The sequence below is a fragment of the Suricata suricatta genome, chromosome 5, assembly GCF_006229205.1.
Source record: "Suricata suricatta isolate VVHF042 chromosome 5, meerkat_22Aug2017_6uvM2_HiC, whole genome shotgun sequence".
NCBI lineage: Eukaryota > Metazoa > Chordata > Mammalia > Carnivora > Herpestidae > Suricata > Suricata suricatta.
The window spans coordinates 32013905-32085993 of record NC_043704.1 but is presented as its reverse complement, the minus strand read 5'-3'; the positions used below and the strand labels follow the sequence as shown (position 1 = coordinate 32085993).

The following is a 72089-nucleotide window of genomic DNA, read 5'->3' as shown; positions in this document are numbered from 1 at the left end:
GTTGACAAATCCTAACAGGCTTTTATTCTTTGCCTAAACATAAATGTCTAATTACACTTTGTGAATAACTAATAGTGAACCAAAGAGGAATAAAATCAAACCTCTATCTACACACAGGTATGTAGAAAAGCAGGTGACATTAAAAAATACCTTGACACTCGTGACATTTTATTACATCCTTTACAGCCCTTTGTTTGTAAAGATATTTTCCAAGGATCACCATAAACAATGCTCAACTAGTATACTAAAACACTATTGAAAGACCCCCCAAGAGGTTCTAAAAATATGAACTATTTGAGGCGAAGGCTTTTAAGGACCAGTGTTTTCCTTGGCTTCAGATCAAGACAAACTGTTCACTGAAAGGGCAGCTCCTCCTGGGTGTTGAGAACAACTGTTAGTCTCATGTGAACTGAGTCTGCTTTGTTCAATTTATATTAAAAAAAAGAAAGAAAAAAAATGTTTTTCTTGGAAAACAAAGCATACAATTTTTCGAGTTAACTCCCCAACACTTAGGAGGCACAAATTCTGTTTTGTTTTTCAAATAAAATATCAGACAAAGGAAATTTGCATTCTCACCCATATAGGCAATGTTTTTTGAAGACAGTTGATGTAATAAATAAGAACTAAGTTTGTATTATAGAACTCTATTAATAGCATTTTTCAATTGCACCATCTATACGAAAGACAGTATTTAAAACAGCTATACATAAAGTTAACATCACACATTTCTACTTGGAATGCTGGCTTTATTCATGATAGTATAATACACATCAGTTGTTGGGCAGTTAAAATTTTAATGGATAGGGGCACCTGAGTGGCTCAGTCTGTTAAGTGTCTGACTTTGGTTCAGGTCATGTTCTGGGGGTCCATGAGTTTGAGCCGTGTGTCGGGCTCTGTGCTGACAGCTCAGAGCCTGTACCCTGCTTTGGATTTTGTGTTTCCCTCTTTCTTTCTGCCCCTACCCTGCTGGTACTCTCTCTCTCTCCCTGTCTCTCTCAATAAAAAAAGTAAACATTAAAAAATTTAATAAAGGTATAAAATATTAACTGGTAAATTTTTAAAAATCATGCATTGGAAGAAACATACAAATATGAAATCAACCATCTTTTTCTTATTTTTTACTTTATTGTTTCTTCTGTTCAATAACTATTGTCTTTTTTGTGTGCGATAGTATGTTATGCATTGAGAACACAAGAGTGGGTACAATAAATGTGGTCCTTGTTTTAATGTATCTAGATGAGATAAAAACAAAGAAGCAATTACAGTGCTGAGTGGTAATAGGAATTATAGGACTAGTTCAGGATCTGGCACCTAGAAAATCCAATTAATCCACACCTAGCAGCTTGGAAAAGACTTTCTAGATAAATGGTGATTACAACTCAGCTTTAGAGGATAAACAGGCATTGCACTGACAAAATAACAAGGCCATTGTTTCCAAGCAGAAAATATTCTTTGGTTGCAAATAACAGAGGTGCATCTGGAGTGCATTTTGGAAAAGGGAGAATTTATTTCCTAATGGAATCTAAAAAAGGGTAAAGCATGGTCATGGAGAACACGCAGGGTTGCATCAGAGACTAAGAAATAAGGACCCAGAACTATCCTTTCTCTTCTTTCTTCTCTTCCTACATTGGCTTTATTCATTTGTCACTGCAAACTAACTTTCATCTCAAATGGTAGAAAAAAGCCCACTTGATGGTTACTCTATACATTTAAAGTTCTAAAATCTGGGGATAGATTAATTTGTCCCGTTCCCATTCCTAAATGAACAAGCTGTGATCAGAGCAGTGGGGTCACGTAAGAACTTAAAAGCTCCTGTTGTCGTCATGTTTGGTGAGTTGTGAGGTGCTGTTGTTGCTTTGGAAAACAGTCATGGGTGAAAGAACCATAGATATTTATGATTCAGCATTTAAATTATGAACAGCATTAAAATAAGAATATTTTAAATCTCCTGTGATTTTATTTACTATATCCCTCCAAAGACAAATACACATGATCAAACAGAATAGTGTTATCCTCCTCAATATATAAAATGTATTTGATTTGACGTATTCTGAAAACACATCTATCTTACTACCAAACACACATATCGATACAGAATTATATATAAGATACATATTTAAAGACTAATATATTAAGACCTATTTACACAAGATGGATGGATTTAGGATAAAACGCTAAACTATAGCAGGGAGGTTTTTTCCTGTTAATTAGTTAATTAATTTTTAACATAATTCTCTTGCAGGCTACCATTCACCAACTGACAAACTGACACTAGACATAGGTGTTCGTGCATATATACATATATATGGATATATACGTAAGTGTCCATCTTTTCTGTCATCCATCTATCTATCCATCTAATTGAATTCTATATAACTGAATAGCTGGGTTGGGGATTTAACTGGACTTTGTAGGATGTAAATCTCTATTATAGGAAGTCATATAATTTGGGGGATGTACAACACACTGCAGAATATATTGCATTGAGCACTTGGCTTGGAGTACTTCTGGCCACCCACACCACTGGCATTTTGCCCTCACTCTACCTAGAAGCAGCTAGGAGTTTGAGTAGGTATCATTCCTTTTCCTTGCCCTAATTCTTCTCTTAAACTGTTTGTTACCAGAATACAGTGACTCATGATTTACTTTGTAGTTTAATTTTATATTGATGACATATAGCTCAGGGAAAAATAATGAATTTGTATGGAAGCCAAATCAGGTAAAACTTACAGTTTTCTTTTTTAGGTCCCTGGATGGTTATATTTTTCTAATTAGTATCCAGAGTGTTTGATTACATTGAAAAGATAGTTATACATAAAGTTAACATAGTAGAGTTCTACTACATTAAAAAGATGGCTGCCGAGAAAGTTATTAACTTTAAGTAACTTTAGTTCATAACTTCAGAAGATTAGATTCAGGTTCAGGTTAAAGGTTTCTTTTCAGAAGCCTTTTGCCACATGTGTTCTAAAATTTTCATACGAGGGTAATGAATGAGAACTGTAAATTAAACCAGATGCCCGTGTAGCTTCTGTATTCTTTCAAGTGGCTATTTATTTCCTAGGCCCTTTTATCATTGAACAAAATAAAATAAAATATTTGGACTTCACATAGAAGTCAGAGCTGAGTTGCTAAATGTAGAATTTGAAACAACACAAATTAAAAACACATCACATCAAACTTTTCACTTTAACCAAAAAATAAATGTTGAAAATGTAAGGGCACTCTGATTTTTTGATCCTCACATATTGCATTCTTATGTTTTGTTAGTATTGTTTACTTAATTCAAAGAATTCCCTAATTTTGGGGGAAAAAGTTTTAATAGTTAAACTAAGAACATTTGTGTAGTATTTTAACTGCATTATTTTATATAAACTGGTAAGTAAGGAAGACAATTTAAACTTAGTATTAAGAGCTTATTCTTTATTTTAAACCATCTGACTTAAAGATCTGAAGCCAGGAGTATATATAATAAGAAATGGAAAAATTAATTAAAAACTTATTTGAAATTAGATAAAGCAAGTCATAATAATGGAGAACACAGTTTTTTGAACCAAAAATTGGTGTATGATTCTGCAAAAGAAATTTTATTTTTCTGATTTGTGGTTTTATTTATGGAAAAAGGGTGTAAATGAACAAAACCTAAGTTGTATTGAAGTTTTCATTTAAAAAAGCATATGTATTAGAAAGCATTTATCTAAAGGACCTTTCAAAAAATTCTAAAAGACAGAACATGAATCCTTCCCTAAACCCAAAAGAGCTCTAGATACTCAATAATCTTAGAGGAAGTGTGTTTTCTTAGTATATAAATGAAAAGAAAGCTGGGTCTATATAAGATGGGGGGGGTAGGTTAAGATGGAACAGTAAGTAGTTGCTGTAACCAAGGAGAAAAAGAGTAACCAAAGGAGAAAAATGCCCTAGCATAGACTTTTTTTTTTTTTTTTTACAAAACAGGATGAACACTTCTATACTTAATTTCATATTTATGATAACTGGCATATAGTCCTTGGTTTGGGATCATGACTTTCATATGATTAAGAACTTTGTACCTCTTTATGGTGTTCTTCCCTAGCTCTAGTCCTTACTGTACATTCACTTTGAGGATTCAAATTAAACCATCAAATATTCATTGCTATCCCGTACTGATCCAAAATATTACAATCTCCCTCTGTTAATCAGTTTCACAAAACTACCATGTTACTTTTGGCAAACCATGACCAGTGTTAGTGTAGGGACTTAGAAAATTCAAAATATCTTTAACATAGCATGTCTTTTCCTGGGGCACCTAGGTGGCTCAGTTGGCCAAACATCCAACTCTGGATTTCAGCTCAGGTCATGATCTCATAGTTTGTGAGATGGAGCCCAATGTTGGGCTCTGTGCTGACAGTGTGGAGCCTGCTTGGGATTCTCTCTCTCTCCCTCTCTTTCTGCCCCCACCCTCCATTTGCATCCTCTCTTCTCTTGCTCTCTATCAAAATAAATAAACCTAAAAAGAAAAAGAAATAAAATCCTTTCCTGTAAGGAGAAATACATTCCAATGGGCTCAAAGGCAAGGTTTAAAATGAATATAGACTTAGTTATTGAAAAGTCACTAGTTCCTCTAGTGTTCTGTGATTTCTATTTTTTTTTTAACTTTTACATTTATTTTTGAGAGACAGTGAAAGTGGGGCAGGGGTAGAGAGAGACAGAGACAGAATCTGAAGCAGGCTTCAGGCTCTGAGATGTTAGTACAGAGTCTGACACGGGGCTTGAATTCACAGACCTTGAGATTGTGACCTGAGCCTAAGTTAGACCCCTAACCAATTGAGCCACCCAGGTGCCCCATAGTGTTCTGTGATTTCTAATTCCCCAAACTTGTTCTGTAGAGTTTGGTGAGGTCATTGTGGAACTCTCAGTTTCTTTTCAGCTCAAAGTTTTCACTAGGGAATAAGCGATTGTTGTATTTCCCTTAATATGCTCATGTGGCCTCCAATCTCGAGGGGACTCTTCTATGAGTCCCACCTTGGGAATTTCATTTCCTTTTATAGTTCTCTCCCCTTGTGTGTGATTTACTTCTATTCTGTGACTTGCTTATAAACAATAGAATGTGGCAATGTTGATAGGACGCATGCGATTACATGTGTGTGATTACACGCTATGTTACATAAGATTCTAGCACCCAGGTTGCTGGATTCTCTTACTCACTTGCTGGCTTTGAAGATGCAAGCTGCCTTGCTGTGGGCTCCCTCTGTTGGGAGGCCCATGTGGCAAGGAACTGTGGGTAGCCTCTAGGACATGAGGAGAGCCTCTGACTGTTGGGCAGCAAGAAATCGCTCAGTCTTAAAGCTAACAAAAGCATATGCTCTTCCTCTGGAGCTTCAGATGAGATTGTGGACCCAACTGACACATGGAATGCAGCCTTGAGAGACCCGGCCAGAGAATCCAGCTATGACATGCCAAGATTCCCGGCCCACAGAAACTGGGGAATAACAAGTGTGTTTTCTTTTAAGCTCCATGTTTGTGGTAATGAGTTGTGCAGCAATAGGGGACTAATACAATCCTGTTCTTTAGTCATAGAGAAGCAAAAAAAAAATAATAATAATAATAATTACTTTGGACAGGAGCTATGCCAAATCAGCAGGAACACAGTACAGCCATAGTCCAACCTCACCCTCTATCTCTTCTTCATCTTCAGAGCATTGTCCGAACATTCACACTTGCACAGCTTGCTGGCCAGAGCAGGGAGGGAGTTTTCCAATTTGGCTGTAAAAGTGAGTCTTACCCATATTGACATGGCAATGACGGGCCTACGAGGTCACAGTCTGAAAGGGATATATTGAGACTATTAACTGAACTAAATTCATTTTTACATCTGTGAGTCGAATGCGGTGGAATCTCCCTGAGATACCATTAAGGGAAGAGAGAAGGAGCTTTGACAGAATATTTAAATGTAGTGAATGGAGAAAACCACAATAATGTCAGATTTATGCCCCACTGAGTTCAGCCTGCCCAGCGAACTAGTTATTCTTGCTGTCTTGCAAGGATCACAGACTGTGATCCAGAGCAACTGGAGCTCTGGCTCTGCTATCATGAACTTGATAAAGTTATCTAGCGAAATATTGAGTTCATCCCCTATAGGAGGTGTTAAACAAACTACTTAGCACCTGTTATACTATGCATTTCTCATAATAACTCCATGGACTATCACTGTTGGTGTCATTTTACATGTGAGAGAAAAAAATGTCACTCAGTTGTCCAAAGTCATCATTGAGCTAGGATTCAATAGTCAGATTTACAGCATGCTGAAATCTTTGTTATTTCTGCCATTTTACACACATCACCTTAAGCTGCGTTTCTCTGCCTTTTCAAACTTCAGCAGTTGTGATCTTAGGGGAAAATACATAAAGAACTGTTCTGCACATTGTATGCATTCAGAAATTGTATCTTGGTTATCACCGACCTCCTGTGCCTACCCAAATCATGATCTGTATCCAGGAAAAGTCAAGTTACAGTGGCTATCAAGAGCATTCTTCAAAAGAAACAAAAGAATAGCATCCTGTCTTACAGAGGCTTAAAAGTTAAATCTGAGTATCTGTAAATAAGTCTTGGCTGATTTAAAATTTTTTTCAGCCCTTGACAAATTGAGCTTTGCTCTAAGCCTGTCAAATCATCCCTGGAGTGGCAGAAATAAAGTGAGATCCAAAAACACAGACCTGGGGGAAATGGCTCAAATCTCCCAAACAGTACAGATCATTCGGGAGTTTCCCTCTTGCAGGTTGAAATTCACAGCCTCATTTGTGTAGCTGGATGATTCTGGAAGTTTCCTGCCTCCTGCATGCCTTTCAACAACGAGTCCCACTGTATCCTATTTCACAGGTCAGTGAAATTTCAAAAATAAGTTTGAAACCTGGTACGGTCTTGCCAAGCAAAGAACATAAAATAAACTGCATATATACCCTCCCATTTATCCTCACTGTAATTTCACAAGAGAAAGGACATGCTCATTTTTAAAAGCAGAAAAAGAACAGAATAAAGGGCAGTTCTTTAAATGGAAAAAACTCACTTTATGGAAAACACACTCTGCTTTCTGTTTTGTACTCTTTTTTGCATCTTGCCGCAGACTTAAGGAAAATTCGACATTGATGGATACAAGTCCTCTGGGGGGCCTGTGGAGATGGTTGGCCCGAGGACTCGTGAGCCCACCCTGGAGTGAGGAGTGCGGTCGGGATTTCTAGAGGCGGCCCTGACCCTGAAGTTCTGGGTAGGAGTTGTGGCTAGTCAGCTCCTGGCCGAAAGCACTGTGGTGAAAGGCTTCAAGTGGACACCGTGTTGTGGTTTGCTGTTTTACAACCCCGGGAGCCCTGTGTGGTCCAAATAGGCAATCTCTAGGGAACTCCAAAGGCCAGAAAATTTCCAACTCCAGGCTCACATTATTTATTTATGTAGTCCCCCCGCCAACGTGTCACTGGTGCTGTTTGTGTAATACTCTGTCCGTTGAATCAAATGAATACCAACTGTGAAGGGAAACTGCAGTCGGGAAGGGATCACTTGATGGTCTATGGTCACCTGCCCAACGACTTTGCACCTTTCAGGCCCAGTTTCGCTGACTTCTCAGAGATCTGAGACAGATGACTCCTCTCCTGCTCTCCTCGTGGTGCATGGCAGACTTCCAAGATCTCCAGACCAACCTCATCGGTACCTATAAGGAATCTGGGTGCCCTAAAGATACATTTTTCAAAAGTCACACAGCACACTAACAGCAGAAACCACCAGAAGGACCCGTAACACTCCGCTGTTTTTATTGAGGAAGAAACTTCTTTACCCCTTTATTTAGCTAAAGCAAGGTTATAGCTTTCCAAAAGGAACTTTGAAAATAAGAGCAGAAAAAAATGGAAATAAATGCGTTTTCAGAAGTACGTGTTTCATGTGCCTTCCTGGACCCTGACTTGCTTAAAACAAGATGGATTTTGGAAATAGGCCCCAATTCCACCTCTGCCATTTATAAGTGGTGAGGCTCGGGGTAAATTAATGACTATCCATGTGGCCCCATATTATTGAATGAAAAATAAGGATGAGACAACCAACCTCATAGGACTCTAGTAAGAGTAAAATAGGACAGTGTAGGTAAGACTCTTGTCTCAGAGCCTCACCCAGAATTAGTGCTGTTGCAGAAGTGTTGATAATGGATGGTTGAGGTTTCACTGTTTTTGCTGATACAACTGATTTCAAGTCTGTCAACTTAGCACGTGGAAAAGTCCACAGTCTTACATTTACTCATCAAACTGCTATAAAGACCCCATCGAAGTCTCTCTTTTCCGCCTTGGGACATTTTCATCTTTTACCTTTTCTTTATTATCCTTCTCTCCTATAGCCCACAGACAGGCTATTATAGAATGAAATAAAACCTTCATCAGCCAAAGAAAGAAATGTACGTAATGACTAATGTTTCATTCACACAGAAAGAAACCTCCATATTCTTTAAATTAAAATATTGTGAAGGGAGGAAGGTTAAATTCTCCTTTCCATGGAAAATAAGACAATTCTCTGCATTCCATAGATCTTCAAACCTGGGGCTTCTTGAGAATCAGCTATGTGCAAAAACAAAATACAGGTTTGCAGAGGCTAATTCAAGCTACAATGTTCTTGAAGCATAATACACTACTCAAATTCCTATAAATGATAGTCATTATAAGAGGAATGAAAATAAATGGCTAACTTAGTGGTCTAGCAACACATTTTACTCTATTTTGTTGGGTCTGTGTTATTACATCTTCTAATAATTTAGAGTTCCTGCTCCAAACTTCCAAGCAACTTTCTGGCAGAGCTAAGACTGATGCTACATGTTAATAACTGGCATCAGAGGCATTCTAGTTGAGTGTGGTGGACAAGAGGTCTAGGAAGCAGCACTTTCTCTGAAGTGCTTCTAAGCCTAAGACTCATTCCCGGTGACCTACCCTCTTCAACTGAACTCAAGAGTTGGTCTCTCTGTTTTGATTTCCTGTAGCTTGTATGAGGGCTTTCTCTCCCCTCATCCCCATCTAAGGCCTATAAATATAATTAAGTTTTGCCAACACTTGCTTATCTTCAAATGTAGCATAAAAATCTTTTTTACGATTTTTGAAAGTTTGGACTAAAACCAATCATGAAAAAATAAAATCCGTTTGTAAAAGTTAATTTTATTGTCAGCGTTTTGCCTTTCCTTCCCACCACTGACCCACAATTTTGGATCTGTTACCTATCCAGGCCCGATTCATAGGCCCCATATATCAGCCACAGGGCAGATATAATATAGGCAGGAACAGGTTTGTCTGGTTTGTGTGGGGAAAGTAGATCAGGCTCTAGTAAGAAGAGCCTATGGCTACTCTGGGGAGCCTGATAGCAAGTGGGGTTGGAACAGAGCCCAGGTTTAGAAGACTGTGCAGAGCTAAGAGTTGAGAGAAAACCTATGCATAGGACCAGGCCATGGCAAAGGTGTTGGGAAAGGAGGGGAAATTACCAGGCAACAGTAGAGAGAAGGAAGTCCCCATGTCCATTGGGTCACCCAGCAGGGACAACTGTTCCTAGGTGGTTAATTTATGTCAGCGGAGACTGTCTATATTATTACACCATCTGTTGTGTGTGCGTGTGTTTGGTGGGGGTGGTGGTATTGAGGGGGTAGGAACTGAGTGAAGATCATAAGGATTGCACAAACACCAGCCACCAGTTATTGCCACCTTTGTAGTTCAGAGAAAAGAAAGAGCATTTTATATTTGCAAGGAACAAAATTAAAAGACACCTAGATGTAGAATGTTGTCAGTTGCTGAAGAAGCTTTTATAAGCAAAAAGTCACCTTTTGGCTGCAAACCACAATACTTTCATATGCATAAATAAAAATATAAATGAGTAAAAATGCTTCTTAATATTTATTTCATGGTTTGGAGAAAGCTTTGTAAGAACTTCCATCCACAAATCTCTTTGAACGACTATAACCAATAATTTAATAAACTTAATGATGAGTCTCCCTAGAATCCCCTGTGAGAGGGGAACCTTAAATTGTGGCATTTATCAGCTAAAAAAAATCTAAATATCACTGAAATCTAGAGTTAGAGCTGATTATAAAGAGGATAGAATCCATCACCAAAAATCTAATTATTAAAATTATGATGTATATAAAACAAAAACAAACTGAGGATGACGGTGTTGACATTTCGTCTCCCTGACGGCACTCCATGCTGGTTTTCACAGCATGGTTTTGCATTAGTCGTGTTTCTGTAATGATAATGCTAGTTCCAAAAATAATAGACTGTGCATAGTGGAAACCCTACTTTCACCACCTTGTGAAGAATGCCTGGGGATGTCATTCACAGGCAGATCACAAAATAAGTATATACTAGAGAGCAAAATCGTTATCCTTAGTGGCTCTTAGGGCTTTGCTCACAGTGTTTCTCAAATGTGAACTTTGTGTTTACGTTACAATGAACTTGCGAACAGAAAAGGGAAGAGACAGTGTAAGTATGGGGGCAGAGACATCTCAGGCACCTATGTGCCTGAGTCTTATTTTTATGAAGTGCTAAGAAAGGACCTAATCCCAAAGTGATCTTGAGATGATATTTTTATAGGTAAATATGAGGAAATGTTTTTGAACAGAGGCTTTTAATTTCAGAAGCAACGTGCTTTCATTTTGGGTAAAAGTCCTTCAGTTATTTATATGGAAGGAAAGTAAAGGCCATAATGTTAGGCCGTGGGACCTGAGAAGGCTTAGCTCTTAAGAACAAGGGAATTCGGCAAGTCAGTAAGTGAACTCATGCATCTTAATTTTTAAAACATTTAGTCTGTAACTAAAGAATAAAAAACGATGATATTTTCAAGCTAAAGTATAGACAGGTCATATGAAGAGAGGTGAGTAACATTCTTTATGACACTGGTGAGCTGGGCTCCATAGCCACAAAATTCAGCCTAGTAGGAAAAATAGGCAAAGAAACCAATGTGGCTTACAGGCCTTTCTGGAATGCCTGCACATGCACAGTGCTTGAAATGTGCGTCTCCTTTAAGAGAGGAGCACACTTTACATGGTGTTTCAGAGCTAGCTGATCTTTCTTTAAGAAACAGCCAATACTTGTGGCACCGGGGTCGCCCAGTTTGTTAAGTGTCTGACTTTGGCTCTGGTCATGATCTCCCTGCTCATGGTGTTTGAGCCCCAGGTCAGGCTCTATGGTGTCAGTGCCTGCTTTGGGTTCTGTGTTTCTCTGTCTCTCCCTACTCCCCCAAAATAAAAAAAAAGTTAACATTTATTTATTTTTAAATGTTTATTTATTTTTGAGAGAGAGAGAGAGAGGAGAGAGAGAGAGCACGCTCGCAGGGGAGGGGCAGAGAGAGAAGGAGACAGAGGATCTGAAGCAGGCTCCAGGCTTTGTGCTGTCAGCACAGAGTCAAATGTGGGGCTAGAACTCACGAACCCTGAGCTCATGGCCTGAGCCAAAGTCGGATGCTTAACCGAGTGAGCCACCCAGGTGCCCCAACATTTAAAAATGCATAGCTTGCACCTGTATACAAGAGAGCATGTGACCGAAGCCATTTCCAGATGCCAAGAATCAGTGGATAATTGAGGAACAGAGTGAGCGTTGATTTGCTCGACCCACAACCAAAGGGAGAAATAATTCGGAAGCAACTTAGTAAAGAAACTAACATCAAGAAACCAGAGTAAATCCCAAGGAGAAAATGTGGCAGCTATAGGGTGAAATTAAATCCCGACCTAAAGCACAGAAGATGGAGCTTGGGACAAACAAAGGATTGGCCTGAAACTTGCTGCAAAAGTTTGCCTTTTCAGTGGCTTTTCAGCGCTGAAGCCTCATTAATATTACCTGGAGAGCTTTAGAAAACAACATTACTTCCAAGGCCCCACTGGGGACCAATTAAACCCCAAATTACTTAGGGCAGGGCCCAGACAGAAGTCTATTTAAAACTCCCCAGTTGGTTCTAAAATGCATCCGGGATTGAGACATATTGCCTTGACTATACTGACCTTGAAAACTTCCGGGAAAGGCCAAGGAGAGAAACCACTGCTTCCAAAGGTAGGGAAAATGCCTAGCCTTGGGGGCCAAGGAGGTTTAGCAACCAAATTTTGACCAGATATATGACTGCTTTGTAATTTTCCTCTCTTCTTCTCTTAATGTTTATTCCTTTGCTTATTGGATTAGCAAGTAACTTTTTTTTTCAAAGGCTCAAGTATTCTGTTGTTTCTGTAACCAAGAGAGAAAGTAGGTCTAACAGAAATCAGGGATAGGAAAGGGAACTTATTGGAGTGGGTTCATGACATTAGTCTCTGCTCTGTTTTTATACCATGACAGGATTTTATTCCACAGAGTTTTATGGAACTGAGGTAGGGTTAGATGGCTAGAAAATAATACACTAGGCAAACATTTTTTATTTTGCTGCTTCTTCTCTATGGCTGTAACTTTCCACTACTCATAGCTCCTATCACTTACTGAGCAGCTAATTTTGCTAGAAGTTACACTAGTTTTTATACATGTAATATTTAATATTCAGAACCCTGCTAAGTAAATACTACTATCATTTTCATGAGGTCAAAACTAAGCCTTAGTAAAATTAGATCTGTTTTTGTAATGTCAAATGTGGTTAAAGGCTGAGCAAGAAGTTCAATTCAGGTGTGTTTGAATGCAAAGCCATTTTCATTTCATAAAATTCACTTTTAAAGTCTTCTGTGAAAAAAGTTCTCTGTTACCCCATGGCATATATGCAAAGTGACGTAACTAAAAATATCTTCTACTTGTTTTGAGGAAGAGAGTGAGAGACTGACTTTAAAGTAGGTGGGTAACTACTAAAATCAAGGAAGAATGTTTGGGGTCATTTCATTGTCTCTTGAACTTATTTTTCTTTATTGTTTTCTGCTGTTTGAATATGATATGTCTAGGTGGAGTTGGTTTGGCATTTATTTTGCTGGTTTTCTCTTAGTATCTGGGTTTGTGCTGTGGTGCTGGGCATTAATTTGGGAGAAGTCCTCTGTCACTCTCTTGTTTCTTTAAATATCACTTCTTTTCCTTTTTTTTTTTTTCTGCTTCTCATGTTTGCATTATGTTACACTAATTTGTACCTTTCACACAGCCCTCAGTCTCTCCTGTTTCTGTGGTTTTGTTTGCTTAGCCATCTTTTTTTTTTTTTTCTTTTCCCTCTTAGTTTTGGACGTTTTTATTGGCATATTCTCAAATTCAGAGATTATTTCCTTGGCCATTTTGTCAGTCTGCTAATGAGGTTATCAAAGGCATTTGTCACTTCTGGTAGTGTTTTTGTTTTGTTTTTAGCATTTCTTTTTAATTCTCAGAATTTCCATCTATTTCCCATCGGAGCCCTTAATGTGTGAATCCTGGTTGTTGTCCGGTCCTGGGCTGATAATTCTAACATCCCTGCGATATCTGGGTCTGGTTCTGATGCTTGTTCTGTCTCTTCAAAGTGCATCTTTTGTTTTTTGGGTTTTTTGCACTGTTTAGTAGGATTTATAATGTTTCATTAAAAAGTGGATGGGGTGTACAATGCGTAAAAACTAAATACAGTAAATAAGTCTTTAGTAACATGGTGGTAAGACGTGGGGGGGAGGAAAATCATCTATAGTGCAATGATTAGTAGTTGATGAACCTATGCCTCCCGGAGGTGGGACTAGGGTATTCCCTTCTCCCAGATTAGTTAGTTTCATATAAACCCTAGCAAATCAGTTTCTGGTAAAAGAACAAAGTGCTCTGGTATATTTCAAACTGGCTCTTTGTTTCCTCCCACCGCCAGAAACACGAGAGGATTTTTCACCTATGTTCATTGTTTACAACAAACAAAACCAGAAATCTGGTAGAAGACTAGGAGTAAAACTCAACAGAAGTGTGGCGGCCTCCAATGACTAGATCCCCTGGAGTTTTTAACTCTGAGACTTGTCTGTGGCTGTGCCTCCTGCACTGTGACAATTACAGTTCCGGTCTTCCTACCCCAGCACGGGTTTACACAGAGGTTTCTTCTTATGGGTTTCTTCTGCTGGTGGGGGGTGAGGGTTGTGATTCTCTGTATCCTCCTGTCTTTGATTTTGTGGGTGACAGTTTGCTCCGTGACCTCACTTCTGTAATGGATCTAAAAGGAGTTGTTGATTAAAAAAAAATTGTTCAGCTTTTTACTCATTAGGATGGAGTGGTAACTTCTAACATCTTTACATGCCAGACCAGAAACTGAGAGTCACTTTGATATATTTTTTTCATTTATTTCAGTAAAAAAATGCAAACTAAAATAGGAAATAATAGCCCAATAAAAAAAGTTCTTCTAGGGCATGATTCTCTTATTTTATACTGAGCTTTAGAGAAATTATTTTATACCATTGGTGTTGTCTGCATTTGTCTCTGGCTAGCCCTCCTGGCATGATAAGTCACAGGTTTGCAGATCACAGGTGATGTCACTTATCTAATTTCACCCTCATATCCCAGGTTAGCAGCACTTCAGAAGAAGTTTGTACTTTAAAGTATGTATTCTGTTACATCTATTACTTTGTGTGTGCCAGGCACTGGATCAGGAAAGAGGTTCATCTCAATGATAAAGACCTTCCTAGTACTGAAACTTTTCCACTAGGCTCACAAATGCCATGGTCTCTCTATTGATCATTGAGTCTGTTGGCTTTAACTATCTGTCCTGCTCTTTAAAATCTATGCCCTCTAGTTTTAAAATATTTTGTTACTCACTGGCATAGTGCTTGTATCAGACTTGGGTATCTGTAATGCTCTTTAATTTTTTAAACCTGCCTTGATTCTGACATTATGACAGTTCACAAAGATCTATTTTGACCAGCAGTAATCTGGTTGTTGACCACACCTAACTTGAACTCCAAACATCTACACTATTACATTAAGAATTTTAATTTTGTAACTCAGTGGAGCAGATGCTAATAAGCACATGTTCTGTGTAGTGAGATGGGCAATGAGAATAAGCATCCAGTCCAGCCAACTGATAGGCCTAAAACAAAGGCAGTTTGAACTCATGTTGGACTTTGGACCCATAGGAATGTAAGACAATTTTTTATTGTGCCTGTATGTTTGTGATAACTTGTTATGGCAATACTAGGAAACCAAAACAGAGGGACAAAAGTCATTGCAGACATAAGAAACCAGAGTGGAAGGACTGGATGGAAGGCACTCATAGGTCTATTGATGTTCTGGTGAAGATAACAATTTTTCAGAACATCAACATCTGATATGGCCACACTGATTATGATGGCTTCATTTAAAAAAATATTCTATAATCATATCTGAACACAGACAAAAGCATGAAATTTAAGCCATAAAAATGACCATCTCTCCATCTTGGTATCTGAATGGACGACTCCTGCTTTGCCAATTAGTGCTTTAGCTTTGCTTAGTCTTTGCTTCTAGATAAGTCCTATTAAAATATCCAAATATTTGTTTCATGACAGGATCTACTCTAGGATAAATCTCTCATCCTTAAAGTTCCTCCAGATCACGTGGAACACCTGGGTGGTTCAGTCAGTTAAGTGTCCTGTATGGACTCAGATCATGATCTCATGGTTCGGGAGTTTGAGTGCAGTGGGCTCTGTGCTGACAGTGCAGAAACAGCTTGAGATTCTCTCCCCCTCTCTCTCTCTGCCCCTCCCTCTCTATCAATAAATAAATCAACTTAAAAAAAAAAGAAAACTATTTTTAAAAAGTTTCTGCAAATCACCTAAAACAAGCTCAAATCTTCTAAGTCCTTTCTTAAGCCCTCCTGCTGAGATTCCCCAGTCTCCATGATGTTTATTCTCCCTTTCTACAATGAATAGTAAATGAAACTTGTCTAACCAAAGGTGTGATCCTGGAAGTCTTTGCATAACATGGACAAAAAGTATATCCAAATAGGGGTGCCTGGGTGGCTCAGTCAGTTAAGCACCTGACACTTGATTTCGGCTCAGGTGAGTTAGAGCCCCATCTAGTGCTCTGTGCTGACAGTGCAGAGCCTGCTTAGAATTCTCTCTCTCCCTCTCTCTCTGCCCCTCTCCTGCTGGCATCCATGTGTGCGCTGTCTCTGTTTATTTAAATAAATAAATGACTTAAAAAAAAGTATATCCACATATATTTCTTGAAAGCAGGTATCTTGTGCTATTCATTCATTCATTCATTCATTCATCTAATTTTTAGAGAGAAAACAAACAGGGGAGAGGGGCAGAAGGAAAGAGAGAATCTTAAGCAGTCTCCATGCTCAGCATGAAGTTGGACTCTGGGCCTAATCCCATGGTCCTGGGTTTATGACCTGAACTGAAATCAAGAGTCCAATGCTCAACTGAGCCACCCAGTTGCCCCATTGTGCAATTTATTTTTACTCTGTAAATAGAGGTACCCAAAATAATGAGGCCTGATAACCCAAACCTAGAGAGAATAGAGAGACCTTTCATGTGCCTACTGTCTTCCATTCATATCATTGCTAGTTTGTGTCATGCCTGGTGAGTGCAGAGGGAGTACATGAATCTAGTCCGTGGATGTGACTCTGTCATGAAGAAGAGCTGCATTTGGAAGAAGCCAAGGTTGTGACTCAAAAAGGTGAAGGCATGTTCATTTGCAAGGTTGAAATGAAGGTGTTATAGGAGGCCAAGCATCAAAGTCATTGGTCAAGAAAGTAAAGTGACGTTTGATTTGGGTGTTGACTTCACTTTATTCAGACAGGTTGAGAGGTGACTCACAGAGAGGTGACATATTGTATGAACCTTGAAATGGTGCTCTACAAGGGTTGCTTGGGTGAGCCCATTTGCTTGAGGATGTCAGACAGGATGATGGCCTGAAATCCTGCTATGTGATATATGTTTTTCTTCACTTTTAATGATAAAATATCTCTAAATTTCTATAAAAGTGTTAATTCTATAAAATATTGTGGTTCTATAATACAAAAAGTAAGCAATAAATGATTTAAGCTGCAGTTCATAACTCAAATGTTTGATTTTTTGTTATTAGTAACACTCAATGTTGGTACAATATTTGTATGGTTTTAAGAAGGTATGTAACAATCTAAAGATATACATCTGAAATCCAAGTATCTTCAAGCAAAAGATCAAGAATAGGTATTTTTAAAAATGTAGACCATTTTGGGCAAGATAGTCCTTTATTTCAGAGGCACACCAAGGGCAAGGCCTGTAAATGGTCTGTAAGGTATGGAGAAATACTTTATCACTGATATCTTTTTAAAAATTAAACATAGGATGATAAAAAAATGGATTTTAGTCAACTTATAAATTCTCTACAAAAATAGTCGACCCCCCCACCACTCACCATGGAGCCTGGACTGGGGAGCCCAAACCCATTGTTCTACCTCTTTGGTAAGTCCCTGTTTATCTCACTCTAGTGGACTAGAAAAGAAGTTAAGTGGTCAAAGGTAGTAGCAATCAGTGCTCTATTCAAGGACCAGGTTTTCTCCCATATAGTTCCTTCCCCAACCCTTAGGGCATTATCTTCATGATGAAAATCTGGCCCAGTTATATTACTGGTGAGAATGTAAAATAGTACAACCACTTTGAAAATTATTTTTGAAGTTTCTATAATACAAGATAAATATACACTTTCCCTCTAGCCCAGTAGTAATTCCATTTTAGGTTTTAACTTGAAGAAAGTGAAAACATATTCACACAAAAGTTTTGGAAAGAGTATCCATAGCAGCTCTTTTTACAGTAGCTCCAAACTGAAAACAAGTCCCATTGCCATCAATAGGAGAATGAATGAAAATATTCTAGATAAATATATTATGAAATAGTCACATAGGAGATGACTACATAGAAATGACAATATGAGAAGTATTAGAACATGTGACAGTATGAGTGACATGAAAACCAGGAGTAATATTCTATATGTTGATCTGAGTGATAGATATATACATTTCATCAAAATTATCCACTAAAATATATGCATTTTATACTATGTAAAATACACCTCGAAACCAAACCACAGCCAAAATTGGGTCATAAACCCATCACTCCTCTATCTTGTGGCCATGGAAAATAATGCAAAGGAATGGAAAGCAACTTTAAAATTTTTTCACTTTAATTGGGGAAATGAAGTCAAGAGGCCCCACCTAGCCACAAAGAAGTGTGGAGAGTTTTCTCTAGCTGGAAACCATATGCCCAGAGTGAAATTTATTACCTTGGAAAGAAGCAGAGTAAAGGGTAGTTGGACAACTATGAAATTTATAGCTATATATAGATATATAAAATACTCTACAAATATTATTTTGTTTGTTAAAATAATAGTGAATGTTAAAACCACAAGTAGCAGCTGTTCTTTGAGACCCATAGAAATTCATTTTATCCCAAGTAATATTTGATGTACTGACCGTGACATTTTATATTGATCTGATTAAACCAAGAACAAGAAATACCTCCTAAGCTAGCCACATAAACCCAGGAGATCTTGCCATAACAATGTCTATTTCAATTCTACTTTATTTCAACAGTTTTCACTGTTGTTGTTTTGATAGCCATATCTACCTGCCTTTGTGTTGTAGTGTCAGGATTCTGGTATTTGCTACTTTTCTAAAAATGATGGAAATAATAATTGGAATGATTTTAGTTTTTATTTGCCTACTCATCCTGAATAACTCTGCAAATTTACTCTTCAAAACTGACAGGCTTAATATCTATACTTAGTAAGGTGTAGATATTCCTCTGTAAAGTAGGAGTTTCTTTTATAAGACTAGCCTGATTTTATAACATTTATTAAAAATGTGGAAAAAATAAAAGAATCAGAATATTTGATAAGTACAATGACTTTTATTGCATACCTTATCTTTTACTCTTCAGTTCAAATAATCTTATTTTTATTTTAGAGCAATAAATATCCATTCCTTTGTTGGACTTTGGGGTTATCATCCTAAAAGATTAGTTTCCTGTGAGTTGCTGTTACTTCATTCTTCCATTCCCCAGTGCCCTGTAATCTGAATTCTGTTTCCATTACTCAAATAAATAGTCTTTAAGTTGTCCAAAATATACTTTATGATCCAAAGATTGCTTTTTAGTGATTTTTATTCTTAAATGAATTTGGCAGCATTTGACATTAAAAAAAAAATCTCTTTTCAGCCCTTTTTCTACCAGTCTCTTTTTCCATACCTGTCAGAATGCTTCTGCAAATCGTGTTCTGGGTTTCCCGTCCCGCTTTAAGTGCTGTGTTTCTTCAGGTTTCAAATCTCGGCCCAGGATGTGAGGGTGATCTGGCTGCGACATCTGTCACCCCATTGATCGCCAGGGTTGATTCGGCTGATCTGGCTGGCTAGGCGGGTGACCCCTTCCTCCCTCACCGCTCCATGTGCGTCCCTCCCGAAGCTGAAGCTGCGAGCTCGGTGGAAGAGGACGACCATCCCCGATAGAGGAGGACCTTTCTTCGGTCAAGGGTATACGAGTAGCTACGCTCCCCTGCTAGAACCTCCAAACAAGCTCTCAAATCTCGGCCCATCATTTCCCATTATTACTCTATGTGCCTATGACTTTCATTTAGTCTAAACATTGTTGACCCCAACCCACATCACTGTCCCTGACCCTTCTATAGTACTAGCGCGCCCCCCCCCAAATAAATGGTCTAGAGTGATCCCAAACTAATAGAAGCTAAACATATGTTCTTTCCAAACTGATCTTTGTATGTTTGCTATCTCTGCTAAAAAGATAATTTTCCATTAAGTTTCTCAAGGAGAAACCTTAAAATATCTTCCCATATTTAACCTCTTACTGTGTCTGAAAATTCTACTGAATTTTTTTAGCTACTCAGTATCTCAATGCCTCTATACTCTTTCAGGTTCTATTTTTCTTTTTCTTTTGTTTGGATTATTGCATCAGTGTCCTAACTTAACTCATTGTTTCTATTTGAGCCTCCACACCATTATTAGTAATATTCCTCGAGTATAAAACAATCCATCACAATCCTTAAAGACATTACTCAGAAATTGTACATTTTTTCCTTAACATGTAAGCATAGAGTCCTACCTATTTTATCAAGACTATCAAGAGAAATGAGTCAAAAAGCCAATGGAATAAGATTCCTGTGTCTATATTTTACTGGCAACACTTGAGCTAATTTTTTATTTATTTTATTTTGCCACTGACTGCATCTTCAGACATGAAGAAACTGATAGGCAATGTGCTTTTCGACACTACATGCCAGAGTGCTCATGATCTCTGCAGCTTCCCAGATAAGAGGAGAATAAAAAGATCACCATCAAAACTTCTGAACTATGTTTATTGGATTTAGAAAGCATTTAACATCAATAAACCTGGGCTTCAGCAAATGTTATGCAAGTTTTCCTTATGGAAAAAGATAGCAAAACCCCAAGCCTAGGTAGAAGGGTGTTTGAAGCCAGCCAGAGTTGGTAAAGAATCAAGTATTTTCTTTAGTTGTCCTAGCTTAAAATTATATATATAACTCACATATACATATTATATATAACGTAAAATTTATATGCAATATATAAAATATCTTTAAGTGCTTATAAATGTATATAAAACTTATGTGTCCCAGAGTGTAACTCATAGAAGGCTCCAGAAAATACATAGACCTGAAATTGAACAAGAGAATGAAGAATGGTGATCTCATATTTCCATTTCATGTCATTCAGTCATGCATAAAAAGGATCTGCATAACTCATTTCAGAACAGAATACCAGTGCTGGAAAATTCTTCAGTCTTCAGGCCATAATTGTGTTCAGAAGCCAGAAACCACTGCGTGTTGGCGAGTAACTTCTCCCATAAAGTGTACTGAGAAAGATGTAAAGGGAATTATGAACTAATATGCAGGGTCAGATAAAAGCTACAAATCTAATGTGTCTCAAGACCCAGTATTGAATAGCTCTGATGGTCAATGTCACATGCTAGAAAGAGCATTTCACTAAGATAGAAAAAACCTGTGCTTTCCTGACTCAGACACTAACTTGTAACCATAGGCAGGTCTTGTTTCTTTCTTGAATTTCACTTTCCACATCATGAAGTAGGGATAGAAATAGTGTTGCTTTGAAGATCAAGTGACATAAGACTATTAAAATGCTTTGTAAAACTTTGAAGAGGATGGGTTACTTTAAACTGTGTAGTCCCACATTTAATAGAAAAGTTTACATTCCCTCGATTATCTAGTAATGCAAAAGTGAAAGTTGCCACAGAACTCATTGGAGATTTGAAATATATCCATTGTGGATTCTGTTGAGGGCACGTAAGAAACAATCCTCCTATTTTTGCCCACATTTAGTATTCAACATGGTTGGTAACATGGGTCTATCTGTCACAAGGGCTATGTCTTATAAATAGATGTCAAAGATTCAAACCAAAAAAAAATAATTTGATATATAAAACTAGAATGGTCCTGTTTTTGCATTTATGTCTTCCCCCCCCTCCCATGCCCTACTGTGGCTATCAAATATTCATCATCTAACACAAATATCTTCCAACTTTGTTGAAATGAATAGATCATTTTAAATTTTGCTCTACAGAGATTTGGATCAAGATCCTGAGTTCAATAAGATTGGATTGAAAATTTGGGTGCGTTCACAGTTATGTCATGCAAATGAGCTCTTAGGAAAATGCCTGCAAACCTAGACTTAAAATATAGAGCATGAACATATGCCAAGGGATGTGTCCAAAGGTTGTTTGAAGCATTTGGAACCCACACTGGAAACCTTTGCAAATTAAGGGTCAATTGTTCTGTTTTAGTCAAGAACTAATGTGATTCCAAACTTCTGTGCCATGCCATAAAAATTTACCAGTGCAGTACAATTCTTGCCATTCATTGGTGTCTGATTAAATTTATATTTCCTATATCTCTAAGCTACCTATCATAATGTAAGGAATATTTTAAGGCTTTTCCCTCAGCTATTTAGTATGGAGCATCCTGAGGGAGATATAGTACACATAAAATCATTAGACTCCCTATTGTCCATTCATCCTAACTGATTTCAATTATGTTCAAGGTTTCCCCAATGTAAGTCATTCCCTACTTTGTAAATAATCAAACACCCCACCCTGAAATTCCAGGCTCCCTCTAAATTGTATTATACCACTCTAAAATAAACTTTTCTTGCCATGAGCCTTTTTATTAATAGCATTTCACTTAGAAATGCATTTGTTAAAAAAATATATGAAACTTTATAAAGTAAAAAAAATAAAATAAAATAAAAAACTAAGTGCTACAGCAATTTCCTGAATAATAACTAGACTTTACTGTGTCTTTGCTTCCTCTGGTAACCTATCATCAGAAATAGGAGATGGATAGCAACTCTAGCCAATTAAAATCTAGAATGCGCGCGCACGTGTGTGTGTGTGTGTGTGTGTGTGTGTGTGTGTGTCTGTGTGTCTGTGTGTAGCCTTTTTATAATTGGAGTTGAGTTTGTGTGAAGAGGCAGGGTAGCCTGAATTAGTGTCATTGTTTACTTAAGATGCAATAGCAAGTCAAACCTCTTAAAAGTTATAGTGAAAGTTCCAAGTTTCTATGTGGACCGATGCCTTCTACCTGCAGGTGTGGTGCTTCCTACAGCCGTGGGTTTCTATAGCTGGCCTCTCTCCTCTCTCGCCCTCGTCAAATGGCTCTGAGAGTTCTGGAGTTTGTCCTTAGAGAATAAATGAATCCAATGATCAAATATCATCCCCCACATAAATCATTCATTCATTCTCCGTATGGCAATAACTGAAAAAAAAATCTTTGGGGAAGGTAATTACCAAGGAAAAAAGTTGGATATGAGAATTTTGTTTCCCGCTTAAAAATGTATTTTTATTTTATTTCTATTTTTAAAAAGAATTTTAATGTTTATTTTTGAGAGAGACAGTGTGACAGCGAGTGGGAGAAGGGCAGAGAGAGAGAGAGAGAGAGAGAGAGAGAGAGAGAGGAAGACACAATTTCAAAGCAGGCTCCAGGCTCCAAGCTGTTAGCACAGAGCCTGACACAGGGCTTGAACTCGTGAACTGTGAGATCATGACCTAAGCTAAAGTCCGGTGCTCAACCGACTGAGCCACTCAGGTGCCCCTTTCCTTTTTTTAAATATTACTATCTTTTTGGACAAAGTTGAGAGAATTTATAGAACCGGTTTGTCATGATTCATATACATGTTCTAGAAAAGGTATAATATGCAAATCCCCTAACTCAAAATTATCTTCTTCCTACATGTAAAGCATCATAGGATATTGACTTTTTTTTAGAAGCTGTAACAATTTTCTAATTTAAACTTATCTTTTAAAAGATAGAAGTGGGGGTGCCTGGGTGTCTCAGTCGCTGGGCATCCAAATTTGGCTCAGGTCATGATCTCACAGTTCGTGAGTTCGAGACCCGGGACAGGCTCTGTGCTGAGAGTAGAGCCTGGAACCTGCTTCAGATTCTGTGTTTCCCTTTCTCTCTGCCCTTCCTTTGCTTGCACTCTCTCTCTCTCAAAAATAAATAACATTAAAAAAATTTTTTAATAAAAAAATAAGATAAAAAAGTGAATCCTGATGTGAATGAGTGACATGGTCAGTTTCACGCAGACAGAGCTTAGATGGAAACTTCGCCCTATATGCCAGCTGCTTCTCTAATGAGTGTAATTTAGGTTAATAATCTCCTTGTTTTAAAATAAAAATAATTATGGGGGTAGTTGAGCCTATCAGCCAGTCATTCTTTAATGTGAATGAATTTAAATTATTTTCTTCTTAAATGATATCAGTTGCAGAAATGAGGGGACTAATATGCATTTGGGGGGAAGGGAAAGAGGGCTTGGCATCTTTGACAGAGAAGACCGTGCCAAAAGTTGGAGGAAGGAGAACAGAGATTGGAATTAAAAAGGAAACAAATAAAGAAATAAACAAATCTAAAAAGGAGGAGCACGAGAAAGCCACCAAACATAAACTCAGCCTATTTGCTATTTTGCTGAAAACTCTAAGGACAAACTTGTTTTTGTTTGGTTTTTTTTATTGAAACTCCTCTTTTTTTTTTTTTTTAGTTTAATTTATTAATTTGGAGACAGGGAGTGTAGTGCACAAGCAGGGGAGGCACAGAAAGGGAGAGAAAGAATCATAGGCAGTTTCCATGCTGTCAGTGCAGTCTGGTGCATGCGGGGCTCAATCTCAGGAGCTGTGAGGTCATGACCTGAGCTGAAACCGAGAGTGGGACACTTAACCAACTGGGCCACCCAGGCGCCCCCTGAAACTCCTCTTCTGTCCCAAGTTTCTTTAATGTTATGCTTATATTGGGGCAGCTGAGTGGCTCTGTCTGGTAAGCATCTGATTTTGTCTCAGGTCATGATCTTGAGGTTGTGGGTAGGTGCACACATCAGGGCTGTGCTGACAGCTCAGAGCCTGGATCCTGTTTCAGATTCTGTGTGTGTGTGTGTGTGTGTGTGTGTGTGTGTGTCCTTCTCCCATTTGTGTTCTCTTTCTCTCTCTCAAAAATAAAGATTAAAAAAAATTTTACTGTGCTTATTTTAAGAGACTTTACAATAATTCCCAATAGCTTTTTCCCCTTAAAGAAAAGTATTTGGGGCTGGTATTTATGGAAAGAGAGAGACTTGAGGGATCATGATGGCCAGGGTTGGGGAGAACGGCCAGTTACAGCGTAGGAGTGCTAACGATGCACATACAGCACACATGTGTATCTCACAAATATCTTCATTCAAAGAACTGAACAGAGCTCTTTTGAACAAAGTTTTTCTTTGCATGGCTGCATTTATCAATTAATACTAACAAGAAGCCCATTAATAAGTAATACTTAATTTTCTACAAAAGTTATGGCAAATTCATTAAATGGATTTGGCCCAGACCTTCCTGTAATGGAGAAAAACTTTTGAGAATCCCAAATGTTTAAAGCACTGACCTGCCTCTTTATTGATTTTTTAAAAGAATGTTCAAAACTTTAGACTCCATTGCAGATATGACACAGATAAGGACTTTTAATTTAAAGCTTTGTTTATGACTACTCATATTTATTTTGATGTCTAAAGAAATGTCTTCTCACATTTACCTGTCAACATGTGATTGGCTGTAAGTAGCAGAACATCAGATAATAGCAGCTGATGTAATAAAAAGTCCTGTAAATATACAAATATAAGACCAAGAAAGACAGTTCATAGCAGGTTCTTTTATTCTTCTGTCTACTATTCTTGTCATGGAGACTTTTTGTTTTTGTGCTTTTTTTATCCTTCTAGCTGCAAGATGGCTACTGTGACTCATGATGTCAAAATATCATCTACAGGCAAAGGTAGGATGCAAGCTTTTCTTGTGGAAATGGAAGTCCCCTAAATATTTCTTGTTTAGTCTCATTTGCCATATGTGCAACCAAAGTCTCCACCACAGTGGGGGTGAGGATAGGGCTGTAGTAATGGTAGTTTTAGTCCAATTACTAATCATCCTCTGAAATTGGCAAAGGATTCTACCTGGTTCAAAATTGGGGTATGTGTGGAAAAGACAGAGGAAGATATAAATATTAATGACAATATCTGCCATATCACCGCTGGCAGGAAAAAATAATGCATATAGTAGAAAGCTTACTGTCATGTCAAATGTTCTCTGAAACAATACAATTAATATCTATGAACACAGGCAGTCTAAATAATTACAGATTGAACTTATGTAAGCAATACTAAGTTACCAACAGGTTGATAGTCAACATGGGTAAATGATTAGAGTATATAAAAATAGTGTGAGTGTTGGTATGGTCTAAATATTTTGTGTTATTTTTAGGTGTGGGTGGTAGTACCATTGTATACAAATAATCAAAATGAAAAATGCCCAACACTTAATGGTCTAGGACTTACAAATTTATTATCTTCTAGTTTTGTATGTTAGAAGTCCAATATAGGTCTCACTGGGCTAAAATCAAGTTGTTGACAGAGCTATGTTCTATTTTGGAGAGCCACAGAAAGAATATAATCCATGTCACTGCTCATGTCAGCTTCTGGGGGCTAGCCACATTCGCTGATTGATTGGTATCACTTGTCTTCTATCTTCAAAGCCAGAAATGGCAGGTTGAATCATTTCATATCACATCTCTCTGGCTCTTCTTCCATAGTCGTATCTTTACTGAGCATAGTTTGGGAGAGTGTGAATGGGGTAGGGTCAGAGAGAGAGAAAGGGAGACACAGAATCCGAAGCAGGCTCTAGGCTCTGAGCTGTCAGCACAGAGCCGACCCTGGGCTTGAACCCAAAAACAGTGAGATCATGACCCGAGCCAAAGTCAGTTGCCCAACCGACTGAGCCACCCAGGTGCCTCTAGATTTTTGTATAAGGCAGGAGTGATATATCAAATGATAGTTAATGATTATTTGCTATATATACTTTTGTTAGGAGAAATGAATCAAAATTGATTGAACTTAATGATATTTTACCTAATTACTAAGTTTGGATAAATATTATTTACAAATGATTCTCTTAGTTAAAACTCTACTAGGGACACCTGGGTGTCTCAGTCTGTTGAGCATCTGGCTTCGGATTCTGTGTCTCCCTCTCTCTTAGACCCTCCCCTGCTGCTGCCTCTCTCTGTCTCTCAAAAATAAATAAAAAAACATTTAAAAAATAAACTCTACTAGATGGAGAAAGATAATAAATTTTCTTGATTTTGCACCTTAGCAAAGAAAAAAAAATTTCCCAGAGCAGACATTTTTCAAGAAATAAGAAGTTGGAAAAATGCCTAAAATGCCAAACTAACCTGGTGACTTGAAGATTTACTTTAAGCATAAGAGAAAGCAATTTGGAATAACACTTATTAAATAATTATATAGGATTACTAGAAAGAAAAATTTGTCAAGCATTCAATACATTTTTGCCTCCCTGATGTCAATACATATGGTTGTATAGCCTTTATTTCCCCTGTGAACACATCATGTTAGAAGTAGGTATCACGATATGGTAGATGATCTCCAAAGATAGCTGTCAGAAATCCATTCCTGTACACATGTGCCTCTCTTCTCACTAAATGGTGATGACTATTTTCACTCCAATGGAGTCTGTTGACAAGTAGGACATATTAAAAGTGATCCTGTGCCACTTCTGAATCTAGTCTTAAAGAGGCCCTCTAGCTTCTGCTTTCAATTTGTCGGAACCCAGCTGCCACTTTGTGAGGAAGCGAGTGTAGACCCCTGGAGTTCTGGAGAAAGGCCACATGGAAGCCAACCATGTAACCAGATGACAGCCAGTATTAACTGTCAGATTTGGGATGTGGTTTCTTGGACATCTAGCCCAAAATGTGCTACCAAAGGCTCAGATGAAGACAACTACATGAATAGCTCTAGCCAATAACATAGGGAGAGAAGAATAACAAACTAGGTCCAGCACGCCAAAGAATCATGAGGAAAACAAAACGCTTGTGTTAAGCTACTAAATTTGGGGGGGGGCTAGTTACAAAGTATTAGATAACTGAAGTATGTTGTGACACAAATCCTTATTCTCTTATCTGAAACCACTATCAAAAGGAGACACAGATTTTTATTTTAATATTTATTTATTTATTTTTGAGAGAGAGAGAGACACACAAAATGTGAGCAGGGGACACAGAATCAGAAGCAGGCTCCAGGCTCTGAGCTGTCAGCACATAGCCTGACGCGGGACTCAAACCCTGGAACCATTGAGATCACAACCTAAGCTGAAGTCAGCTGCCTAACTGACTAAGGTGCCTGCGGAGATCTTTTTTAAAAGGCAAAACCTTTAATATCCTGAGGTGGTATTGCCAAAATGTATATTGGGCCATTCTTCACCTTTCTTTATTTACATAAAACTCCATTTTTTTCTCTAATGATTGACAATACATATCAAAGCTAGTGGATTAGCAAAATTGATTTCCTGTGAAGGACTTAAATTATTCAAAGACAGAATAAGTCTAAATATTGAACTAAAGTTTTACTAAAACTGCATTTGGATCATTGTAGTTATTAAAAGAAGACTAAGAATTTGGAAATAAATCTCACTCTAAAATTGAAACAAAAAAACAAACAGCTTATGATAAGAGGTGGGAGAAATGTTATCCCATACCTAAGAGATGATTTTAAATGGGTTGGTAGAGTCCTGGGGAAGGCCTATTTCTGTCAAGGTAACCAAGGGATGGCCTCAAATAGACATGCCTGAAGTGTGATTGATGCAAAAGAAAATTCCAGGCCATTCAATCATGTTGTACTTTGCTTGATGTGATAGAACAGTGTTTGTGGGCACTTAAAAAGAAAAAATGGTGCCAAGCATAAATTCTGTGTTTATCTAACACTGTGTAGGAGGAGCACTGCTCTGACTCAAGGAGCTATCGTTCTTCTGGTAGAAAAATTCCTAGAGTGGAGAAGGATAATCCATCAATTCACATAACTTCATGCTACCCTGTGAGAACATCCAACTTTCCCTGTCCAAATTTTTAGTTTCTCCAAGACAGTCTTATGATTTGTACTTTGAGTTTAAATGGATTGATCTACTAGGAAAGATTTGCTTATGTACATAGTTGACCTTGATTCTTGTAAAAGGGAATTTTTTTTTCATTACAGAGAACACCAAGCTGTTGAATTATTAAACACTATTTTAGCATATAATCTCCCAATAAAATACATGCTAATCGTGAATGAAGAACAGTAGTGCCAGTTTTGGAGTGTGATGACCTGAGTCAACTGGGATCAACTGCTAGATAAGTAGCTTATTCCCATACTCAGTTTGTAAATAAAATCTGTGGCTCAGGAAAATGTTGTAGACTCTTGGGTTTTATTCAAGTAGCCCCAAACAAAAATGTTAAATCTGTAAAAACCAGAGCCCAGAACAGACATTGGCATCTGGCTGATATCTGGATATTCCTTTAAGAGTGGCCACTGTTTCTTAATTCTAAGCCTCACCACATCTGGGCTTATGGATAAAAAATCAAATTATTGAGACACATTTCACAGATATTAAAATTGGCAGTTACCCTTCTCATCTGTCCAAATGGTCTCTCCCGTCTCCCTCCCTTTTTTCTTTTATGTTTTTCAAAATTGGTATAAACATGAGAGGGTGAAATTTTCACTTTTTAAAACTTATACTTCCTGTTAACCTATATCTGAGATGGATAGATGAGCTGAGAAAAATTTGTGCAGGCATCTGTTGAGTCACAGAAAATGAACCAGATGCATGTGGTTACGTCTGAGCCAATTAGCTAATGTTATCAGCTTAGAGTGAGTTTAATAAGATTTCATATTGTTTTGGGTATCAGTTATGCATAATTGGCTAAGGTGAAGGTGGGTAGATTGGATTGGTTATAAGTCAAATGATTATATACTGACCGTGGTTTGCTTGGGACAGTCCTGGCATACACCTGCTGTCACGACATAATTTTTACACCTTCCCTTTTGTTTCCAAAAGCAGTCCATGTTTTAGAAGATACATTTTATGATTGCCTTGGTTTTAGAAAAGTTTAAAAATTGGTAAAGAGTGAATTAGGGTAGGTGTTAATAGTAAGTTATTGCTTTTGCTTTCATGTCAGAAAGTTATTCATGCCCATTTGAATTTCCCTGAATAACTTACATGAGCCTGTTCTCTAGGAGTCTGACTACTCACCAACTCCTATCTCTTCCCGGTTAGACTTCTCCATCAGCACCTCCCTGCTAGATACGTCCAACCTCTTGAAAAACCTGAGGCCTCTGGTTTAATGGTATTCTAGTACAGTACAGAATACCAAATAATAAAATAAGAGTTTCTGAACTTTTCACTGTATTATGCATGAGGCAGGGAGGTGGCAAGACACAAGCAGTCAATTAAAAAATTCAAAAGAAGCTCCCCTTCCCCTCCCCACCAACAGACATTTAAAATTACAGTTTATACATTCGATGACAAGGTACTGATTTACTTCTAGTCGTCTATAGTTGTAGGAATTTAAATGAAAGACAGTATATATTTGTAATGCCAAATTACCCTCAATATGCTCTGTTCAAAATTTGCCCAAAGTTCCACTATTTGTTTCTTGGATATTTCCAATAATATTGCATAATTTTGGTTCATTCTTTTTAAGACAATTGTTTGAAAAAAATATATATCAAATAACCATTTCCCCTGGAATTTTAAAAATAATTATGTAACATTTTATCTACTCTTGTTTTAGTGTGTGAGGAAATGATAGCCTGTGGAGGTGATAGCATAGTGGGTTAATGGAAGAACATGAATTCTGGGGCCAGAGGGCCTTCCTTTGTTTGGCCCAGTTCTTAATCCGTGTGCACCTTGCATTCCTCACCTGTAGAATGGGGTAAGAGAGCTACCTCACAGAGTGGTTCTGAACAGCAAGTTCACATTTGCAAAGGGTTTAGAACCATGCCCTGCTAATGCTCATTTAAAAATAAAATAATGTCAAATATTTAATTTAATGACAAGAAGGAATGGACCAAAAGTGAGAGATATTAAGTTTTGCTTTTCTCAATTTCTTCTTCTTCCCCTTCTCTTCCTTTTCTCCTTTTTTATCCCCCCTCCATCATTGTGTTTTTGACAGATAGTAAATGTGTCAAGAGTTCTATCAATGAAGATGTATTTTGACTGATTACATGAAGCACATAAAAATCGAGTCAAGCTAATTGTGCCCCATCAGAATTATAAGGGCATCTTGACACATACAAGAGGACATAGATGGACTCTTGAAATCTCTTCTAAGTAATCATGAAAATAAGGGAGGTAGAATACTCCATCCTTGCACATGGCTTATTTCACAGGTGTAAAATCTCTGTAGTTGCCTAGAGCTCAGTGCTTAGACCTGGGCTTGGTTTGTTAATGTTACAGACTTGAAATTCTTAATATTTAAGTCAGGGAAACTGCATTTTCATTTTGCACTGGGTCATGATAATTATGGAGCCACTCCTGCTTTGTGCTGATGAACCATGATTTGAATATTTCATTACAGCAGTATAAATGTCTAGGTTACTTAATTTTTTTTTCCATACCAGGAACAAGGGAATAGGTGTTTAAAAAATAATAATTAGGCATGCCTTGGCGACTCAGTCTGTTAAGCGTCTGACTTTGGGTCAGGTCATGATCTTGTGATTTGTGGGTTCGAGCCCCACACGGAGCTCTGTGTTGACAGCACAGAGCCTGGAGCCTGTTTTTGTATTCTGTGTCTCCCTCTCCTTTCCCCCTCCCTCACTCATGCTTATCTTTCTCAAAAATGGATGAAGATTACAAGAAAATGTGTCTTAATAATAATCAGTGCAAATCTGTGACTCAGCAATCAAAAGACTGAAATGTTCAGTTTTCTACTCTGAACATTTCATGAATGGTATGTCACAATACTCTCCAAACTCAGTATGGCTGAGGCTTACCATCATGTGTCCCTCCTCCAATATGTCTAAGGTGTTGATGGCGCCATCTTCCTCCTTTGCATTTGCTCAAATCCTATTACTTTAGACTCTTCTCTCTCTTTTGTCTCCCTCAGGCAATCGCTTACTGAGAACTATCAATTTCCCCTCATTATAATTCTTTTTTTGATTTCTTCTTTTCCGTTCTCACAGCCACTACTACACCAGAAGTTCTCGTTACTCCTAGTTTACCTCAATAGCTTCCTTATTGGTTTCCCAATCCAGTCTTGCACACTCCACCCAATTTTACCTATTGCTCTAAACTTCATTATCCTAAACTGCTGCACTGATCACGTCTCCCCTTGGCTTCCCATTTCCTCCTGAATAAATCAGATCCTTCTTCCTTAGTATGTTGTTATGTCTCTCCATGAATAATCACAACTTACTAGTCTAGCCTTATTTTCCTAAACCTCTTAACATAATGTATGTTAAAATCATAGCCACTCCTCGGAGATTACCAGACTTGCTATGTATATTTATAATTTTTTAAACTGTTAATTATATTTAGTCATGGAATAGATTTGGAAAGAACTGACAGGAAGAGACACTGAAGATGTAAGCAGGGTAAGAATCACACGGATTCTTATAAGCAGGAAATAATGTGGCTTTTATTCTGTTCATTGAAAGGTTAAAAAGAATGAGAGGGTCAGATTTCATTTAATTGTGTCAGTATAGTGATCTGGTGAGGACCAGACTGAGGTGGAAAGGAGATAGTGGCGATCTTATTTATGAAGGTTTACAGGAGAATGAAACGAAATCATCAAATTTAAGAAATAGTTAATTTTTTAATTTTTAATTTAAAAATATTATTTATTTATTTATTTATTTATTTATTTATTTATTTATTTATTGAAAGAGAGCAAGCATGAGCAGGGGAGGGGGCAGAGAAAGAGAGATTGAGAATCTTAAGCAGGCTCCATGCTCAGCATGGAGCTTGATGGGGGGCTCAATCCCATGACCCTGGGATCATGACCTGAGCCAGAATCAAGAGTGAGACACAACAGACTGAGCCACCCAGGCACCCCTCAAGAAATATTTAGAAGGTAGAATTAACAACATGAATACTGATTATATGTGGAATCAAGGATGACTATATATCTGTAATAACAGTGAATGAGAAGACCTCTTACGTGTGGGAACACTGGAAGAGCAGCAGGTGGTGGTGGTGGAAGTAAGGAGTGAGGTGTGGGTGTGAGGAAGGAGAGAGGCACGGGTTGGTTTTGGATTTGATGAGCTGTTTATTTAAGTTTATTTTGAGAGGGAGAGAGACAGAGAGACAGAGATGGTGTGTGCACAAATAAGGGAAGAACAGAGAAAGAAGGAGAGAGAGAATCCCAAGCAGGCTCTGCACTGCCCTCACGGAGCCTGGTTTGGGGCTTATTTTCCTAAACCTTGGGGCTTGAATCCACAAAGCATGAGATCATGAGCTGAGTCAAAATCAAGAGTCAGACCCTTAGCCGCCTGAGCCACTCAGGCACCCTAGCTATGATGAGTTATTTGAAGAATGTCCTACAGGCAATGGAAGGGGGCATTATAAAGAGAACCCATGGCAAATGTCCTTTCTTCAACAACTCTGCATGGGACCGATTTTGATTAGTTAGGGTTTAGCAAATCTGGGTCCTGTGCAAGATTTCAAAAGTAAATGAAACTTATCTTTTAGAGGAATCAAGAATATACAGGTCAGAAATGAAAAGTTGTAATAATGATTTAATTATGACTGAAGATACTTGCATTTTGATCTTCTGACTTATTTTTCTTTTAGATTAATTTTTATGTCTTTAGGGGGATTACAAAAAAATTCTGATAAAGGTGTTTTATTGTTTTGGAGATTTTTCCCCCTCTCCCTGACAAGCGGGTTGTACTAAGTATTCAAATCTAACGAACTTTACAATCTTGAGAAATAATGACAATATGGGAAAGTGTGAGGTCTTTGCATCTTCACATAAAGATGTCAAAATTCTCTGAAGGCAATTTCAGACGGAAATGATTGCCACATTTTTGTTGATCAAAGATAATTCTGCCTTTAAGTTTCTTTATGCTACTTAGCTCTTGGATAACGGTAAAAGATATTACACATTCTCCCACCTGGTAGTACAGCGTGCATAGCAATAATGAAGACAGATTAGCGCTATTTACCTACTGACACTGACAAGAGAAGCTCCGTCTTTGTTCCTCTTTCTTCTATCATTAAAGTCTTGTTTTCAGCATTACATTGCCTGGAGACAGCATGCTGCAATCTTGAATGCCAAAGAAAAGGTGTTTAAATAGCTTTAATGGCTTGGATCACCTCATGACTAAAACCAAGAAAATTCAAATGTAATACTTTTTCTCTTCCCTTAACTTATACTTTTATGAAAGCTTAATGAACTTCACAAACTAAACTCATTTTCATGGTAGGGAAACGTAATTAGAAAGGGATAATTTACACACACACACACACACACACACACACACACACACAGTTGTATAACATTTTGCTTTATTTCATAGGTTTCAACATTTCAAAGAAAGTTATCTAAATCCTGTGCTCACCCTCAATGGTAATATGCTCTCAGATGCCAGAAGCAGAGGAGATAAAGTTGATGGGCAAATTAAAATTTTTGACAGATGACATTGAAAGGAATATTGAAAATAAATCACTTTGAATATCACTCTGAAATTTTCTTTTGGAGACTGCCAATTTTCATTGATTATTTTTGGTGACCAAAAAGTTAAGTTCTCTTTTTGTTGTTTCCTGGCTGAGAGGATACCCTATTTACCTCCAAAAAGTCTTTGATGGAGAATTTGAAGCTCTTTGATAAAAATCCAAGTGCATGATAATACCATCCTTCCTTATTCTTAATCACTGGTGATGCTATTTCCTCGAAGTGGTGAATCAAATTTATTGTTTTACCTTCACTTAGAGGACTCAGTCTGGTTCGCAGAATTCTATACCAGTTCAAGGATTCTTCTTTTGGAAAAAAAAAGCAGACATTTGCCCCTAGGGCTAGGTTTATAGTAGCAGCAATGCCACATCTGTTCAGTACAACTTGGTTGCAACTAAGTCGTACCTCTCTTCAGATACCGCAGCCTGCATTGGGAAATGGTGGTAATGTTACTGAAGTTCTCAGCTAGACACTAGTACCCAATCCATTTCCCATCATTAATGATCATTTCCCCTTTATCTCAGTTCAAAGTTACAATTTTGATAGTTGTGTATTTTTATTTATTTTTAATTTTTTAAATGTTTATTGAATTTTGAGAGAGAGAACACAAGCAGGGGAGGGGCAGAGAGAGAGAGGGAGACACAGAATCTGAAGCAGGCTCCAGGCTCTGAGCTATTAGCACAGAGCCCAATGCAGGGCTCGAACCCATGACCTGTGAGATCATGACCTGAGCCAAAGTCGCCCACTTAAGCTACTGAGCCACCCAGGCACCTTGATAGTTGCATATTTTTAGCTTTTTCGCAATGTTTTCTTGAGAACCTTAAGGCACAGACTGTATCTGTTCATAAATTTTATCATTTTAGAATTAGAAGGAATTTCTTTCAATAGAATTTTTGAAAGCCTACATCATACAAGTGTGAGTATGCTACATTCACACAAGCTAAGGATAAGAATGGGGAGGGGCAGATATCAGATGGCTTCTTAATTTGAGCTGGTTTGGGAAGGATCATTAGTTTATTCAAAGATCATATCATTTAATAGTAGAAGGTATATGGGTTCCTTCTTTGGGGTCACAGAGGATAGAACAGTGTTTAAAATATTTGCCCATAAACACAAACTCTTTGGTTTTAAATCCAGTATTCATTTCCTTAGTAACAATGAGCTAATTATTAACTAAATCAAGCCCCAGTTTCATCATCTCCAAAATTTGAGGTAAAATATTACTTGACTGAGTTACTTTGTGAATAAAATGAGTTTTGTGTGTAAAGTACTTAGTATAGTATACATGACAATAATTGTTTGTACTTGAGTTATGTCTTCCAACAATCACTTAAGTATCACTAAAATTTCTCTTTTAAACTCCATTGTAGAGATAATATAATCAAATGACATAAAAGGCCAATTTACTCACAAAGCTATACGCCATATAGACTTCGTATATATGCTATTGGACAGAAAAATAGCATCTCTTAATCCGAGTGTCACACTTGTGAGAAAACACACACACACACACACACACACACACACACACCATAGGAATTATTCTCCTGCCTGAGCATGACACATAACCCAGCCTGGCACCACCTATACATTCTCACTTTCTGAAAAAAAAGAAAACCTACATTCTCTACTTTCCTTAAGAAAGAAAAAAAAAGTGACTATATGGATGAACCTCATTTCTAGGATGGACACTGAAGTGAAGGTTATGTGACTTGTCAGAGCCTTATCTTAAAGGTCACAGAGTAGAGAAAGGAACATGACTTAGGTTACAAGATGGTAGACAGGAGATGTTGAAGTTCAGAAGATGCTATTATAAGGCCTACAGTAGGAAGCTCCTGGAGCGCGGGTGCTGCAGAATCAGAAAACAAACGCTTAAGAGTTTCTGTGGGTTGTGTACTTGGATCCCCTTATGTTTCAAAAAGATGTCTGTAAAGAATATTTATTTTTTGAACTGAGTCACTTAAATGTGATATCCATTTTACACTGGGCCTCCTGGGTTATAGTAGTAAATACACTATAACAGTATTTGAGAGAACGCTGCCTCACAGCACAGAGACTTGTGGGGAAGGAATTTGTACGGGCCATGCTTGTCAAAAGTCCTACGGTAGTAAGAAAAGGAAAACCTATCTATAAGGAAGGGTCAGGAAATAATTCACAAAGTGTGAGAAAAGATCTTTACATGAGAATCTTACAATTTAGCGTGATGCATGTTAATCGTGCATTTATGAAATCCCTTTCTCAAAGATGTTCAGGCATTTCGCTTGCTTTGAAAGTTCCATCTAATGACTATTCCAAGGTAACCTATATTCCCTCTCTAAGTTATCAGAATTTGCTGTGGACGCGGTACAGCCTGGGTGGGCAAAAGCTACAAATGTGTTTTTCACCCATCTACTTTGCTTCTGATCTTTTGCTGTTCCCTTTGCTTCTGGTCTATTTTGTGAGCTACTTAATTTTTACTTTGTCAGTGTCATAAGATTTCTGAGGTCTTGTTTTCTTCAGTTGAGTTCTAGTTCGCTGCATTTGAGAGTGTTCTGGTTGCTTTTAAATGAATTGGAAGTAAGAGTGACTACCGAAAACATAGATTTTCAGAAATTGTTCTTTTCCATCATTCTTCAGGCAAATTTAAATAATAAATACTGATTCGGTTTCTCAGAAAGATTGGTTGATTCAAGCCTATAATCCCTTCTTTTCATAAAATGTACCTTTCTTTCGGAATTCTAAATACTGATGGATGCATATCACTGAAACAAATTAGTAAAACAGACATTGTGAAGTAGTATACAAAGCAAGTCCTTTAAAGACACTGAGGCAATATATATATCCCCTTTTTAGCTTTTTTTCAAAAGACTATTTGTGACCAGTATTATCACAAGTAATGAGGGGCCGGATATGGAATTTTGCACCTCCAGGTCAGCAGTTCAAATCTGGCCTAGATCAGCGAAGACTGAAAATCATTACGAGTGGATGGCTTCATAACATTCTCAATAAATGAGTCCGTGGACTTGGTTGCACTCTGTTAGTGCTCAGGTGACAAATCATGTCCTACCATGCATAACACACCCTTGATCACAATGGCACTAAATGACACCTCTGTTGGTTGTTTCAGTAAGTTGGTTTAATATTTACTGAAGTGAAAACCAGATAGTTGTGATGCTTTCACAAATCATACTTGTTAGTGCATAATCTGATTTTGTTTAAATTATATACATATTTTATATTTGAGTACACTCAGAACTGGGCTACTAAGTGACTTAAATTAAATTTCCTCTCACATTGTATATTCAAGAAAGAAAAGGTTCTACACGTATTATTTTGAATACAGAGGTATTTATTTCGATTTATAGATTTATTCCAGTGCATGACATGATCCTATAAAGCAGAAAACTGCCCTTTTATTCATTGTCCCAACGACACCAAGTAAACAAAATTGTAAAATCTTTCTTTCTTCCAATGATATTCCAAAGGAAACATTTATACTGTTAAACTGTGCTGTGTTTGTATGTAGGTAACATGAGTTTCAGTGGAAAACTAGAGTAAGACTGAATTCTTAGAAGTGACAGAGACCAGGATACACTTTCTCAAAATATGGTGCAATGGAATAATGAATATTTTCAAATGATGGAATTTGGAAAGTGACCAATCACGGGGGACTTTCTGACCTTGCACTGATGCCGAACTTCAAAGTTTCATGAGTGAGGTGCCTTCCCTGTACCCAGAGGTAAAGGAGCACCCTAATCTCAAAGACTAAGGGACCAAAGCAGAATGCGAAGGAAGAAGCCTTGCTAAGTTTCCCCCAGTTTACCAAACTTAGCCTTGTGCCCTCAGTCCTGTCGCATCTTTTCACAACTCCACTCTTTATTAGACCTAGCAGAAAAACACCCAGGTTTAACTGCTTCTTTTTTTTTTTTTCCTTTTAAATAAAGCAAACATTCTAAATGTTTCTTTGGGAGAGAGGGAGTGCAAGTAGGGGAAGGGCAGAGAGAGAGGGAGAGACTCCCCAGCAGGCTCCGCCACTGTCCGCACAGAGCTTGATGTGGGCCTCGAACCCACGAACCATGAGATCATGACTGAGACACCCAGGCACCCCATTAACTGCTTCTTTGTGTTTTTGTTTCCTCATAAAGTTTCCTGTGTCCTATAAAATGGGTATTAAATTTATATGCGTCTGTCTTTGTTCCTGGGTTTCAGTCAAGAATTTAGAGAAGAGTACAGGAAAGAGATTTTTCCTCCCTGCAGAGTGTATTTAACATGGCACATTATCAAATGTGGAAGCGAGGACAGTGATAAGTTTAGAGGAACTGGCCCAGTCCATTTTCACTGGAGGAAGAGGGTTTGGGCCAGGAGGGAGGAAATCAGAAAGTAAATCATGCCATCCATAAAATATTTCCACGGTGGGTTTCTCCAAAGGGGCTGCCAGAACTTTGCGGCCCTTTTGATCAAATCACATGCCTTTCCTCTGTGCATGGAGAGGATTCTACTTTGCATTTGTGTCTTGTTTGTCAGTGAGTGGAGGGCTCTTCCAAGCACCCCTGTATTTTATTTGAAGCCTCACAAAACTCAGGGACATCAGAAACTGAGTAACTTGCCCCAAATTCCACAGCCAAAGAGGAATAGCTCATTCAGTCCCTGTGTCTCAGTGATTCCCAAGTTGTGTCTCTCAAATCTGAGGCAGGGAGTGAGAAGAGGAGCTGAGCTACTATTTGTAGAGGTTACAACCCTTCAGATACAGAGGAAGTACAGCCGGTTGACTGAATACATAACCTATCCTTCCCTCATGAATACAAATGTCAAAAGTGTGCAGAAGTTATTTTTTGATGGAATACAATTTTACTTTTAAGTTACTGAAAGTAACCATGTTTGTTAGTTATTTAAAAAACACATCTTAAATATACAGCTATAACCTGAGAACTCTTTTTTTCTTTTTTTGCATATGGTAAAAATGTCCTCGCAAATGTAGTGGTTGAAAACCCCACCACTGTACTTTGGCACCTCCCAGGAGTACCCATAGATCCCTGGCATCTGCACTATTGCACAGATATTCCCAAACCGAGCGCATCTCTCTAGAAACTGTTGCCTTCAGATCTCCCTTCCCATCTCCCTCCCTGCCTTTGTGAACCACGTGGCAGAAAGCAGCAAGCAAAATCGCTGAATATCCTAAACTTCTAAGAAACGTCTTGTGTGGCAGAGATAAGGACTGAGAAGCAGTCTGGTTTCCGAGAGGGACAGGATAACGGCGTCCGAGGAGCAGGAACAAGAAACAGAAACAATCTTACTGGTTTTTGAATAGACTTTTGGGTCCTTCTACTTAGAAGAGTGGATTAATAGACTTTCTTCTGCCAAGGTAAAGATTAAAAAAAAAAAGGCATTTTAAGAGCTGTGGAATTAGAGCTAGAAGAAGATCAAATCAGAATGGTAAAATAATCCTTCCCAAGTTAGGGGATCCTTCTTTCTTCAAAGGTGCCAAACTGGTGGTGTTACAGAGGCTAAACCTTAAAATATGTGTTTATCACTAACAACAGTGTAGAAAAGGATTCTGAACTAGGGATATAGGTGAAAGGTAGATTTGCAGAATAAGAAACTTGGTTGGAAAAGAAGAATAAACAAGATAAAATTATTTATATGCTTGTGTTGCAAAATAAGCTATTCGTATTCAGGGCACAGACCTGAAATGAACATGATTAAGGTTAAGATGTCTAGGAGTAAGGATTGGAAACTCAACCGGGAAAACATTAGGGGAATATAAAATATGGACGTGAGGATAGAAATCTGTTATTTTAAATAGTAATATTCCATTAAGTAAATAAATAACCATTAAACTGTGATGTGATGTATAGTTTAGTTATCAGGATACTTGAAGACAGCAGTTAATAAAGAAACCTTTTACTTCTTAAAAATGTAAAATCACTATGAAAATCTTACATAAAAACGTGCCTTTAATTTTAACTAGGAATGTGGGCTTTTTACAGGAGATGAATGGCAACCACCATGTTAAACTTAACGGTGACATTTGTTCCTCTGTCAGCTCTCACACTGCATACCCGAGAGGATAGCTGAGCCTTGAGGGTCAAAAGAGGGTGACGGGGGGAAAAATGACACACGCGATTCATATGACTCTAGGGGTTGGTCTGCACATAGGTACAGTAATAATTATTTTCAACCTTGATTGGCTGGGATTCTCTAAAAATATAAACTTATGTTAGCAGTGTCTCAGGAATAATAGTAATGAGGGGAATTTGTCAGTATCATTGCAAACCACACACAAATATGTATTCTGTGGCTTATCAGATGCATGGCGGGACTATAGCGTATAGACTCATTGTAACTGATGGCATTGGCTCGCCACTCAGGTGGCTATTTTCTATTTGTGGAACAAACTTAGAGATAAGAGAATTTGGAGTTCTGTTACAGATCGTGTCTCTCCCAAATTCAGATGTTGAACCCATAGCCCTCAATGTGAACATAGGGAGATAAGACATTTAAAAAGATAACGAAGGTTAAATGAGTTTGGAAGAGATGGGGGGTAGGGTGCCAACCCAGTAGCACTGGTGTCTTTGTCGTTTTCTTTAAATCTTTAAAAATGTTTGTTTATTTTTGAGAGAGAGAGAGAGAGAGAGAGAGAGAGAGAGAGAGAGAGAGAGAGAGAGAGACAGCACCTGAGTGGGGGAGGGGCAGAGGGAGAAGGAGACACAGAATACAAAGCAGACTCCAGGCTCTGAGTTGTCAGCAGAGAGCCCAAACAGGAGCTCTAACTCACAAATTGTGAGATGGTGATCTGAGCCAAAGTTGGACACTTAACTGAGCCACCCAGGCACCCAAGGACTGGTGTCCTTTTTAATGGAGGGAGAGACGCCAGGAACTTGCCTGCACACACGGAATAGGCTACATGAGATCACAGGGATAAGGCAGCGATCTCCGAGCCCAGGACAGAGTACTCAGAATAAAACAAACCTGTTAGCACCTTGAACTTGGACTTCCAGCCTCCAGAGCTGTGAGAACATGGATTTCCATTATTTAAGCCATCCACCCAGTCTCTGGTATTTTGTTATGGGAGCCCTAGCAATTTAATACAACAGATACATACACACTTTCCACATATTCGATTTAGTTTGCCCTTGCCTACTGACAGATAAGGTATTTCATTGTGTTTTATGGAGACATTAATAAGTATTACATTCCATGTATGTTGAAATGAAAATACAACATATAGGAATAGACAGAAATATCCAGTTTTTCAAATCTCTCTTCTACCTTATATGCAAATTGTGATATTTGTCCAGTAATTGCCCGATGATTTTAATATTTGATTAGTCTAGATTTTAGGAGTGAATATTTTTATCCTAGAGCATTCTGATAAAGCTGATATTATGCCAAAACATAAATAAGCTGCCTTTGACTTCCAAATCCAAAATACCAAACTTTTTTAAACTTTCATTTACGAGGTTGTTTCGAGCATTTGCCATTTGCCCTGAGCTGTGTTAGGTGAGGAGACACAGCAGGAAGGGAGACGGTGTTTGAAACCCCTGGAGTTCAGATCACATCATGGAAAGCTGCTGTCAGACACAACAGATGCACAGGGAATGCATTGATAGCACTTGTGAAGGGATGCCTCTGGCTTATTGACAGAGAATCTGGGCCTAAATAGAGGGTGGGTAAGGGAGCCAAAAAAGACCTTCTATGTTTACATTTGAACATAAAAGGCATTATTAATGTAGACACATATTGGGTTAAGAGAGAGAGTTTTTGGAAAGGGGCAAAAGCATTTGCGTCTTTTTTGGAAAGTCCCTTGTGCATTCATTGGAGGATCTAACAGCAGCCAAGCGGGAGGGGTTGGGGGGAGGTGCCAATATAAGGGCAATGTACAGATGTGCCCTCCATCCTATAGCAAAGAGAAGTCACTGGAAGTGTTAGGCAAGGAAAACACCTGATCAGATTTGCATTTGAAACCTCATTCTGCTTCGCTGTAGAGAAGGATAAGGGTGTTTGAGCAGACAAAGGGAGACTAGTAAGAAGTTTATACAAGTAATTCATATGGGAGATGCTAGATGTTTGGGTTGCAATGAATTTGGTAAGAAGTGAATAAGCTCATAATAGTTTTTGGCAGTAGAATCTACAGAACTTTATTGGAAGAAAATATACCCTTCCCACCCAACGCACACACAGCCAGGCACCCAGGGAAGATGATTACATGAAACCTCATGGAGATATTTACATTGTAAAGTTTATGGAAGCCCTCTTTCCACTTACCACACACACACACACACACACACACAAAATAGTAATGTCCATCACTAGAATGCTAGTTGAATAAATTTTCATTTCTCTGTATAATAGCCTATTTAGAAGCCATTAAAGATATGGAATAGCGTGCTAGTAGATTATTGCGACGTGTGGAAGAAACTCCACCAACAAGCTCAGAGTAGGCATATATGAAGGGGAGCTTTGAAGTGATTTTACATTCTTTTTCACTTTGTTGTTAGTGAACAACAATCACAGAAATATAGGATGTTCATTTTTTAATTGATTATCAGCATAATATCAAGATATTTAATCATAGCAAGTACTAAACAAGTATGTTTCCAGACTAATAAATATTTTCTTGTATCAATAAATTAGTCTAATGAATAGTATCTATATTGGGTTTGTTTCTTTGGTGTTAGGTTCAGACTTCGGTATCCAAAACAAAGAATCCCACTAGAACTTAAGTCTCATTTGAAATCATATGAAACATTTCTATTTGTTCATATCAAACATTTTTTTTTGAAGGAAATGACTACAACTGATGGATATAGTTGCTCGTTAGTTAAAAGGCTTTATGAAAAAAATGTATTTACCTACATGGTCAGAGGTCAGTCACTTTATCTTTGTAAGTCTTAATTGACTTAATCTGTAAAAAAAAAAAAAAAAAAAGATTACCAAAAAGGATTTATACGATTTATAAGATTTAAATAAGATGCTGTATATCAAGTACTTAGCACAGTGTCTGTTGCTTGCTGAGCATGGAATAAATTAGTACTCACCTTCAATTACCCAAGCTTCACTGGTCAGCTCTTAACTGCTTTATAAACTGAGGTCCTATGGTCATTCTAACTTAATGCTTGTTGATTCCTTTAGTATTTGTTTAGCTTTATTACTGTGAAATGGGTACAATTATTGAGTCCAGGAACAGAATTCTAATTGTTCAGTAACATTTAACTGAAATACAGAAATCTTCTTAAGCATTGTTTATCATCTTGTCTTGCTACCCTGATATAGTCAATTCCTTTGTGATGTTTTCCTCTGGGGTTTTTATTAGAGAGCCTGTAGTGGGGTGCTTGGGTGGCTCAGTCCATTAAGCGTTCGACTTTGGCTCAGGTCATGATCTCGTGGTTTGTGAGTTTGAGACCCCCATGGGGCTCTGTGCTGACAGTTCAGCCTGCTTCAGATTCTGTGTCACCCTTTCTCTCTGCCCCTCCCCCATTCATGCTGTCTCTCTGTCGTTCTCAAAAATAAAAAACATTAAAAAATTAAAAACAGAAAGCCTATGGTTACAGGCATATTACCAAGATCTTTAATTTTCAAACAGGAATTTATCCTCACGTATGAAAGATCTTTAAAAAATGTGGACTGAAAAGTCTGTGTCGTTAGAGTTTACAATTCTTTAAAATAACCATTTAAAAATGAGTGAATGGTGTAGATGTGAGAGAACAAGTTGAGTGAGATTTGGCAAAGAGTAAATATAAAAACATTTCCAGTATTATAGATTTATCCATATAAAATAGCTCTCCACACTAAAGTTCCTATTGATTAGCCTATCAAATTTATGAAGATGTGCAAAAATAAATGAAAGATGGGAAAACATAATGAGTGTATAATATATTATACGAAGAATATTACTCAAACCAGCTGGCTTGAAAACACCATTTTTATTTTTTATTTTTTTCTTCAAATCGTAGACATACAGAAAGAAAAAATGGATGCATCATATGTATAAAGCCCTGTACTTTGACCCATTGAATATACTCTTGTAACCCCCCAGAAGCTTCCCCTCATCCTACCTCTTAGTACATTTGATGATTAAGGTCACAGGTTTTATGAGCAAATACGTGTTAAAATACCAGGTCAGTCACTTAGTCATTGTAAGCTGTATTCTCTTTATCTACTGCCCTCCTGCCCCAAAAAAGGTGATAATAGACCCTAACTATTCTGCCTACTTCTAACAGCAGGGTTTAGTTTTAACCTTTTTTGTACTTTTTATAAATGGGAACATTTGTATGTAATCTTGTGTCTGTCTATATTTGTTTAATATGTTTGTGAAATACACTTAGATTTTGTGTACTCTAATAGCTAATTATTTTTGCAGAACAGAATTTCATTATATGACTATATCACAGTGTTTCTTCATTCTGGTCTTGGTAAGTTTCTAGTATTTGTTATTATAAATAGCACTACTATCAACATGTTAGAACACATCCTACAGTGAGCCCATCCATACATTTCTGACAAATATATGCCTAGGATTGGGACTATTCAGTCATAGGGTATTCATATCTTTTTTAAAAATTTCTTATTTATTTTTGAGACAGAGAGACAGAGCATGAATAGGGATGGGGCAGAGAGAGAGGGGGACACAGAATCTGAAGTAGGTGCCAGGCTCTGAGCTGTCAGCACAGAGCCCGTTGTGAGGTTTGAACCCACAAATCGTGAGATCATGACTTGAGCCGGTCAGACACTCAACTGATTGAGACACCCAGGCACCCCCATATATTTACCTTTAGTATATATTGTCATATAGTTTCCCAAAATGGTTATACTAATTTATACTTTCTCCTCCAACCCATAAGAGTGTAGGGGAGTCTCAGTTTCTCCATGCCCTTACCAAGAGTTGGTGGTTGTTTTTTGGTTTTGAGTTGGGGGAGGATTTTTTCATTTTTGCTTATTCTAATGGGTGAATATTGGTATCACATTTTTTATTATTGTTGACAATTCTGTAATGTCCAATGGAATTAATAATTTTGCGTGTTTTGACCATTTTAACCACTGTATATTAATCATGAATTATACCCCATAATGCATGTACGATAACAAGAGTGTACTATAGGTTATGTAGACATTATATCTCTTCCTTGTTTTTTTCTTCCATCCCTTTAAAATTCCTTTCGTTCAGTATTTCTGTTTTCATATGCTATTTTTTGCCCACAATTATTCGAATTGCAATTTTTTTATCTTCCTATTTATCTATAGATTTATGTGTATTATGTTCCTTTAACCTAAACATATATTGCAGTGAAGTAAACTCTAAAGTACATAGAGAAATGCAAAGAAGAGAAATAGAAAGTGACTTCTATTTAAAGTAGAGTAAGATTTCCATGAAGTATTTATTAAAGAGTTATCTTGAGGATTAATGGATAGTGAGGTGTCTGTATCTGAATTCTGTAATTGATGAAAAAATTCTACTTCCTAGAAAATAAGACATATTAACATCTTAATTAATATGATACATTTATTGCTATTAGTGAATCAATATAGATTGATAATTTTTATTATTTCACTAAAGCCCATATTTCATTCAGATTTCTTTAGTTTTTACCTAATATTTTTCTTTATTTCAGAACTTTATCTAGGATACCATACATTTAATAATCATGTCTCCTTACACTCGTCTTGGCTGTGACAGTTTCTCAGACTTCTCTTGTTTTTGGTAGCCTCAGTAGATTTGAGATCTGCTAGTCAGTGCCCTAGTTGGAATCATTGCCCCCCCCTCACCCCTTAATTATGGTTGTACAGAGGTACAATCATTTGGGGGGGAATACCATAAGGTAAAATGCCATTTTCATTTCATCATGTCCAAGGTACATATTATCGACATGACTTATCATTGTTAATGTTAATTTTGATTACCTGGATGAGATATTTTTGTCCAGTTTCTCCACTATAGTTGCTTTTCTCTCCTTTTCCATGATACGCTTCTTAGTAGGAAAACACTATGTCTAGCCCACATTTCAGAAGGAGGCGGTTTTGTTCCACCTCCTCGTGTATCTACACAAATTATTTGGGATGCTCCTGCAAGGAGGATTTTGTGCACTTTTTTTTTTTGTTTGGTATCTTTTGACTCCCTTTATTCATTTTCCTGTCCCCCATCCCCTGAAATCAATCTATTCTCTGGCACAATCAGTCTCTTCTCTATATCCAGGAGTTGTTTTGGGTGTGTGTTTGTTTTTAGATTCTACATATAAGTGAGATCATACTGTATATTTCTCTGATTTCACTTAGCATAATAACCTCAAGGTCCATGCATGTTGTCATAAGCAATATTTCATTCTTTTTAAAAGGCCAAATAATATTCATTGTGTGTTTACACATATATGTGTGTATATATTCATATATGTATATATATTTCTATCACCTTTTCTTTATTCATTCATCAGTGGATATAGAAGTTGCTTCCATATCTTAGTGGTTGTAAATAATGTTTCAGTGAAATTGTGAGTAAACGCACACACACACATATATATATCTTTTCGAGTTAGTGTTTTTGGTTTTTTTTTTGATAAATTGTAGGCTTGGTGAGGAAGATGCTCTTTGACACAGGTGGCATCCTTTCAACTTTCTTCTATGACTGCATGTGTGTAGAGCACACACTTCCTTTCTTTCAGTAACTGCTCCCAGCTCATTCTGTGTATTTCCAGCCCCAGTTCTAAAATCTGCCATTTCCTCTTTGATTGGAGAATGGTATTGGAAACAAAGATTTAGGTGTCAGTCTGTTTTTATGTGAGCATATTATTAATATTTTAAGAGACTACACGGAGGTATTTGAGTTAGTTTTGGAAAACTTGGTATAAGTATTTTTTTAAGCCTTCAGTGTTTTCTACTTAGACAACATATATTTTAGAATACTTTAGAATAAAATGGAATAAATGCAAATAATAATGTTTCCAAAGTTACTTATTATATTTATCAGAATTAATGATAAGTATTTTACTTGGGCTAGAAATTATTCTATTGATATGACCAACTAATTGACTTTCTAATTAAGAGAGTAAATTAGGCTAGAAAATAATAAGTGCTATAAAGGATATGTGTATTCTATCTGATATTTTTTTTCATCTTAATGGAACTGAAAAAATGAAATTATTATGATCATTGTCCTGAGTGTCAAACAAGCATCTTTTAAACTCAAAGTTTGGTGGTTTGAGAGAGAACTGGGTATCTATATCCCAAAGAAATATGTGGAGACAAATTAATAGAAAAGTGATCTTAGTGAACAGATAGATATTTAGAACTTTATCTTCAGAGAAGATAGCTATAAATTATAACTGTATCTTGCTGTTCATTATGACAAGACCCATATTTATCTATAGTTTCTCAGGTTTCATATTAAGATCTACCTGGCAGTAAATGATAAATTAAGTAGGTCTTTGTAAAAAACATTTTTAGGTTTTTGGACACTTAAGTTTTCTTGTTTTTTACAGTTTATTTTTGAGCGAGCGAGTGAGAGCAAGTCGGGAGGGGCAGAGCAAGAGGAAGATACAGAATCTGAAGCAGGCTCCAGGCTCCAAGCTGTCAGTGCAGAGCCAGACATGGGGCTCAAACTCATGAACCGTGAGATCATCACCTGAGCCAAAGTCAGGCACTTAACCAATTGAGCCACCCAGGCGCTCCAGGTTGTTGGACACTTAGATGTTAATTTTCAGTGATTTTGAGTAGGACCGTGGATTTTAGAAGAGAAAATAAACAATGACCTGTAGAAATAATTGTAAAATAATTTTCTATTTTAAAAGAAATATTGACTGCTGCTGTATCTGAAATAATTTTAGAAACATCTCCATTTTTAATGTTTTATATTCTAACCAAAAGACTCTATACTTTATAGCACTTTCTCAATGGGCAGCAGTAATATCAGTAGGCAACAGCCTCTTCTAGCACATATATTTCACTCAATTTTTTTCATTACCCCATATAAGTTTATATTTCATCTTTTTTTTTCTTTTTAAAAAATTTAACCCCACTCCTATTTCAACTGAGAGTTGTATACACCTTGGCAAGGATAGTAGATTGAAGTGTTTGGTTGCCTGAAGTCTATACAATTTGGAAGCCAACCCTTCTTACCCTTCTTGGTAATGGGGGGACATGTGCCTGGGTGTCTCAGTTGGTTAAGTGTCGGATACTTGGTTTCAACTCAGGTCATGAGCTCATGGTTTGTGAGTTCAAGCTCTGTGTCAGGCTCTGTACTGACAACATGGAGCCTGCTTGTGATTTTGTCCCTCCCTCTCATTTTGCTCCTCCCTCCCTCCCTCCCTCTCAAAAATAAATAAATAAACTAAAAAAAAAAGAATGTGAATTATTAGTGCAAAATTAAGTACAGGGACATGGATGAAAGAGAGAACTCTGAGGTTTAAGCTTCACTTGCTCCATGTAAATCTGGCTCTCTGGGCAAGGAGAGAAAATATTTTTCTATTGCCTATGCTACTGGTGTGACCATATATGGACTGTTCTTGAAGATGTAAACCAGAACTGATTAATGTAGTATAGTTGGGATTATGATTGTCTTCCTTTTCCTACACAAGTGTTTTTGCCACTGTGATCAGCACTGAGAGCCAGTGGAATGCAAAACAGACCTGGTCCCTAAGGGTGGAGAACTTGCAATGATGTCTATGAGCAGGTCTCCTCTGTTGTAGCCTGATGTTAAAGAGACCACCAAAGCCGAATTGAGGCAAGGCATGACTGGGCCAAACCTAAACTCCAGGTGGTGAGGAGCAGAGAATGGCCTGGAACAATGAATACATTGAGATTATATAGGCATACATAGAATTCTGTGTTAGTCAATTAGATTGTGACACTGATCACCAGGTTTGATAGGAACCAATCATGTTGGTTCTTTGCTCTGCTAAATGACCAATCATAGTGGGACAGTGACTAACCACTTTTCTGTAGGTGTGGCCTTGATCAGACCACAGAAAAGGGGCGGGGGAACAGTTTACAGCAAAACATTCAGTAAGTTAACCCATTACATTCCAAAAGAAGTTAACCCATTACATTCCAAGCTAGCCTACAGCACCCTCTTCTAGACATTGGAACTTCACCAAAGTTATATTCATTTATTTTTGCTTCCCACTTCATCATAAGGCCTGAACATGGTGTTCTTTAAAATGAAAAGCTTTAATGAGATATAATTGATATATTAAAAACACACATAGTTAATGTATACAACTTGATGTATTTGGAAGTATGCATACAATGATAAAACTACCACCATAGTCAAATAATAGACATATCCATCACCTCCAAAAATTTCCTTCTGCTCCCTTTTTTTTAGTGGTAAAGGCTCTCAACATATCTACTCTCTTAACAAACTTTTCAATACACAATATAGTTTTATTAACTATCAGCACTGTGCCATACAGATGATTTCTAGAGCTGAAACTTATACCCTTTGAACAACTCCCCATTGCCCTCTCTCCTCATCTTTGGCAACTGTTATTCTATGAACGTCCTATACAGTGGGAGAGGCAGGCATGTAAAGACCTATGTTTAAACACCAGTTACAGCTAAGTAAATAGTTGCAAGCAATAGGCTGTTGTCACGTTAGGAAAAGAGCAATTATTTCTGAATAGAAGGAATAAAACAAGAGTGACTGTGATGATTGAGGCAGGTCTGGAAGAGCTTCAATAGGGTGAGCAGAGGTTTCCCAGGCTGGAGATGAAGACAGCGAGAAAGCTGTACAGAAAGGAATGAGATTGGGCTAGATACAAAGGTCGGAATATGGAACTTCAAAGTCATGGCGGAGATTTGTTTTTAGACCACAGAGATTTGTTTAAGAAAAAAGGCATGATCTGACTTGTGTTTTAGGGAAGTTACCCTTGAATCAATGTGAAGGGCAGATTAGAAGAGATTGAGTTTGGAGGCAAGGAGACCCCAGAGAAGGTCTTCTGAAATAGCCAGTCACTGTGGGCATAGAACAGGGAGGACAAAGAGATATTGCTGAATTAGAAATGATAGGACTTGGTGCCTGGGAAATAAAGGAGGTAAGGAAATATTGATAAAACCATTTATCACCATGTTACTCTACATGAACTAACCTGTGGACTTAGAGGTGTGATTGGGACCTGGAAAGAATAAAATATTTCACAATAGCCACAGCTCAGAATGAAATACAAAGTAGACTTAGAAGGAACATAGGATGCTTGCCTATCATGGAGGATACCAATGCGATTGCAATTTCCCTTTATAATGGAACCAACCTGTGTGGGTTTATTCTTTTATAAACATCACATTTTTTATTTGAGAAAGAGGGAGAGAGAGAACATAAGTGTGGGAGAGGGGCAGAAGGAGAGACAGAGAATCTAAAGCAGGCTTCATGCTCATTCATGACCTAAGCTGAAATCAATAGTTGAAAGTTCAATTGACTGAGCCACCCAGGTGCTCCATAGTTAATAATGAGAGAAACAATAATATTAATGCCTACTATGAACTTTACCTTCTGGATATCATTAGTTGTGAAATGATAGCCACAGTAAGATGTTAACACCCATCACCACACATAGTTATACTTTTTTTTTTCTTGTGTTGTGACCTTTTAAGGTTTACTCTTAGCAAGTTTCAAATATACAATACAATGTTGTTAACTATAATCGTCATGCTGTATATTACTGCCAGGGTCCAGCTCCAGCAGGTCCAGGGTTCCCTGATGGAATGGTGTTGGCAAGAGGGAGGGATGAGAGAGCCACATGGTTCTCTGATCACTAGGCAGGCATCTCTGCACTGACTGAGACTCAGCTTTATTTATGGTAAGTGTATGGGGAGTAGCACAGAAGTGGCATTTGCCTTAGACAATGATTTCTGATGACAAATTTCTTTGATATGTAAAAATTTCCCAGAACATAGATTTGTAGAAGACTCATGCATAATCTTTATCAATAGTGATTGATGTAGGTGATTTAGATGCTTATCATCTGGGGAAGGAAGGTATGTTTAGCATTTAAATATAAGACAATGTTTCAGGAAATGCAATATTTGCTCCCATAGTCACAAAAGAGGAAGTTCCTACAATACGCATATATTGGGCCAGAATAAGGGGACAAGTCATTCCTGACACCAATCAACAAGGTGCCTTGGGGGTCCGTGTTTAAACAAAAACAATTGAGTGGGGGAGGATATAGGGCATCATCTGATGGTAGGAGGCCTTGCAAACCTGCCTTAACCTCACAAGGAGTATTCTCAACTTGTGAGTTAAGAATAGCTCCCATTATATTACATCCCCAGGATTTATTTGTTTTATAACTGGAAGTTTGTACTTTCTGAACACCTTTACCCATTTTATCCATTTCCCACACGTCCCACCTCTGGGAACCACCATCTGTTCTCTGTATGAGTTCAGTTTTGTTTTATTTTGGATCCCCAAGCCCCATTCATGTTGTTGCAAATAACCAGATTTCCTTCTTTTATGGTTGAATAATATTCCATTGTGTATATATACCACATTTCTTGCTATGCATTCATTAATTGATGTACACTAAGTTTGCTTTCATGTCTTGGTTATTGTAAATAATCACTTATAATGTCTCCTCTTTCATTTCTGACTTTATTTGAGTCCTGTCTTTTTTCATGGTGAGTCTAGCTAAAATTGTGATATTTTTGTTTAACTTTTCAAAAAACCTCAGTTCTTAATTTCATTGATCTTTCATTTATTTGCACTCTGATATTTATTTCCTTCCTTCTACTAACTTTTACTGGCTTCATTCAGTCTTCTTTATCTAGTTCTTTGAGTTGTAAAATTAGGTTGTTTGAAATCATTTTTGTTTTTTTTGATGTAGGCATTTATTACCATTATTGCCTCTCAGAACCACTTTTGCTGTATTCCATAAGTTTTGGTATGTTTTCTTATTGTCATTTGTCTTAAGGGGTCTTTTGGTTTCTCTTCTTTGACCTATTGGTTCAGAAGCGTGTTGTTGAATATCCCTGTTTTTGTGAATTTTCCATATTTTTTTTTGTGTGTGTAACTAATTTCTAGTGTTATACCACTGGAATTGGAAAAGATGCTTGATATGATTTCAATCTTCTTAAATTTATTAAGAATATTATTTTGTGAACTACTATATGATCTATCCTGAAAAATGTTTCATATGCTCTTGAGAAGAATGTGTATTCTGTTGCTTTTGGGTAGATGCTAAGTACATCTCTTAATTTAAAGCCTTGATTTACTTTAAATTACTTTAATGTTTAGTAAAAAATACAATCTACTTAAATTTTTTAAGATTTAAATTAGATGAAACAAAGACTCCATCAGTGGAAATATACCTTTTGCATAAAAATGGATCTTAATGTGACAAACCTTTGAAGTTTTGGAAGAAATAATGCAAGTGTCAATGGGTCCTGGAATCACCTACCCTCCAGGCTAATTCAAAGTCAAATGCAGGTTCTTAGGACTTGCCTTATATACATGACAATAGAGGGTGAGGAAAAAGATGAGATGATATTCACCTCAAAGTTTTTGTTTGCTTAGATCTGCTGGTATTTCTTTGGTAACTACAGCTTGGCAAGGAGTCAGCTTTATCTCTTCAGGCTAAAATTGGCCAAGAAATATCAGGCTCTGTCTCTGTATGAAGATTTTTTAGATATAAAGTGCAAGATGAACTTCAAACTCTAACAGATTTTTCTCATGCTGCAATTTTCCAAGAGAATAGCTAGTGGTCCAACTAGGGACATCTAGGAAGGTGACTTTTCTACTCTCCCCCACTGATCTGCATGCTAGATGAGCTTTAAATAACACCATCTTCCTAGGACGTTTGTTACAAATAATGAGAGGGTCTTTGGGTCTCAGAGGATGAGGACAGTCAAGATATTTTGGAAGAGCTTCCAGAACCATTCTTGTATTTACTGAACCTAAGTATTTGGACATAAGGTGTAAATCACTTGATTTTATGGCTGAAGGCAAGAATCTGGCTTGGGCCATCAGGAGAAGAAAGCTGTCTGGAGGGCATTCATGAAGTGAGTGTAGTGTAGCAAGGAGAGGAAAATAACACTAAATGAGCAGTATCGCATTCCCTTGACCTTGCATGTCAGCCAAAGTCCTCAGTATTCTCAGGGAGCAATTACAATCAGAAAGCATAATTGCTTTTATGTATCTCCTTAGAGTTACAAAGTAGGATCACATAAATTATCTCATTATATTTGATGTTTTAGGTATGTTTGTATTTTTCTCTTCCAATTGCACTTGATCTTTTTACATCAATGCCAAGAGATAGGAGGCCAAATATTATCTCAACAAAGAAGGGAACTGAGGCTCAAGTATTAGTGACTTTTTAAAGGTCACAATGTCTTGGCAGCAAAAACAGAACAAGAACAAATTTCTAGGTTTCTGGGCTTGTAATCATTTATACAGAAAGCATATTTTGAAGAAGCAGAGAGGCAGTGCCTGACCTCACATCTATGACCACATAAAAACTGCTCCAAGAAACACTTCCCTCAGGCAGCCAAGTATGAGCTGAACTCCAGGAGGAAATGCAGGAGGACAAATAGTCTCCTTTCTTTCCCTCTGTGCATATGTTTCATGTGCTCTCCTATGCCACCTGGAATGAGTTTTGTTCACAAGAAGAATTTTCAAAAGGGGTCTTAAATACAAGTTTTGCGTTAATAAAGAAAAAAAACCACTAAAGCAAAAATATTGTTGTGCTAGTCTGGTTGCTCACATGAAATCAATACATCTACTAACTTTCAAGGGAGTAAGAACGTCCACTTGGAAAAACTGAGGTTGCTTGGAAAAGTACAGGAAAAGCCAAAAAGAAATGAACAGTAGCTATTATTGAATCCAGAAGTTATAACTTTGGGGAGAGCAGTGAGAGAGAAGAATAGAACATAATTGTAAGTTCCCAGAGGAAATCAAATCCATGTTCCCTCAGCTGGCATTGGATTTTCGCCCTTTCTATATTTTACCTCCCTTGAGGGCTCTGGTGACCTAATGCCCATAATCAACAAACAGTGGGAAAACAATTTGTGTTCCTGTTGAAAAGGAGGCAATAATAGCCAGGCCACTGGGCTGAAGGTATTCACTACCAGAAAAAGGCTCCACTCCATTTCTGTACAGAGGAAGGTGGGGGTAGGGAATCCCCCCTCCAACAAGATTATCTCTCACACCTTAGAGCACTGTGAGCCCTTAGTCTTGACCCCCCTCCTCCCTGAAAGTGAGACTAACCATCCCAATAAGGAGTGGAGCTATCAAAAGCCAAATTTAATGTTTTCTTGCCCAGACATAAAGAAGTTGCTTCTTATTTCTCTTAGAGCCTACTTCTTTGAAGCTAGTGCTATACAGCGTTTCAGGAACATCCTGCAAACTGTAAGGGAAGGAAGGCTTAGAGACAAACTACTAAGACAAACACCTTGATGTTTATGTTGTAAGTGAGGCTGAGTAACACCTCCAGGCCTACCCTCAGGCAATTGATTAAAATAAAGCTGTTGGCCTAAAGAGTCCCAGGATATAGAACTTCCAGAATCAAATCTCTGTATTTTGTAGCCGTTTACTCTAAGGACAAAGCCCTTGACAAAACTGAGTGGTTCCTAAAGGCAATATAACCTAACACAATAATACCAGTGAATTTTGCCCTGAATCATCAAGAAAAAAATAAATGATACAGCATTTTTTAAGGAGGCTTCTTCAAAATATGCTACAAAATACGATAATGTAACTGATTTGAAAATCACCAAGCTTTCATTCAAGTCAATTGGTACAGGTGTTTGTTGAAGACACTATAGACTAATAGAAACAAAGTGAAATTGTTTTCTTGCCTCCAATTGCTCATATTCTAGGGAGAGAGACAGATATACTTGAACAAATTGGAAGACTGTAACATGTGCTTAACATGTTAACAGTTTTATGATAGGGGATTGGGTGGCTCAGTTCCTTAAGCATCCAACTCTTGATTTCAACTCAGGTCATAATCTCATGGTTTGTAGGATTCAGCCCTGAGTCAGGCTCTGTATTAGCAGAGCTTGGGATTCTCTCTCTTTCTCTCTCTCTGCCCTCCCCCTGCCGTGTGTGTGGGTGTGTGTGTGGGTGTGTGTGCATGCATGCACACACACACATGCGAGGTCTCTCTCTCAAAATGAATAAACTTAGGCTAAGTAAACTAATTCAGTCAGAGAAAGACAGATATCCTATGTTTTCACTCATATGTGGATTTTGAGAATCTTACCAGAAGGCCATAGGGGGAGGGAAAGGGAAAAAATAGTTTCAGAGAGGGAGGCAAACCATTAAGAGATGCTTAAATACAGAGAACAAACTGAGGGTTGATGGGGGAGCAGCAGGGGAGCAAGGAGAATGGGTGATGGGCATTGAGGAGGGCGCCTGCGGGGATGAGCACTGTTTGTTGTATGTAGGCTATGAATCATGGGAATCTACTCCCGAAGCCAAGAGCACACTGTATACATTGTATGTTAGCTAAGTTGCCAATAAATTATATTAAAAAATAAATGCATTATCTCATTTAAAAAATAAATAAAAGGACTGGCTCATTAAATTAAGAAAAATCTTATGACAGTCCAAGAGAGCAGATAATGAATTTGAATAGTGACACCTTTCAGTGGCTTATGAGAAGGTGAGATTTAGTCTGAGTTATGAGTCTATTTGATCATTTCAGGTGGAGAAAGCTTGAGCCAAAATCAGTGAGAACAACATACAGACAAACATGACGAATGGCCAAGAGATAACCACATGTGGAGGTAGAGGGAGAAGGATGAAATATAGGTTGGGGTTATATAATGGGGAGCTTTAAATGCTTGGCTAAGTAATTGGTCATTTATTCCAAGCAAGGATGTGAATGTTTTACAACAGGGCACTAGCCATAACTCTGACAGTAGTGTGGAGTATTGATTGGAGGGAGAGACCAGTTGGGTGACCATTGCAGTGGGTAGACAAGAAGTTAAGAGGGTCAGCACTAAGTTAGCAGTGGGAACAAAAAACAGGTCTATGCTAGAGACATTCTGAAGATAATTCACATCTTCTAAGTAATCAGAATCATTCATGCAGACATGTTTACTATAACACATTTATGGTGGTTTGATAAACAGAACAAATTATGTTCGGAATGAAACCTCATTCAATGGATGAGAAACAGTATGAGAACTTACAATTAAAATAACCAATTTAAAAAATGGATCAAATTGCTTGCCTGTGTAGGTAGGGATAAGAGGATGTATGTAAAGTAGAATAAAAGTTAAGTTAGTTTGTTACACATGATGTTTTGGAAAAATTTCAATTTCTCTGGGTCTCAGCATTCAGAAGTTTAACAGTATCAGGGCAAAATAATTTCAAATGCCATAATTCAGTATATCCTTTGTATGTTTGAAATGATTTTTTATCAAACATAATATTCTAAACTAAAATATTTTCCTAAGCACACAGAATTAAAATATATTCAAAAAGATAATTGCCACAATGATGATGTTTGACAACATGTGCATCTAATATTTAAATTGTCTGCTGCGTCTATATTTCAGAAGCACAAAAGTTTATACATGTTTCTAAATGGATAATGAAACTGATCTAGGAGTTTTTATAATTCAACTTTTATTGCTCAATTTCACGGATAGATATATTTTATGAAAAGCATTGCCCTCTGGATCAATACTGTGTTTATAACATTAATCTAATAAATAATGGAAATAACCATTAAGCAAGGCAACCATATTAAGCAACATATAAATAACCGTTTTAAAGATGTAGTTGAATAATTGATCATGGTGCAAACCACATTTTTCCTTTAAAAATTACTCTATGTCCCCTAAAAGAGATTGTGGTTCTCATAAAATAAAATATGTGTGTTTTTCAAGATAGTTATTATGCAAAATGTTTGCAGGAATTTTAGGATGTAAAAAAATTAGGTTATCAAGACACTACTGAGTTTCTCTGGTAAGTGACCTATATTGAAGTTTTATGTATCAGACTTTTTAGAAGAATCCAATTTAATAAAAATGAAACAAGTAACTAGAAAATTTGTGTATTTCTGGACATTGTATGCTTCTTACACCTAAAATAAATAGATATAGAAATAGTTCCGGTTCATAGGAAAAGACTCAACATTATATTTATTTCTTTGTATGATTATTATATAATGTACATATCACAGACAATTAAAAATGCACCCAGCCCTCCCATCAGGTACAATGAATAGTAGATGAGAAAAACAAGTTTTTCCCTCTCTCTCTAATATGTGTATATATATTACACACACATTACACATGCATGTATATACCCACTATTATATATTTATTCTATATTATTATATATATATAATTTTAAATTTCTCAAATTATTTTTTCCTACTCTTCTGGTTCCTTAAAGAATACTGTTTATTTCCACACTGATTTTAAAATTAAAAATATGTTCTACATAATTGTATACATAGTCTCCCAAACAGTCCCTGGAATGGAAACAGATATAGGCATTTTTATTGTATAAACAATACCAAATATCTAAAAACATCTGGATCACTGACTAAATATTTCTCTTATATCCAGGTGCCTGTGCTATAGTAATTCCAGTTTAAAATTAATTGTGTTTAAAATTCACTAATATCTGCATTACTGATTGAGTATAAGCATTGAGTTTCTAGAGACATGATGGTAGAAATATAATTTAGTTCTAGCTATTTATTTCTTCTCTCCTAGATCTCCTTTTACCTTGTGACTTTTCATTCTTTGATTTGGCTCTTAGAGTCACCATTGCCCTTGGGCAGGGGGATGGAATTGTTAGAATAGAGAAGAGAACAAATGTGGCCCATTTCTACCCTTTAAGCCTAGATGATGTGGGTCAGCAAGGATCAGCAGGTCTTGCTCCCTCCCCATGTAATGTAAAATAGTTTCTCTTTTGGGAAAGAGAGAAGAATATTCCTTTTAGAGTTAAGAGCAGACATCCTACCTCCCCAAGAGCCCATCTTTACTCAGGGTTTAACTCTGAAGGGGAGGATGAAATAACATTCTATCTTCTTTAAATTTGGGGCCCAGAGAGTTAAGGGAATCTGTGCCCCATTTCCTAGATGGGGACAGATTAAGGGGATGATAAGCTTTAGAGGGAAGTACCATGTTGTCATGGTCCATTAGCTACAGAGTAGAAAGGATGATGCTATGTTCTGAATGTTTGTGTGCCCCTCCACATTTGTTTTTTGAATTCTAATCCCTAAGGTGATGGTATTGGGAAGTAAGCCTTTGGAAGGTGGTTATAAATGGTGAAGGCCTATGATGATACACTCATCAATGGAATTAGTGCCCTTAAAAAAGTGGCCTGGGAAAGCTAGCTTGTTCCTCCCACCATGTGAGGATACAATGACAGGTCAGCAATCTGCAGCCAGGAGAGGGTCTTCACCAGGACGTGATCATTCAGGCATCCTTAGCTTGCATTTCCAGCTTCCAGAACTGTGAGAATAAATTGTTGTTGATGAGCCCTCCAGTTTATGACATTTTGTTAGAGCAACCTGAATGGACTAAGATCAATGTCATGAACACAAGAGGGTCAAAGACAGTCTCCTTAAGTGTTCTCTTGTCCAGAATGGCATGGTGGGGGGGGGGCGGTGATTCTCCAAGGTTCTTACATGCCATAGTCCCACCAGTGAGAGACTGGCTCACTCTCATCCAGTTGTCAACATGGACTGGGACATGACCAAATACCAAATGGGACGAGTTGCATCTAGAGCAGGGGCCAGCATTAGACCCATTAAATAGACCTTTCTTGATTTGGAGGTAGATATTCCTCCTGTTCCCATGACTAAATATTAGTTGTATAAATCTTCTTACGTTCTACTCGAACTTAACAGTGTAATTAACACCAACCCACAGAAATTCTTGAGAAAGTTCAAGTTTCATAGCTGAAATAATGTAGATATCTCTGAAATGTTCTGAATTTCCTAGTAGTAGTTGGAAAAAAACATTAGACAGATGGGGCTTAAGATAGACATTTTCTTTATAGAATAAATGAAAAGTTTTATAAATTTGTATGTCTGTTTTTACTGCAAGTTTCACATTTTCTATAAAAGAATTGGAAATATTAAACAGTAAGCATATTCAATGACTTAAAATTTTTATCTGTAGATGTACAAATTTATCTGAAAAAATTTAGATGTTATTCAATATTTTTGTACAAAATTGCTTGTTTTATACAGTATTTGTGAACTTACCTCCCTGATAAACTCATGAATAAACTGGATATTTGGGAGAAGAATTCACAGGTCCCAAATTGAGTTTTATGTAGAGTTTTGACTCAGAGAAGGTTGCCTAATTATTCTGAGCCTATGGGAAAAGTAAATATCAATATCTACCTTATATGGTTACTGTAAAATTAAGTAATACAAAAATATAAGTGCTTAATAACTCTTCATTTATTATGCCTCCTTATAACCAGAGTTTGAAGGCATAAAAACCCTTAATGTATAGTGCTTTGCAAATGGATGGCATTTGACAAAATTGTTGAGTAATCTGGAGCAATGCAACTTTTCCTACTGCCACAACCTCTTTTTTCCAGTCTTCTTACTTTTTATCCTCATCTCTTTCAACAACCAACTCAGACTTTTGCTTATCTGCTCATCCCATGGTAGGCTTTTCCCTTCAAGACTTTGTTAAATATGTTGACCAATTCCTACCCTAACTTGAGAGTCTCTGAAACAAAATAAAATTGTTAAAGTGGGGTATCAATCCACTCATCTCATCTTAGGCTGTTCTCTTTGATACTCTCTTATGCTATCCTCTCTTCTACTTTCAAATATTCTATTTCAGAAGAGTCTGTTTGTTTATTGTGCTTGCAGAAAATAATAGAGTGTGGTACAAAGAAAAATAAAGTATCTTATGTCATGTAAAACATTTTAGATATATGCCAAAATTTTTCATTCCCTCTAAAATTGACAAAAAGCCAAAAGTACATCATGTTTAACTTTGGATAATAAATATGATTACTTCATTGGTAATGAGGCTAATAAGTCTACATGAATAATGTTCCAGAGATCTAGTTAGAAAGTAATTATGATCTAATGAGGGCGTGGTGCTATTTTCTGGCTTAAAATCATTCCAAAGTTAAAGTTCTGTGCAAAACCAAAAGCAGGACTCAACAAATAATTAATGAAAGCATTATCCACTGATTTATGACAACAAATACGATTGCTCGTGCAATTCTTCTGCAACCTTCTGATCTCATAGCACAATGCAATGGCACATACTTGAATTCTGAGCTAAGTCCTTGCAAGTCTCCTTCAGTCCTTTGTCCCTGTCAGGAGTTTCAACATGTAGTGCCTAACAACTTATTTACGAACAGAGAGCAAACACTTTTTCACACACTTATTCTTTCTTTACATGGATTAAGGACAAGTCATAACACCTCTCTGGAACATGAAGTACATTTAAAAATAACCAGCTGCACAAATATAGCTTCTGTTTTCTGAAAATAGGCATATATATGTAAAGTGTATATTTGTAAATATAAAAAAAAAAGACAAAATAAGAATTATAGTAAACTTTGTTTTTTATAATGCCCAAGAAAATCTTGATTGTGTAGCTTAAATTTTGCTTTTTTTCCTGGCAAAAAACAGAAGGCTTCGGACCATCTATGAGTATCACAGAGGTTTTGCTTTTAAATCCTTACTATCCTTCAAACGTGAAAACTCTCTCTTCCCTTTGAGAGCCTTTAAATATGTTTTTCTCTAATAAACCACAAAAACCCTTTGTTCATTTTCCTCTAGTCTTCAAAAAGCACCTCAAGAGAGTCTTTTAGAGAAAATTGGGTTTATAATCATAAAAACAATTCTGTCAGAACACAAACGTTTAAAAAAATCATTCTAGTGCAGGTCTCTCTGAAAGAGCTTCCCATTTGGCATGTTTGAGGGCAATTAGAGATGATTGCCTTTACTATTTGCTATCTCTGGATTTGGACTTTAAACCATTTTGCAATCCAACCAAAATTCTATGTGGTGCTATGCTCGTATTGTTGGAGAAAGAGGATGGGTTATTAGAGAGACATGACATAATGACTATGAACTGATGGTATTGTCTTTAGTGTGATTCACACTCATGGGAGTTGTGTCTGAACGGGTTAGGGAACTATCATTTCACCTCCTTGCAGACAGTCCTGCGGGTCCCCCTCCTAGCTGCTGGGGGTACAATCTTTTAAAGTTTCACCGGGACCTCAGGAACATGTTGCTGTTGTTTTGGTAGGAAAATTTAAGTCAGATGAGATGATCCTGTTCCAATTCAATGGCAGTTCTTAGGATAAAGTAGGCTCTGTTAGCATCATCGAATTTTGGATCGTAAAATCTGCCTTGTTTTTGGACCACAGCTAATTGAAGTCAGGCCATTGTTCCTTTTGGTGACCACATCTATCGCCCACTATGATGAGACATTAACTTCCATTCTATATTCAGTATTAAAAAGATACACTAACTTTTGGGTCTTCTATGTAAGAGAAATCCTGCTCACCTTCCACACCCTTGAAAGTAACAGAATAAGCTTAACTTTTTATCCAGGATGAAAGTTTCTTCCAGTAATTCATTAATTATTTTCTTGGATGTTTAGAATAGGAAGTGAGATTGAAGAAAAGGAGAAATTATACTGGTACAGGGAGAGAATGCCAAATAAGACATGTGAGGCCGCATATGGTTATTACTTTAAACTTGGCAGAATAGTCTGTAGGCGTTAAGAGTAGCAACAGAACTGTGTCTGACACAGACAAGAGTGATAGGTTTTTTTTTTAATTTTTGTGCGTGTGCTTGTGTGTTTAATATTGTGAACATGAAAAATTTAGTTTCCTTTATGAAAGAAAAAGGTGACATATTTCAGTTTGTTGAGATCCTCTGCTACACAGGGGAAGTATTTTGTGTTATCAGCCTCATATCCTCAGTCCCTCCCATGATGCTTCAGGAACAGTGGTGACTTACTAAATGTTTGTTGAATAAACAAACACAAAGAGCTAAACATGTCCACTTTTTAAGAACTTTAAATTATAAAAATTAATTTTAAAATTGTGTTATTTGACATTTACATTTTCTTGAGTTCATTATGGTATTTGAGATACATATTTTCTTATGATTTCCAAATTTAATCTCTTGTGCATTAGAGTAAGTATATTCTGTAGATGTTCCTTAATGATATATAAGTATTTAACTATATATTTTTATTCCAGTGCTCTCAACAGTGGCAGAGAGCATTTCTGATGACAAAGCATAGGGCTAGGGACATATTTGTGCTAAAACCTAGAAGCTGAGCCTAGGAATTCAGCATAGAGTCACTTCCTACCTTTGCTATGCATATATTTGGACACTTGCCAACCTCATTGGTCCTATCTGTTGAGCAGATCCAAGCAAATTCCACCTTGAGAGCATTTCACTTGAATTTGTTTAAAGTATCTAAGGAAAATATTATCAAAACCTGGGATTTGAATTCCTGTGATTCACTGATAGTGTCTAGTGTCTATAGTTGGGTTCTCAGTAGAAACGTTTTCTAGCTTCCGGTACATTGGTTGTTGGTTGAGAGCCTTGTTTCTTTACCAGAAGACCTGACTATAAGCCAGAAAACTGAAAATCTTATTTCTGCAAGTTTCCTTCTCTTTAGAAATGTTCCATTTTTATAAGTTGTTTGATGAATTAGGAAATGTTATACAGCAATGGATATCAAAGCAAAGTGCAAGGGGAAACACTTTCCATAAATGAAGATATCCTCATAAAAATAGCAATTAAATTGAAGAGACTTTGGAAACTGTACTTTAAAACATATAGATACCTCAGGGAATACTGGTTTGGTCTCTGGCCAATCTCCAAGTGTCAGGGTAGGAGAGAATATCTAAGTCCTTCTAAACTTGTTCATTTGGATTTCTCAGAAAAAAATCTTCAAAATCAGCATGGTCAATACTGTATATAGTCCCCACCCCCAGTTTTTTTTTTCCCTCTTGCATTTCCATATCGGTCAATGATGATACATTGATTATCTATTGCTACATAATAAATTATCATTATAATTAGTAGCTGAAAGGAACAATAAAAGTATTTATTGCTCTCACTGTTTCATGGAGTCAAGAATATGAAAGCAGCTTGGCTGAGGAATTCTGCTTCAGGGTCATTCATGAGAATGTAGTCAAAATGTTGGTCTGCCCTACAGTCAACTGAAGACTTAAATGGTGCCAGCAGATCTGATTTCAAGGAGTCTCACTCCCATTGCTGGCAAATTGGTGTTGTGATTTGCAGGGGGCTCATCTTCTTCCCATAGAACTGACCCTAAACTGCTGGAGTTTTCTTATTACATGGTATAAGTTAAGTTCTTTATGACCTTGCCTGGGAAGGCACATACCATCACTTCCGTCACATTCTCTTTGTTGAAAGGAGTCCTGAGGTCTGGCCTATGTTGAAGGGTAATTAGGCTCCACGTTTTGAATGGAGGAATGTCAAAAATATGCAGACCTATTTCAAAACCAGGACAGATGAGTTTCAGCAAATTTTGCTAATTTAATTTACTAAATACCTTCTCTAGATTTCCTCCTACTCAACCCTTTGTCCTATTTCAGGTCCTCAGAAAATCCCATTTCTTAACTGCCCTTGTTGTTCTAGCTTGCATTTCTTAAATATCTCTACATTACAACCAGAGCAATCTTGCTAAAATCGGACCATGTCATTCTTCTTCTTAAAACTCACAATTTCTCTATGACACAAAGAATAAAATACAAGCATCTTAACATAATGTCAAAACGTAACATCATAACCTAGGCCTTCTCTCTGAAGGACGTAAGTCTCCTACTTAGGATTGAAGACTCAAAACTTTTCTTTTCTCTGCTTTAAATTTTGTATTTTGTTATGCTAAACTTCTGTAATTTCTCTAATATATCATGATACTTTGGATACTATTCTCTGTATATCAAAGATCTCTCCATACTTTTTCCTTAAAGGCCCATATAGTAAATATGTTTGGCTTTGTAGGTCTTACAGTCTGTCATGATACTAAATACTGCTGTTTTAATGGGGCAGGAGTGTATGTAAATAAAACTTTATTTACAAACATAAGTAGTAGGCCAGATGTGGCCCATGGGCTATAGTTTATTGACCCATGCACTATACTATCCTCCTCTCAAGTGACATGCCCAAACTTACTTTTCCATATATTTATGATTGATCCTTTCAGAGTCACCTCAGATACTGTCTCCTTTATGATTTTTCCTGAGTACTTATAGGTTGGAATAGGGCCTTTGTGCTGTGGCCTCATGGCAGCCTGTAAGTGCTATCATGGCTTTATCACATAAACTCGAAATTGTCAACTTTCTGAAAATGATCCTCATTTAACTGGCAGGTCTTTTTCTTTTTTTGAAATCCCATTGCCAAGCATAGTTTCTGACTAGCGTGTCCTATGGAACTGAACCAGTTAAGAACTCATGCACAGACGACTCTTAGGCACATATAATATAGAAAAGGATTATATGTTAGAACAACTTTCCTCTTTTTATCTAATAAGTCCTGCTATTTTTATTTTTTGTTAAATATGGCTTGTTGATAGTCTACTTGATTTTATATAAGTAAAAGCAATGGGGTCTGAGGACAGATCCAGAGTTGAATGTATGAAATATTTCTTTCCTGCGATTTTCTATTATAAAGGAATATCCCTCCAGGGAACATAATTGATACCAATAAGTCTTAAAAGTGACTGCTCATTATGTGCGTGCACACACACACACACACACACACACACACACACACATACACACACACAAAACTAAGTAGAGATTCCCATTCAGTAGCCTTGTAATCGTGCAGAGGAGTCTATGATTCTGTATCACATAGTCAGGGATGAGAAGCCTTGAGCTCTGTTTCATATCTAGCAGTATAAATCTGATGGCAACATTTAAAATCATATTTCCAATATGATAAGGCAATGAAAAAATTTATGCACAGGAAGTATTAGAATTTTGGAGAGTGAGTCCTAGGCACACCATGCTAAATGATTTTAGAGCCTTAAGCACTTTCCTTGAGTGAACTTCCCGTGGATCTCCCTATCTTTAAAATGAGACCACTGTATGAAGGTATGATATACCTTCATATTTTATTGTATTAGTTCTCAACTTGTGTGCTTTTATAGAAACGTTGCTAAACTTTTCTCAGTATGTATGTTCCAGTTATCGTGTGTTCTATAACTAACCATCCCAAAACTTAGTTAATGACAACATCTGTTTTGCTCACAAATGTGCACTTCAGGCAGGGCTCAGTGGGAATAGCAGTGCTCAGAGTCACCGTGTATTAGCTGAGATGGCTCAGAGATGGAGTCAGTAACCATCAGAAGGCCCACTTGCTTACTATTCTAATTGACGATGATTGTTGGCTGATTCAAGTAGCTAAGGCTGTGGCCAGACCCTGATCTGTGGTCTTTCCATATGGCCGCTTGACTTCCTCACAGCATGGCTGCTGAGTTCCAAGGTCAAGCATTCCACAAGAGAAGGAGGAATCAGGTGGAAGCTCTTCTGTGATTTGTGACCTAGTATCAGGAGATCTGCAGTGTTTCTTCCATTGCATCCTATTCATCAGAACAGTCAGAAAGACCTTCCCAACTTCAAGGGGACGGGAAATGGACTCTATTCCTTGATAAAGGAAAGGCCAGTTAATGAAAACATTCGCAGGCCAGGGAGTAAATACTCTTGCAGCCATTTTTAAGTACAATTTACTACAGCATAAATCTGTTTTTACTGCAGTTGAATATATTATGATTTGAGAGAGTAGGAAGAGCTTAGTGAGTTTTTAAAAACAGAGAGGACATTTGCTCAAATTTAGAAATAAGCATAGCATAACTCTAATAAGTTGCAAAGAAAAATCTTATGTTTAATATAATAGCAGAGAATTTTGCCCTTTGCCTATATAAAGAAACATGGCCAGCGCAATAATAGTTGTGTTCCAAGAGAGATATCGGTGACACTTTGCAGAAGAAAGGATAAGACAGTTCTTGGTAGAAACTCCTAGCCACCTGCTCCCATATCCACATTCCCTTCTTCTATTAGAGAATCCAGATTTTTAGCGGCACACATGACTGAATAGAAGAAAGATCCTAATCCTATCTACAAGCCTCTTCATAGCTAAGTGTGGCGTTGTGCTAAAGTGCTGGCTACAAATGTTAAGTGCAACATCTGGGAAATGTTTTTAAAGGGAGAGGGACACACCTACCTTGTTCCCTCTGCCTCTCTCACGACTGGAATGTGGCAGCTGTCTCCTGAATAGTCATGTTGGAACAGGAAGCACAACAGTGTGGGTGGAACGCCGCTGATTGTGATGTCATTGTTCCAACAGTGTGCTGTGCCTTCTCCCCCAGACTTTGTTCACATGGGAAAAATATAAGACTGTGTTTTAGTCCCATTTCAGGTTTGGGAACATTCATTGGAACCTAATCTTATATGTAATGATATTGCATTAGAATTATTGCTCATTTTTTTATGTTTTCTTATATGCCATCAATATTTCTGGTATTAAGTTTCACAGAGGCTTAAAATCTATGCTGTACAATCACCATGTCTCCTACTGTTGTATAGTCTAAAGTTGAATACACTTTATAGGTTTGGGTTATACTGTTTGGTTCACACACAGTTTCAATTTTCTCCTTTATAAATAGTCTATTTCATAATACTTTGAAGAAAATCACATGAGATAATGTGAAAAACATCTTGTACAACTTCCCTGAAGAAATAACCATTTGTGTGTGTGTGTATGTGAGAGAGAGAGAGAGAGAGAGAGAGAGAGAGATGGTGGTGCTGATTATAATGATTCTTAATTATTATTCAGTTATCTTCTGAATTGATCCAGTCGTAAGTACTGGAGAACTATATAGCTTCACAAAGGGAGAAATAATGACTGTGGTCATGAACGTATGTCTGTTCTCTTGATCACTTTCACTTCTCATCTTTCTGCAGGTAAGACCTGCTCTGCTCTGGCTACAAGAATAGGTATTTAATTCAGGGTGGCTCATGCCACAGCTGAGAGGATCTCATGCTCATGGCCAAAATGATTGTTTCAGAAAAAGGCACGTGCCCACAAACCAGTTGGTCCAATACAAACAAAAAATAGGGATTTTGGGGTGGAGGTGGATAGACACGGAGCAGATCATTACAACGATGTGCAAATACAGCCTCTGGAAGCCACTGTCTACCCATATGGAAAAAGCCAGTCAGCAGCAAGACAGAATACAGCTCTGTGTAGAGAAAAATTAAAGGTGTGAGAGTGTGTGCATTCATGTGAAAGCAAGAGAAACACTCCTGATGTTTATCAAGTTAGTGATTCCAGATATTTTTTATACCAGCTTTACTCCTGACTTCCCCAGTTACATGAGCCAAAAACATATTCCTATTTTTACTTTAACCCATTTGTGTTGAGTTTTCACCTCTTGAAATTAAATGAGTCCTAGCTGTGTCAACAAGGAATTAGATAAGATGAACAGGCCTATTGGGAAATGTTGGGAGGATCTCATATTTGAAGAGCAAACTAGGTCTGAATTATTATGATTATACTGAGTGTGTGCATTTGTGTGGAGATACGTATATGAAGGCAAATCACATGTCACACGAGTATAAACATACCTACAAAAAGTAATGCTCTCTTTTCCAAAACTAGTCTTTAGATTTTACCATATTATCTAATATCTGCTTATTTGCCTTGCTGAAGCATCAACAAAAGCCAAACATTTTAATTTCAATCAATTTACCCAAAAGCCTTGTTTGTGTTGTAAACAGCAGTTTGCAAGGCTATGAAGGGCTAGTTATATACCAGACAGATTTGAGAAGGTTCTCGTAGTTTCTTGCAAGTCCCACACACCAAGCATATAGCTTGCCTTTGAAGATCAAAGTCAATCTTATCTTTTGAGTTTAATCCTTTGTTTTTCCAATAAAGCACGATTTTTAAGATTCAGAAACTAATTCCTAAACTTCTAAAATACATTCCAATTGTTTCATATAAATTGAAGTCAGCCTTTTTCTTACTGAATTAGATATTAATAAGGAGGGCAGACATGGCCATTGTAAAAACAGTCTGTTTTAGATAAGAAGAGAGCAAATATCAGCTTCAAAGACTTCATTTAAGAACGGCATGAAGGGAAATCCAAGTGTCAGAATACTTGTCAATATTTTTTTAATGTAGCTAACTATTTTTGGAAGGGGAAAGAATCTTTTTTTTTAAATAAAATACATTGCATAATTTATTTTTTTCATATTTATATATATATTTTTAATAGTTTATTGTCAAATTGGTTTCCATGTAACACCCAGTGCTTCTCCCCACAAATGCCCCCCACAATGACCATAACCCCCTCCCTCCCTCCCCCTCCCCCTTCAGTCCATGGTTCATTTTCAGTATTCAGTAGTCTCCCTTGATCTGTGTCCCTCACTCTCCCCCGCTCTCTTTCCCCCTTCCTCTCCCCATGGTCCCCTGCCAGGTCTCTCCTGTTAGACCATTAGTAGCAAAGTGGATGGATCCTGAGGGTGTCATGCTAAGCGAAATAAGTCAGGCAGAGAAGGATAGATACCATATGTTTGGAAGGGGAAAGAATCTTGCATGCATATGGTACTTCTCTGTCAAAGACCCTCATGTACATTTACATAAATACATATATGTATGTGTGTGTAAAATGTGTGTGTATATAATTGCAAAATACATATTTATTTCTCATAGTACATGTGTAGCTCTGAAAACAACTGAAAATGTTTCCTATTCCTTAAATAAGTAAATCATCATAACATACACCTAGATGGACCACTGATACTTCTAAAATCATTCAATCTAATGTAGGCAGTTAACCATCTGGATACAGTGGAGTCAAATTAGTCATGTAACATCCAAAGTGTTCATTAAGAATATTACCAGGTAGCCATTTTCCCCAATTATCCCACAGTGAGATTGGCTAAGAAATCTCATTCTTTTGTTAATGTCTTCTTCCTCGTTTTCTCCTCTTTTCTCACTCCCTTTTCCTCACTGTTTCCTATGTCACCTTCCACCCTCTCAAATTCTGGATATTTCCTTTGCCTTGCCCACCACTTTTTCCTTTTTCTGTGGGACTGAATGTACTAATTCCTAATCAATTCAGAGAGCTCTCAAAACCTTCCATGGTAGCTGAAGCCGATGATGGGGCTGAACTTTCTGCATGAAAGCTTTTCTGCTACAACCAGAGTTGGTTTCCCATTTTCCTTGTCACCACATTCCTGCTCCCAGGGGCTTCACCTTCAGTTCTGTTCCTCAACAGATGCTCATTTCCACTCCCTGGGGGAGATCATAGACCTTGGAGCAGGAAAAATAGCTCCTCCTCACACACACACACACACACACACACACACACACACACACACACACACAAATAGGCTAAACGTTAATAAACTATAGGGAGCTGTTTAGTAAAATCCTGAATTGCTTCTGTACTTTAATTGCCATGTGAAAGCAAATGGTTCCTGTCTTGATCAAAACTATAAATGCATAAAAGTGTATATTAGCTAGGCTTTCTGATTTGAAATGCAGAACATGTGTCATTGCCACAAGTGTTTGATATAAATACAAGCCCCCAAAAGTACACTTAGGAAGTTCTTTACTGTTCTTTCCTAACCATGAGCATTGAGTTTAATTTTTAGTAAGAGATGTGGGTAAGCAGGTGGAATTTCAATGTAGTGGATGTGAAAGAGAATCCAATCCCTATGCTAAATTCAAACATCATTAAAATGGAAACATGTTGATCTGCTGTACAAAGCCAAATGCCACCTCACAGTTAAAAGAAATTAGTGTTTGGCATGGACTGTATTTATAGCATTCCAAGCTTCTGGAAGCTATGAAAATAAAACATTTTGAGGTTCTATAATAGGGGATATATAGTCTCTGATTCAAGAACACTGGAAATAGTATTGATTTGGAAGATTAATATTTTCTTCTATAATTTCTTCTATTATATATTAAGGAAAATATATTGTTATTACTCAGGTTTTCAAAAGTTGGTATAAGTATTTTGAAGCAACACTTCCCAGAACATGAATGAGAAGGCTGGTGAAGGACAATGAAATTCTCACCTCATGTGTAACTCTGAGTGATTTCTCAATCTCCCAAAGTTTCAGAGGGGGTCAGGGAAGCAATCGGTGAAAAAGTACAGGTTTAAATATAGAATTTGGGTGAAATAAGTAGAAGAGGAAGAAAACAGTGAAGTATAACCAGAATGAAGCAAACCCAGAAGTAAGATACAGAGATGAACCTCCAAGTAATTGGAGAAAAGGAAAAAAAAAAAAAGCTAGGTACTGCAAGTTGTTTTCATATGATAATGAGTCAGTCCCCTGAAATATTCTTCAACAATTATTTTATGGCCAGATACATTGGGACATACTGTAGTTTTACCTTTTCATTGCAGATCCACAATGTAAAAGAACATAATAGAGATTTTGAAAATTTCAGGGAGGGTTAGCTTTGTGTTCCTAGTGATAGAAGAATTCAGTTCATTGAAACAAAACAGAGAGATCTGGAAGAAGATTTCAGTACTGCAATGCGAGGCTAGGAAGTATGCTCAAGCCTTACGGATTCATAGTTAGGTGCCTTAGTACCCCAATTCCAGCTTTTCTGAGTGGTAATTCAGGGAGCTCACTCGGTGAATGTGTTTATTTCTTTTTCAGTCAGCTACAGCTGAATTCACGCTGTCTTATGTGGAATCTTCATTAAAAAATTTGAAGATAGTGGAGTAATTCCTTCTTATGTTCACACTCTATTCCTATACTATGCTTTAATATCTCCCATCTTAAAAATCTCCTTTACCTCATAGTCTGATACATTTATTTTGCAACCTTCACCAACTCTCTAAATGAGATTTTTACCCTTATTGCCACACTTTATAACCTGTAATTTGTTTTTTACATCCTTTGGGTCTTGATTTCCTCCCCAAAATTCCACTGACGCCTCTAGGTCAGCAATAATCGTTATGTCTTCTCTTCACCATAATCAGTCTCTCAGTAGTGTTTAATACAATTGATCATTTCCTCCTGGAAATAAAAAAAAAACCCAACTCCCTATTATTTGTTTTTATGCTACCATGGTCTTCTTTTTTTGCCTGCCTCTTCTTCAATGGCTCTTTATTTCTTACCCTATCTTCAAATGCTGAAAGAACAATGTTGCTTCTTTCTAAGCTCGTCCTCTGTGATCTCATGCCTCCTGATCATTTAAAATTTTTCTATTTGTTGATTACTCCAGATGGTCTGTCATCCTTACCTCTCCTTAGAGCAATAGATGCCATGTTGCTTGACATCTCCAATAAATATCTATTTGACATTTCAAATTCGGAATGTTCATGATGGAGCTCTTGATTTTACTGCCTTATCCCTGCATTAGAAATGGTAAGAGCATCCCCACAGCAGTTCAAGCCAACCCCCTACAAGTCATCCTGGACCCCCAGATCCCCCACACAGAGTTCATTAGCTGCTATTTCCAAACAGACATCAAAATCATGCACTCCTCTCTGTCCCCACTTAGGAGAATGCGTGATTCACTTTTTGATCTTACTCTCTTTAGTTTGAGAGTAATCACCCTGCTTTTCTCTTTCGGTTATAGTTGAAACTACTAAAGAGCAGTTGGTTTCTTTGCTTTTTTGAATTATTGAAGTCTACAAATAATACCTACTACATTTAGAATCTTTATTTAGAATCCTGCGGCATACAGTTTGTTAGCCTGTTAGACTCCTAATGACTGGTTAAGCACCCTTTTGCTATTTTGCTAGTATACCTAAACTATGAGCTTCCCCTTCTGGGGAAAGTGCTTATTTCTAGGATTCCAACAATACCTGAGATTCATATATACTCAAAATGTAACAATACTCCCCTCAATTGTTTCTGAAATTAGTTGTCCTTTCTTTGTCCTAACCATACTCCACCTGCTCGTGATGCAAACTCTTGAAACTCTTCTCTTTCCTCTTAAGGAAATTTCTGATCTTTAATTTGGCTCCCTTTTGCTTATGTAAAATTATTTCTATAGTGGAAAATGTAAGTCTCAAAGCCTGTACATTTCTCCTTAAGAGTCTTTACCATAGAGACAGATTCTCTAAATTTAGCATTTGTAGTTTTTTGAGTAAAAGAACAACTCTTAACAACCCATTAATAAAGGTATCTCAGCTTAAAGCTATCAGTGCTTAAGTTGGAACCATTGGATGTGCTTTTAGACCTGAGATCAGACATGTTGTTCCATTTTGTAGTAGAGCAGGTGGAGATGGGGGAGGAGAAAAAGGGAAAGGAAGAATGTCTGAGCCAAT

At 37.3% G+C, this 72089-nt stretch overlaps 1 long non-coding RNA gene across 4 annotated transcripts; it reads right to left on the bottom strand.

Moving 5' to 3' along the window:
• Positions 1–13730: 13730 nt before the first annotated feature.
• On the bottom strand, positions 13731–66076 carry LOC115292607. 4 transcript variants are annotated; one of them, XR_003909061.1, is made up of 7 exons: positions 59018–59064; positions 58156–58259; positions 48473–48622; positions 42714–42762; positions 34127–34303; positions 33370–33470; positions 13731–14082 (listed from the first exon to the last, which is right to left on the bottom strand). It is a non-coding gene; the product is annotated as an uncharacterized LOC115292607 (long non-coding RNA). The 4 variants fall into 4 exon arrangements; XR_003909059.1 differs by lacking the exon at positions 13731–14082 and having other exon boundaries at positions 33011–33470; positions 42710–42762; XR_003909058.1 differs by lacking the exon at positions 13731–14082 and having other exon boundaries at positions 33011–33470.
• Between the last annotated feature and the right edge of the window lie 6013 nt (positions 66077–72089).